The sequence below is a fragment of the Callorhinus ursinus genome, unplaced genomic scaffold (genome assembly GCF_003265705.2).
Source record: "Callorhinus ursinus isolate GAN/ISIS: 27379988/994484 unplaced genomic scaffold, GSC_fseal_2.0 scaffold59, whole genome shotgun sequence".
Taxonomy (NCBI): Eukaryota; Metazoa; Chordata; class Mammalia; order Carnivora; family Otariidae; genus Callorhinus; species Callorhinus ursinus.
In genome coordinates, this window is record NW_027397121.1 from 1675751 (window position 1) to 1745501 (window position 69751).

Sequence of the window (69751 nt, forward strand, 5' to 3'; positions counted from 1 at the left end):
TCATCTGCTCCATGGATCTGGATGTTTGGAAGGAGGCCCAGAGAACGAACATGATTTGCCCAGCCACACCACGGGTTGGGGACTGTCCTGGCTAGAACTCAGGGGCCCTGGTTCTTAGTCCAGAGAACCCTTCTCTGTGTCCAGCCATGGGGTCAGAAAGAGCCATCCTGGGGGGACACCTGGGGAGCTCAGTCGTTAAGCATCTGCCTTTGGCTCAGGTCCTGATCCCAGGGTCCTGGGATCAAGCCCCGCATCAGGCTCCCTGCTCGGCAGGAAGCCTGCTTCTCCCTCTCCCACTCCCCCTGCTTGTGTCCTGCAGAGCTGGGGGAATAAAGGGTGCCCCTGGAAGTCGGGGTACTGGGAGGCGCACCACCCCAGAGCCGAGGGGAGTGGCTTGCAGCCTCCTCCCTGTGCCCCGCGCCCTTCCATCCGGGGAGAAATTGGTGCCCCCCATGCACAGCCTAACCAAGAACATCCCATCTCCTTTCAGGTTTTCAGTAGGTGTCCAGCCATACATTGTGGCTGCAGGAACAGAGTACGGATGAAGGAAGGCACCTTTTCTCACTCACCCTGGCTTTGGACATGATCTGCGGTCGGCTGAGAGCAACTAGTGATTTTGGCTCCAATAGAAGGGGTTGTGTTTCCTTAAGGATGGTGTCCTGAAGGCTGCCGGTGAGGCTGGGGCTAGGGCTTAGGGTGCCATCCTTGCTGTAGGTGCTGGAGACAATGCCAGGGTGCCAGGGGTGGGACCTTCTGCTCACTTTTGTGGTGCTGCTTCCCATGGTCGATTACAAACCCGGGATATTATGAAACAGTACCATCAGAATGTAGTGGCAGGGGAAGCTCGTGCTGGTAGAATACAGGAGAAATGATAAGCCATTATTTTTCGCTAACTACCAGCCAGGCGTAGGAGCCCAGGAATAGCTGGGGCAAGTCAGGCAGGATGGGGTGTCAGAGCCCAAGATAAAGCAGCTGAATACAAAGCGTCTTGATAGCCAGTCCTGCTCTCCCAAACCAAACCTTCCACCGTCACCCTCATAGCCCGGATGACCCATAGACAGCACCTGAATCAGCCGTATTTCCAGGGAGCCACCCACCCAGCAGGGTCCAAGGACATCGCTGCACCCTGAGAGCAGGAGATGGCTCCCGGGAGCCCTGCAGAGAGTTTGAGAGGGGGCGGTATGGGCAGCTGGGGCCTCACACCCTTACGAAGCCACTTGGGCAAGGATTGGGGCTAAAACTTTCCACACCCACCAAGGAAACAGAGCTGCTGGGGGCTTCCCTCCGTGAGCCTTTTCAGCACTCCAGAGCCTGGCTGCAGGATAGAGAGCCAGAGGAGGGTGGGCCAGCCCTCAGAAGGCCCGCAGAGAACTTCCACCTAGCCTGTGTAAGGGCAGTGTCAGCAAGGTTCCAAGCCAGCTGTAGGTGGGGAGGGGTGTGGAGTGGGTAGAGGAATGGCACCACGATGAAGCTAAGTGAATAAAAGTGTCTGTCTACCACTCCCACTATCTCTGTCCTATAAATACAGGACCTGCCACCACAGAGAGCAGAGAGAAAATACATATAATTGGCTTAATTTCTCCCCTTGCCAGGACTGGGTAAAAGGGTCATGTGGGAGAAGGTAGATGATCACATTTCAGAGCCAGTCTGCCCATAGAGCCCCTCTAATCCACACCCCTATTGATAATATTAGAAACAGAGAGGAGGGACTGGCTTCTAAGAGCTAGTTAGTGGCAAGGGTCCCCTCCTCAGGGGGCTTTCCCTAACCTCCCAACTAGAGCCACCCCCATTTCTCTGTCTCGTTTTCCCCATCACTACGTGACATATTATCTTTCTTTATTTGCTTATTTTTTTATGGCCTGCCACCCCTCCCCGAGACTAAAAGCTCCATGACAACAAGGACCTATAGGTCTTGCTCACCTCCGTGTTCCCAGCACAAGTTCGTACTGAATAAATAATCCTTCAATTAATGAGTGGCAGAGTCAGAACCCAGATCTCCTACTCTCGGGCTCATGTCTGTCCCACGCCTTTACTCTGGCTCTGTGACTGAGGCCGATCGAGGCAGAGTCCAGTCTCTCTGGTCGACCCAGTCCCTCATGGTTCTGTGGCACATAGTAAATCCTCCATAAAGTCTATAGAACCCGGGAAGATCAAACAGAGCCCTTCCAGCCTGATCCTAGAAACCTCCCCAAGTCCACAGGGCCGACACGTAGCAAACAGACACACGCTCTCAAGAATGCTGAAGGCAGCATAGAGTTGGCCAAAACCCCTCGGAGACAGCCTCAGTGTACCTAGCACACCTGAGTGCCTTCAGCCCTCTAGAGCTGGTCAGAGTCTATTGACTTTAGATCTCCTGCTGAGAACTTATCTCCAGGATCCAAAGGCCTTATTGACAGAGATGTGTGGTATGGCCCCACGCAGGGTGTGAACCCACCTCCTGGAGCAGAGAGAAAAGAAGAGAGAAAAACAGACAGCTGGGTCATGGTGTCCTGCAGGGGGTCATATACAAAGTGTATGCAGCCACTGGAGAGGGAGCCCCCTCTCCAAAGGTCCCCTCTCAATGGAAGCTGGGCCTTGGACATGGACACATGCTTGAGCACAGTGCATCTTCTCCAAAGTTCACTGGCCTCTAAAAGGGGAGAAATGGATGCAAGGCTCTGGAAAGACTGTCCAGCAACCCTGAGCTCAGTGGAGCATCTGAGTTCACTCCAGGCCAAACTGGAGCTTTCCAAGACATCTTCTGGAAAGTAGCCTGGCCGGTGACTCCAGCTCAGTCCCTACTAGAATTCAATTTGCTCTGCTATTCACTTGACAGCGATGTGAGGAGAAGGAGGGTGGTCTAGATGTTAGGAGGAGGGCTTGCTCAGATCTTGCTAAAAGGGATTTTTAGGAAGCAGACAGAGAAACCGTGGTAGATCAAATAGCCAGTCTTAAGACTTTACCCTCTGTAATAAAATTATACATCCAAAGCTTTGCCATGGCCTCATGGTGGCAGGGTATACTTTCCTACCCCTTAAATTTGGTCTTGAATTTGGTCTTGGTCCTGTGACTTGCCCTGCTCCATGGGATGTTAGCAGACATGATGCAAGCCTTGCATGCTTGGGCTTGCCTCTTTGCACTCCAGGGATCTGCCTTGAGAAGAACATGCCTGGGATAGGTGCTGCTCCTTCAGCCTCCATCCCAGAACATACAGAGAGCATGTCTAAGCCCAGCCTATAGCCTGGAGCCAAGCCCAGCTGACCTGTAGCTTGGAGCAGAGCTTCCCTGTCAAGCTCAGCCCAGATCACCTGAACACTGGCTGACCCAAAGACCCCATATAAGGCATTGAGACTTGGGGTGATTTGTTAGGGAGCATTAATTGTAGCAATGGCTAACAGATACAGATATTGAAACCCAGAAAGGGTAGATGGCTAGATGCAGAATTTCTCAAAGTTCACTCTTTCCTTCCATGCTGCCTACTGAAATGCACTTGAGAGTAAGCTGTGTATGAAAAAGTAGGACACCACTTATGACCATGAAAGAGCGACAGGGACCTGATTTACCCTCCTGCTTGAAATAACTGAAAACTAGACAAAATGTATAAAACAATGGAAGAAGGCAGTACAGGACACCAACCGCCAGGAGAAGTGAAACAAGCGAGGTGAGCCCAAGATTGCAGCACTTAACTTCATGCAGGGCTTGGGCCTCAGTCCAGGAGAAGGCCACCATGGGGCGCCTGGTGGTTTCCTGAGTCGAGGAGCTGGTACCAGGGGTCCAGGGAGGCCAAGGTGGCTTCCACTGGCAAGGTGAAGGACAAGGGATGAGAAAGCCGCAGACAGACAGAGCGGACAGACTCCGACGATCTCCAGAGGGCACTGTGGAGACTCTCAAGTCTTCAGCTCACAGCTGGGCAGTGCATGGTGGGGAGGAAATCACGCAGGGCTGGGGAAAGAACCACCAGAAAGGAGCAAGTGGAACCATCTCCAGAAATAACACAGGGTTGGGAATAGTTCATGCTCCCAACAGCCACAGTGGAGAAACCTTCTCACAAAAGAGTCATTGAACAGAAATCACGTAAAGGTACTGCCATGGAAGTGGGGCCAAATTAGCCATAGATCAAAGCTCTTCTGGTTCTGCCTAACACAATCTAAAAAGTAAGCCTCAAGAGAGGCAAACTGTTTTCAGTAAGTTTCCAAACAAAGCTCAAGAATATGTAAAGGATCCCTGGGTGGCACAGTCGGTTAAGTCTCTGACTCTTGGATTCAGCTCAGGTCATGATCTCAGAGTTGTGAGATCAAGCCCCATGTCGGGCTCCAAGCTCAGTGAGGAAGGAAGGAGTCTGCTAAAGCTTCTCTCTCCCTCTCCCTCTGCCCGCCCCCCAATCATGCACTCTCTCTCTCTTGCTCTCTCTCTATCTCAAATAAATAAATCTTTTTTAAAAAAATATTTAAAGGAATAAAAAAAGAAACCTAACACATAACAATGTAGAAGTGGCACCCAGTAAAAAAATTACCAAGCATTCAAAGAGGCAGGAAAATATGGCCTGTAGGAGAAAAACCAATCGAAAGAATTAGAAACAGACCGAGGAATGACACAGATGATTGAATTAATAGACAAGGACTTTTTTTTTAATGCAATGGGTGTATGTTTAAAATATAGGGAGAAAGATGCCCCTTATCATTCCTTAGATGTAAACATGACTCAGTCATCTGGTCATTCTTTTAACAAGGATGTGCCATCCACTGTGCTAAGTTCTGATGACTCAGAGGCGACTGGGACAGAGAAAGTGCCAGCCCTCTTAGAACTTACATTCTAATTAGGGAGACAGACAGCAATTAAACAAGGGAATCTGAGCTAAGAAGGAGTTGGGGTGGGATAGGATGGGCCTGGGCTCACCATCAAGGTGGGTCAGAGTGTGAGAGCTGGGGCAGAGTACTGAGAGGAAGGTGGAAGAGGCAGGCTCAGAACTAGAATGCCAGGTCAGGGGTTTGATGTTGTGAAGAGGCCTGGGGCTGAGCCGTCGACTAGGAAGGTGGAGCATGGCAAATAGGGGGACTTAGGGGATCTGAGTCATTGAAGAATATGGAGGGAGAGAGTATTTCATGACATGTGTCCAGGGGTCTGCCAGGGCAACCAGACAGAGGAGGTGTGGAAGGGTTGGCTGTGAATGTTAGAAGGTGAAAATGTCCGTGTAAAATGTGGAAGGAGAAATAGCATTTCCTTTAACACAGGTTCCATCTCCGGTGTGGCAGGTGGCCCCTGGCTATGGCCCTGGATGCTAGGGAAGAGGTGGCAAACTTTATTATGGTTAACTGCTCTGTTTGGGTTTCCATGGCCAAGTGCCAGTGAGCAGGGCTGAGCCCATGTTATGCACATTGAGGGGGACCTCGGAGCAACCAGCAAACGGAAAGCTGGTGAGGGATGTCTCTCTCTCACTTTGCTCAACTCCTTGTCTTGAGAAGGCAGCCCTTCCCCAGACCAGCCCCATGGCCCCTGCACTCCCTGTCCGATGTGTGAGATACTAATGTCATCTCTCCTCTGAAGTACCTTTTGGGTTGGCCTTTTCCATGACTTTCCTTAGAGCCAGGCAAGGAGATGCCCTCAGCCATGCCTCAGACACTTTGAAGTGCCTTGGCAGAAAGTTTCTAAACCTCCCTCCAGCACTGGGACCTGCCATGGCCAACAGTGTCATCATCTGGGCCCATGTGGGCCTCATTCCCTTTTCTCCCTTCAGGTTATTCTTTTTTTTTTTTTTTTTTAAGTTTTTTTTTTTTTACAGAGAGAACACAAACGGGGGGAGCTGCAGAGGGAGAGGGAGAAGCAAGCTCCCCTCAGAGCAGGGAACCCAGTGGGGGCTCGATCCCAGGACCCTGGGATCATGACCTGAGCTGAAGGCAGATGCTTAACTGATTGAGCCACCCAGGTGCCCCTCTTCAGGTTATTCTTGCACGGGGTGGTTGACCAGATGCCCCAAGGTACTCCAGTATTCATGCCTAAGGAGTTGTGCTGGGGCCCCTTGGTCAATCCTTGGTTCCAGGAGAACAGCCTGGTGAGCAGATCATTCGACTGACCTGAGCATTCCACTGATGACATTGCTCAAGACTGGGCCACCCGAATAGTGCTGACATACTCACTTGAGTGACTCTCATGTAGGACAAAGAATCTTCGCATGCACTGAATGGACAACAAACAAATCCATGAGTACCTGTTCTCTGCTACATTCTAAATCTTCACCATAAATTATACCTCACATGGACTCACGAATTTGGCACAATTTTTATTGAATTGCTTCTATAGACAGGAGCAGGCCTGGCCTTTTCCATACTCTCAGTTCCTCCATTCACTATGTCTCTCAGGCCCTGGGGAGGCTCCCCTCATCCCTGCAGCCAAGATGGACCGTACCTTGGTCAATACCCCACATCCACACCCTGGTCCATGTCTTCCCAGGCTTATTTCTGCTTTTGCTTCATTGCGTCTTGCAGCTCTGGGTTTTTCCATAGTAGACAGACATAAGGAGACATAGGGGCTTCTTTTGGGGGGGTGGGAGGGCTTCTTTCATATGGGGTATCTGATGGAACCTTATTCAAATTTAGTGGCCTTTGAGAGAGAGAGGCATGATCTTCCCACTTCTGTCGTCTCACAAGGGCATTTGTCTGACAAGCTGAACGACTCCTTCATTCAGTTCCATAGATGAGCTATTGCCCTGCAGGATGTACAACTATAATGACTCAGAAAAAGGGGTAGAGAACTAAGAGTCTGACAGACACTGGCAGTGTCCCCCGGCCCACTTGGAGGTCCCATGTGAACAGTTCCCATCCCCACCAATAGCTTCATCTCAAATACCTGTCTGTCTCTACCCGAAGGTTCTCTTTGGGCACGAGGGCACTCTCAGCCCATACGTCAGGGCAGGCCAGCAGTGCAGGAGTTAGCCTCTCCTGGAACAATCCTCAACTAATGAGGGGGAAGGGCTGGTGGATAAACACTCCCAGCTGCCTCGCCTCCCTGTGGGACAACTCTGAAGTGTGTCCCACACAGTGTCCCAGAGCTCCCCAGCAGGGCTGAGCCCCAGCTGCCCACAGAGGTCACCTGTTCGATAACTCACCTTGTATTGACTGCCCCCGGTCTCTCCTCCCCACGCTCTTGGGATCATCTGGGATCACTTCCCCCATGAACCGCTCACACACCCAGATTTTGCCTCAGGGTCTGCTCTGAAGTGAGCCCAATGTGAACAAGGGCATCTATTTCAAAGTCATGAGTTGGGGGGCTCTTGCAATCAAGCCCTCAGAGGTGGTAAAAGTGGGAGCCCCATCCCCAACTTCAACCAGAGCCCTGCTCTTCACGGTGCCACATACTGGGGCACAGGGAAAGATTTCATGTGAGAAAGGAATCCTGCTGCTCCAAAAAAACACAATGGAAAATCTGAACAAGGTCAATACCAGGTGTGTTTGTTTATTTTAAGCCTTTCCCTCAAATCACCCCTCAGCTTTCTCCCCCCTCTCTGCGGGCCATGCCGTTGGGCTGGACCTCCCGGCGATCACACTCTCTGGCCCTGAGGGCAAAGCCCCACACGAACCTCCACCTCCCCTGCCCCCACAGAGGACGCTCTCCCACACCCCTCACCGTGGGGGACATCCAGGAGCCTGGATGACCACACGCAGGACCTGTCCTGCAACTCTGGCCCCGTGTTGCCGCCAATCCGGTGGGCGCAGGGGGGCAGCGTCTGAAACCTCTGCTCGCCCTTTTCCCCACAGGGGACGTCCCTGGGGCAGGTGGGCCTTATCTTCTCCCTCCAGTTCCGGTCTGGAACGTGCCCTTTTTCACTCGTGCGGATATGTGCCTATCGAGTGACTCCCTGAGCGAATGCCGATGTTGGTTGGTGGGGTGGCGGCCTGTCCTTTTCCTTATCTCGGGGCTCATTCAGATGGAAAGGGGCCCCGGGCCCAGCTGCTCTGTTTACCCTGCATTCTCTGCCCATTGTACATGAAATTGATCTGAGAGGGGTTTTGTTTTTCTTCTTTTTCCTCCGATCTCCTTATTAGTTCAGCCTCAGAAAGTCCCTTATCACTGCCGGATGTCAGGCCACACTCTGCCACCAGACCTGGCCAGGTTCGACTCTCCATTAATTGATTTTGCCCTCCCCACTTGGGGAGCACAAATTGGCTCTGCCCATTAGCAGCAATAATTCCCTGAAAAGAATTAGAAATCATGCCCTGTGTCCATCCTTCACAGCGGCGTGTGCCCACGTGGGGAGGTGTCGGGCAGGGAGAGGGAGTGCTTGAGGGCCAGGGGAGGTGCCCATAGTCATGCAGGTTCTCCCCTAAACTGGAGCTAGGGTGGCCTCAGCCGACAGAAGGAGTGGCTGAAACAGGTCCCGGCACAGAGGGCTCAATGAGTGTGTGCTGAATGAGTACAGGGAGAGAGGAAGAGGGCTGCCTGTGTGGGGCACGGGGTCTTGCGGGCCTCTTGCCTTGACCCCCATCCACCAGTTCCACCATTACATTAACCACCCTTTGGCTCTGTGGCCTTGGGGTTTTCATAAGGATCCCCCATTAAACTGGAAGTGCTCCCAGGAAGGACTCCATCTAAATTCCAGTCAGGTCTCTGGGTGTCTGTGAAAAGTGAGCGTGAGAACAGGACACAGGGTGGGGGTGCAAGCAGAGGAAGGAGCATGAGAAGGGGAGAACGAACACCCAGGCAAGGGGAGGACAAGTTTGCCAGCACACAGGAGGTTCTCAGTAGGTAGGCTGCAAGTGAATGGAGTGTCTTGCCCCTGGTGGACCTGCCCAGGACATGAGGCTGCGGAAGGAGGCGGGGGGGCTCCAGTGAGGGCTGATCCAGCCCTCCCTCCAGCCCAACACATCAGACAGAGTCCTGCCTCTGGCTCCCTGCACCCACCCCTTTCTCCCACACAGGTAGTCCACGCTCTTCCCCTTCATTTCCTTCCACCTTAGAACCACCATCATTACCTGTGGATGGTGTCCAGACCCGTCGAGGACACTCGGGCTACAGAGGTTGCTAAGACATGCCTGAGATCCCCCAGACGTCCACGGATGAACTTTCTAAATGATACATAAGAGAACTCTTCACATGTTGAGCTTCTCTAGGGCAATAAAATAGGATTTGATTATTACATGGTCTTAAAGTGTAGCTACAAGCCTAGCTTAAAGCCAGGCATTAGCAAGTCTGTAATGATAAGATGGTGGCCAACACCCCGTCGTCCCATCTCTCCAGATAAAGAAGAACCAGTCGCGGATGAGTCTTGTGAGTCTTGATGCTTCCTTCCTCCTCCACATCCCAGCCCAGTGCTGTCCGGGAAAGCTCTGGGTGTAGAAGAGCCTCGTACAGGACAGCTTGAGATCCCCAGGTGGCTTCGGGGAACCCCGAACCAGCAGGATCACAGGGAAGTCAGCTGCCAAGCCCAGGCCGGGCCCCACCCAAACCCCGGGAAGGATGAGGTGCTTTGGAAGATGCGGAGGACACCGCAGCCTGCCCTCGGCACTGGTTACAGCACTGGGATGTCCCCACGTGCAGCCTCCACATCCTGCCTGCACCTCAGCTCCCTGTGATTTCTTGTTCCGGTTTGGGCCTCAGAGCAGATTAAGAACCTATGACGCTCCCACTCTCCTGATCACCTCCATACTTGAAATGGTAAAATTCTCCCCCTGGCTTTTGTTTTCTACACCCTCCCCCCCCCCCCCCCTTGTGCTGGACATGCAGGCCACTGTCTCTGCCTCCCCATAGCCCCTTCCAAGTGGCACCTGTCCGTGTGCAGGGACAGAGAAGCTGAAGGTGGTGCCCGATGCAAGGACAGCTAGACACCTGTGAAGTGGCCCGTGTGAAAAGGGGCCCTGGGACACTTGGTCTCACCACAGAGGACCCGAGGCAAGAAGGACCAAGAGAAAGAAGCAGAGGACCCAGCAGCTGATGCTGATGAGATGAGGGGGGCAGCCTGGAGCGGAATTCAGAGCGGAGGGATGAGTGGAGGGGCTGCCCCATGTGGAGAGGGGAAGGAGCCTGTTAACGGTCAGGAGTGAAGACACAGGCTCGGTTGTTCCAGAAGGCTGGCGGCTCCTGGCTTCCGACCACAAATTGTTTCAATTATTTAAAATAATTGGAGTGTGTTCCTATTCCTTCCAACTCAAATAAGCCTTGAACAATGAAAACAACAGCAATGGCAAAAACTCGTATAGCCGTTGGGGAGTAACAGGATGCCTAACACTGGCTTGAAAGAACAGGGTTTATGTTTCTAACATTTTTTTTAAAGATTTTTTTTTATTTATTTATTTGAGAGAGAGAGAATGAGAGATAGAGAGCACGAGAGGGAAGAGGGTCAGAGGGAGAAGCAGACTCCCTGCTGAGCAGGGAGCCCGATGTGGGACTCGATCCCGGGACTCCAGGATCATGACCTGAGCCGAAGGCAGTCGTTCAACCAACTGAACCACCCAGGCGCCCCTGTTTGAAATCTAGAGATGGGCGTGTGCAGGAACTGGCTGAGCATCTTTGCAACACTCTGGACCGCTCCCTCGAGGGCACGAGGTGGCTCGGCAGGGCCCGTCCTCTGTGTGGGGAGCGGTGGGGCCGGCTGCAGCTGAGCCCTTTGTGGGAACAGAGCATCTTTACCCCACACTTCCACTGCAGGCTCCGCACACATCTAACTGGCCAGAACTGGGTCACATGGCCGCTCCAGCTGCAAGGGAGCCAAAGAAGTGGGTGCAAGGGACACTGTCAATCCTCTGATCCCCTCCCCATTTCTGTGCCCCTCTTCCCCTCTTTAATGTGTTTTTTGCTTCCAGTGCCTGGCCTGCCAATGACCTGGGACTCCACCAGACTGAACAGCCTACTGGAGCTGTTCTGCCTGCTGGTGTACAGAGCCAGAGACACCTCAACAACCGGCCAGTGTGGAATTATGAAAGCCCGGCTCTCTGCCTCCACCTGGGACTCCCAGGGTGTGCATTCCCCACCGGGGCTCTCCAGGAACCAGGTGGAGCTGGGACTACGGTCCCTCGCATGGCCCCGCCTGCCCCACATTCTTACGAGTCTTCCCCTAGTCCGCTGCTCATACACAAATCGTCCTCTCAGGGCTGCTCCTGAGGACCCCAAGTAAGAGCCCGGGGAGCGGGATAATCTTGACGGGTTAGAACAATCACGCTCCATTGCCTGGAGCTGACATGTACACAAGTAGGGCTCTCTTAGCCAGGAAGGAGGGAAAGGATGTGGGCAGGAGGCCCATGTTGTCCACTGCCCCAGCACATCACAGAAAACATGAGCAGGGAACTTGGACCCTCATACACTGTCGGTGCAAATGTAGGATGAAGGACTGAGACGCGTGCCATAGTGCGGATGAACCTTGAAAACATTACACCAAGAGGCCAGATGCAAAAGTCCACATACAGTCTGATGGCATTTCTACGAAATGTCCAGAGACAGAAAGCCGACTGATGGTCGCCAGAGGCTGAGGGGGCAGGTTGGGTGGATAGGGGGATGATAGCTAAATGGGGGTAGAGGATTGTGGAGATAGTTGCACGATTCTCATACTAAAAACCGTTCAATTGTGTACTTTAAAACTGTGAAAGAAGGGCGCCTGGGTGGCTCAGTCGGTTAAGCATCTGCCTTTGGCTCGCATCATGATCCTGGGGTCCCAGGATTGAGTCCCACATTGGGCTGCCTGCTCAGTGGGGAGCCTGCTTCTTCCCCTCCATCTGCCCTTCTCCCCTGCTTGTGCTCTCTCTCTCTGGAATAAATAATAAAATCTTCTAAAAAATAAATAAATAAAAGTGTGAGTGATATGGTATGTGAATTATATCTCAATAAAGCTATTGCAAATACACACACAAGCCAAGAAGAGAGAGAGAGGAAAACACCCTAGATTCCACTCTCCCGAGTGGGCCACTGCGAACATCTCAGGCCAGGATATACTTTTAGCCTCTTTTTTTTCACACATACGTCTCGCCAATACAGTATCCTCTGAAGGGAACCTGCTAAAGGATTTCAAGCACAGAAAACTATCAGCAAAAGCTATGAAACAAATGTGTCCGGTTAGGAGCATCAACCCTTGTACCGCTCCTGATCGAGACTATTATGTATCTATTTGCTTTGCCCTGATTTGTCACCCAGTTTACTTAACCTCAGGGTCCCCCAATAGGCAGGTCAATCCTCCCAGCCCCATTCTGTAGCCAGGGCAACGGGGCACAAGGCATATTCACACCCATCCTGATTTATTTTTTTATAAGATTTTATTTATTTATTTATTTTAGAGAGCAAGCGAGAGAGAGACAGCATGAGTGGGGAGGGGCAGAGGGGGAGGGAGGGACAGAATCTCAAACAGACTCCACGCTGAGTGGGGAGCCCGACTCAGAGCTCCATCCCAGGACCCTGAGATCATGACCTGAGCTGAAACCAAGAGTCAGATGCTCAACTGGTTGCACCACCCAGGCACCAGCCCCATCCTGCTTTCTTCCCAGCTTGGGGGTCTGAAGCATCAAGGTTGAAAAACTGGGGGCTGTGGAGGACAGCCCTTCAGGCCTGGGCAGAACGAGGGGGAAGTATCTGGTTTGGTCCAGAAACACCCATCCAACCTAGAGGCAGAGGACAAGACAAGATGACCTCCGGAGGACCCCATAGGTCTCTTTGAGGGTTCCATGCCACTGACCTGTGCTCTCCATGGTGAAGGAAAAAAAAAAAAAAGGCTGGTTAGGGCTGGTTGAGGGGCAGGCCTGTTTGCACCGGAGGCACTTAGTGCAGCCAAGCTGAGCTGCACTGTTCAAACAGACTCCACGGCCTCCGCACACCCGCTCCGAGGAGGGCGAGGAGGGCAAGGCGGGCAGGAGGCTGGGCGCGGGCCCCTGGGCGCTTCCCACCTCTCCTCCCATAGGCAGCCCGACGGCCCCGGCAGAGCCCTGGCCACGCTATGCCCCAAGCCAGGCTCTGCGGCTGCTGGGGCGGCCGGGTGCTGCCCTTGCTGCTGGCCCATGTCTGCTACCTGCTGCTTGGGGCCACGGTCTTCCAGCTGCTGGAGAAACAGGCGGAGGCTCAGTCCAGAGACCAGGTTCAGTTTGAGAAGCTGCGCTTCCTGGAGAACTACACCTGCCTGGACCAGCGGGCCCTGGAGCAGTTTGTGCAGGTGAGGGGAGAGGCCGGCAGGGGACGGCGGGCAGAATGCGGGTTCTCACGGCAGGTCCGCAGCTACCACCCAGGGGCTGATGCAGCGCGTGGCGCGAAGGGAGCCGGCTGAGCCCTAGTGCTGCATGCTGCGCAACAGGGAGCAAGTCGCTTCCACTCCCTGCTCCTGAATGTCATCCAAAACGTGAGGAGAATACTCTCCTATGTGCTGCAGGCATTTACAACACATCAAAAGCCCTTTTCTAAGGTGCCACTTGGTGCATAAATGTGAGCTGTGTGTCGGTGTTATCAACACTGTGCAAATTTCCTTCTCCCACGCTCTGCCCTTCCCCTAACGCCAGCTCCAGGGCTGCTAATCCTTCTGCCCTCTCCCCGCTCACACTCCTGTGCTGACCACACTTGAGGGCTGGGGGGGCAGGAGACACAAAGAAAGATCAGGAGCAGCCGCCATGCTGGCCTTCCCTGGCCCAGTGAGTGGTGGCCAGGGTGACAGTTCCACCAGCAAGGTGTCCGTAGGGGGATCTCTCTGGTGGCAGAGCGGGTTCCCCCACCACCACCACCTAGGCCCCTTCTGCTCCCCTGCACAAACTCTGGGCCCCAGCACCCTCTCTCCAAGAAGCAAGGCAAAAACAACCGAAGGTGTTGTGAATGCCTTTGAGACCAGGGGGCCCGGTGAATGACAACACCCACCACAAAGGAACAAGCCGAGTGCAGAGTCGTCACAGAGATGAATGGCCCATAGTGAGCATTTACAGTGTGCCTAAAACAGTGGGGAACAGGGTCATCGTGATGGGTCAGACCAGTCATGATCCATCCCCTGGCGCCAAGCATTTTGTGTATGTTTCCTCATAACAACCTATTACCATCACTGTCTCCAGCTGGCAGATGGAAACTGAGGCACAGAGGGGTGCAGTGTTGGCAAGACTGCACGGTGAGTGATAGAGAAGGAACTCACCCCTAGGCCAGCAGCTCTTCACCAGACAAATTAGCCTAAGTGCGGGGTTGGAGGACAGGCGGGATAAGGTTCTCCAAGTGTGAACAAGATGCAAGAGCGTCACCTGGGAGTCCTTTAGGAAGGCCAGTGATGGCACCCCACCCCCAACGCTGAGAATCAGCAGCTCTGGGGGCAGGACCGGCAGCCTGTCGTTAACAAGCCCTCCAGGCCATGCCCGTACCCTCAAGATGGAGACGAGCTGACACAGAAGATGATGGGTGGGCTGGGTGGCCAGAGGGAAATTTCCAGAGATGTGAGAGCCCCGTCCAGACCCTTTCTCCCAGGAAATGAGACTTCCTTGTTCTCCGGGGGCCCTATGGGGCTGAGAAGGGCTCTGGAGTCTCCCAAGACCTCAGGGGATGACGCAGAAGCCCTGGAGGCCGTGACACCTCCTCCTCCCTCAGCCTAGGATTAGAGGGGAAACCCAGGAGCTGGAAGGTTCGGGAAGGGTTGGAAGCTGATCTAACTAGTTCTGTAAACAGAGGCGGGGACAACAGTCTTGACTGCAGCCCCAGCCACTGATTAACGGCACCCCTGTTGTTGATTAGGACACCCCTATCCTCAGCCTCCTTGGGAGGGAGCCTCAGTTGCCAGGGGATGCCTGGCTGACATTAAGAACGCTGGTCTAGGATTCCAGAACACACGTTACTGGTAAAATCACAGGAGAAAAAAACTATCAGCAGCACCAGAAGCAGTATGAGAAATAAGAAGAGGCCTTGCCCAGTTTCAGAGGACTCATGTCTGACTTTCTCTACCACGTGTGGATTCTTAGAGAAAACTGGAAGGTCGCATTGGGCGCCCCCCCCCCAACTCAGTACCCTTGCCGAATCAAGGCCCCTTCCTCAGCAGATTGGAGAGCTTCGGGTTGGCCGTGGGAGACAGCTGGGCCTAGGGCAAGTGCTGCTCCCAAGGGTGAGGGTCTCCAGGGAGCGAGCGTGTTCCAGAATGTTCCGTCCTGGCCTCCCTGGGTGTGTGGGAAAGAGAGGGAGACCAAAGTCCACATGTGACGAGACCAGTTCTGCCAAAGTGAAGAAAAGCAGACAGCCTGTGTCACGACTCCCAGACTGGCCCAGCCTACGAGGGCCACCCCACCCCGGCAGGGAGCACACTCAAGCTGCCAGTAGGGAAACGGTTCCCACGGGAACTAGAGGCCGGGTGGCCCTTTCCCCCACTGCCTCCTGTTTGGGGGGCTCTATCACGTGGCAAGGCTGGGCTGCCGCCTGGGACAATGCACGGTGACAGGGGAGGGGACTGGGGAGCAGACGGGAGAGGGACCCCTAACCAGCTCCAGGACGGCTGGGCTTAGGGACAGAGGGGCTTCGGCTTGAGCCCACAAGTGTTCAGCTTGTGTAAACACACACTCAACACACATGCACATACATGCAACATAGAGAACCCATGCACATCGCGGGTATACAACACACCACGCAGAAACACTGCTACACACCCGACCTTTGCCCTGACCTCTGATGGAATTTCTCTTATAGGTAGGCCCAGGCTGGGCGTCACTAGGGGACAGCAAAGAGCAAAGCCACCTGCTCACCTGGAAGTTCAGAGAACACAGGGTTCTCTTGGTCTCCCCCATCCACCTTGTGGGAGGGCAGCCCCATGGCTTCCCTGTGGTCCCCAAACACCCGTTCCCTAGTAAGCTCTCCTGGGAGCATCCGACCTGAAATCTTCCCATTGTCCTCACAACACACCTACGCCTCACCCTCTTGGCCATGGGTAGCATCTCCCACCTGGCTCACCCCGTAAGCACCCTCTGCCTCCTCAAACCTATTTCCCCTCCCCCAGCCCATGTTTACAGCCCACACCTCAGGCAGCCCTGGCCTGTGGAGCAAGCCGTGGATTTGGAATCCAATGACCTTGGGCAAGTTAGTTAGCTACTCAGATGGAGCCGGGGTTTCCTTTTCTACACAATGGAAACAAGAGCCCCTAAGGATATCATTAAATGAGATAACAGGAAAGCACCCTGCAGAGAGCTTGGCCACCAGCTGGTGCCTCAACTGCCTCTTCCTCCTACCCCATGCCACCCCCCCAACTCCCACACAGGTCATCATGGAAGCCTGGGTGAAGGGTGTGAACCCCAAAGGCAACTCCACCAACCCCAGCAACTGGGACTTCGGCAGCAGTTTCTTCTTTGCAGGCACGGTTGTCACCACCATAGGTAAAGGGTCGGGGTGGGGAAGGGCTTCCCCAAAGCCCCTGTCTTGGTTTGGGTTCCCCAGAGCAGATGCTGAGACCAGGATGTGGTTTGTCTCGGAGATGATGCTAGGAAGCATGAGTAGAGAGGTGGGGAGATAGAGCAGGAGGGGAGAAAAGACAGCAAAGTTTGCATTGACGAGCAGGGTCCCAGTGAGGGCCACTGGCCTTGCTCTCACCGGGACCCTCTGAGAGGCCAGGTGGAACCCAGCCTCAGAACAGTGCCTGTGCGGGGCGAGGAAGCGGGCTATTTATCTACCAGTTCCTGCCCTTGCTGGTTGAGAGCTGATCCCGGATGTGTTAACTCTCCAGTATTTGAAACTTGCCCACAGACCAAGTACACTCTCAGGTAGAGATGCAGGGACTTGGGGTGGAGAGCCACCTGTGTGGGCAAGAACTGTCCCCCGAGCTGCAGGTGGTGCCCCAGGTGTTCTGAGGGGACAGGAAACCCAACAGCATCTGCTACACCCCCTCAACTAGAAAACCCACACCACCTCCCCCAAGGAAACCCCAGACCCCCCATATCCAAGGTCTCCCCATCCATTCAATTAAGTTTGATTCCACACACCTTCCTTGAGCTCAGGGGACAACTGAAGCAGAGGAAGTGAGGAGTTAAGAGGGTACAAACTTGGATCAGACCCAGGCTCAGCCCTCAAGGAGCTTCTGATCCAATGAAGAGGAATGGGACAAGCACACAGAAAACAATAGCACAAGGCAAAGTAGGTAATTAGACAAGAATGACACAAAGCACGAGGGAGAACCACTCCTGGTAGGGAGGAAGAGGGTGGCAGTCAAGAGGGCTTCCTAGAGGCAGTGTCCCTGGAGATGGGCCTTTCAAAGATAAGCAGAAGTCTTACAAATAGAGATCATTCTAGCGGGGGCGGGGGGGAGCGGGGAGAATGTTCTTGGAAACAGAGGAGCTTCCCCTCCATCCCCAGAGGTAGTGGAAGACCACCTTCTGCTAGAGCCTGTCCGGGAGGCAGTTCTGAATGCTCTCTTCTCCATGTTTGCACACTCCTCCCCCCTGCAGGATACGGTAACCTGGCGCCCAGCACAGAGGCAGGCCAGGTCTTCTGTGTCTTCTACGCCCTGGTGGGCATCCCGCTCAACGTGGTCTTCCTCAATCACCTGGGCGCAGGGCTGCATGGCCACCTGGCTACCCTGGAGAGGTGGGAAGAGCAGCCCAGGCGCTCCCAGGTAGGGTCCCTCCCCACTTCCAGCCCCTTCCAGCCCCTTCCAGCCCTGCCTTGATGGGATCCACTGCAGGGTGAAAATGGAAGTTGACACCAAGATGCAGTTTGGCAGGCAGGGTCTTAGGGGTAGATGCTTGTGGAAGAAAGGGCTGTGCCGAGGAAGAGGTTGAATTGTGATCAGGCTGGAACAAAGACTTGGACAGGCCCTCACAGAGTTCTGCATTGTGTGTGGCCGGTGGAGTTGGCCCCACAGGGGGCTAAATTGGCCAGTGCTTTATTGGTGTCCATCAGGCACAGGGTGGCCTTCCTGGGAAGGGTGTGCCCTTGGGCCAGGCAGTCATCTGTAGCCAAGGGTCACCTCCAAGGAGCTGAGAGCTGGAGGCCACTGGCTGACAGCTGGTCAACAAGGTCTTCTTTGAAGGGGGATCAGGGCGGCACATCCCTGTGGTCATCACAGAGCTCTAGCACCTCCTCTTGTGGTTAAAAATAAACTCCAGGCCACCCGGCACACCCCCAGTGCCCACCCGCTTGGCCAGCACCCTGCAAAGCCAGGCACACGAAGGAGGACCGAGGTGCAGAGCAATCCGGGACAGTTCAGTGGCTGTCCTCCATCCCAGATCTGAGTCCCCCGAGGGCCTATCCAAGTGTGATCCCCAGGCCGAGAGGAGTCTCCAGATTCCAGCCTGACCCACTAACAAAATCCTTCTGACTAAATATTCCCTGGCCTGGGCAAGAGCGCACACACAGAATACAACCCCCACCCCAAAGGTCTGGAGGGCCAGGAAGAGACATAGCTATGGCCCAGCCCCACTCCCAGATTTGTCCCTCCCCAGTCCTGGAGCCCTCCAAGTAGGCTCAGAGACAGACTCTCTCACTCCCAGCTGCTGCAGATCCTGGGCCTGGCTCTGTTCCTGACCCTGGGGACGCTGGTCATTCTCATCTTCCCGCCCATGGTCTTCAGCCATGTGGAGGGCTGGAGCTTTGGGGAAGGCTTCTACTTCGCCTTCATCACTCTCAGCACCATCGGCTTCGGGGACTATGTTGTTGGTGAGAACAAGGCAGTCACATAGCTCAGGGTGGGGGCCACGGGGATTTGGGGAATGGGGAGATGTCAGCAGGAGGTACCTTTTGAGGATCAGATAGGTTATCCAGGGGAGACCAACCATTTGTGAGGCTGCTGAGGATTCTAACATCCTTAGACATCTGTGGCCTGGGACCCATGGCCCTTTCCCCCGGGGACCTCCACTGCAGATCTTTGTTACGGGGAGGCTGGTGGGGACCCCTGTGGAACCTGGGGCGACAGGGGCTGTGCCCTCGGATCCTTGGCATGTATCATGTCTCCTTCCCTGCCAGGCACAGACCCCAGCAAGCATTACATCTCGGTGTACAGAAGCCTGGCTGCCATCTGGATCCTCCTGGGCCTGGCGTGGCTGGCGCTGATCCTCCCCCTAGGCCCTCTGCTTCTGCACAGGTGCTCCCAGCTCTGGCTGCTCAGCAGGGGACTCAGCCTCAAGGACCGGGGAGCCCCCGGGATGGATGGGCTCCCCAGACCTCAGAAGATCCCCATCTCTGCGTGAGGTCACCAGTGGCCCCAGGAGCCCCTCCTGCTGCCCCTACCCCTGTATGCCCTCTGGACTTCCTCTTCTGTGTCCTTTCCCACTCCCTTCCCAGCCAGGGCTGCTCTCAGGAGCTCTCCAGAGAGCAAAGGAGATGGAATGCCCAAGCAGGTCACTGCAAGGAGGTGTAGGACAAGACGAAAGACAGACGTGTGTGGAGTGAGATGCTCATCGTTGTCCCAAAGCCCCTCCCCCAAATGTGGCCTGGCAAAGTTGAATCCAGACATGGATCACTCTGGTCAAATCCCCATGATGTCCTACTGCATCCCCCCAGCCCCACCCAGGAGACTTTATTCAGTACAGCAGACAAAGGGTGAGTTTATTTTCACCTCACTTGATATATGCACAATGTGCATTTGTCAGGCCCCCACTCTGTGTCTGGCAGAGTTCCAGGCTCTGGGGGCAAATAGTGAAAGATCCTGCTCTCCCTGTGCATTTCATCCGATGGAAGGACTAGACAAGCAGCGAGGCCCTGAGCCAGTACCCCCAATGGGGTAGAGCGGGTTTGACAAGAGCCCATAGGAGGGACTGGCAAGGAGCGTCAAGGAGAGAGGCTGGGCAGAGACTTTGGAGCATCTTCGTGCAAACAGGATAGCTGCCCTCAGGAAGGTGGCAGCTACCTCTCAGAGCCCACCAGCTCCCCTTACCTAGAGGCCTGGAGCTGTCCGTCAACAAGGCGGGGCTCTTGGCTGTCCCACCAACCTTCCGGAATGTGGCCTCCCCCTGACTCCTCAGGGCCCCCTTGACCTCATCAACCCTTCTGAGCGTCTGTCTTAAGAGTCTTACTAAACACACCCTGGGAAAACGGGGAGCCAGCAGATCCCAGGAGATCCCTCAGGAAATGAGCTCCATGGAGGCCTGGCCTCCTTTGGGAACGCGCTCTGCAGCCCTGGCCTTTCTCCTGCCGGACTCTGACATCTCGGGCCAGAAGGAGAGGAGAGTTTGAGGCCAGTCCATCCAAAGCCCAACCTCAGCAAGGACTCCAAACCTCTGCCCCCACGTCTGCCATCAAGGCAGGCCCATAAGTGGCCGGGGGCTCTGCACAGGACTGAGGCAAGGCTGTGAAGAAGAAGCGGCTCCAGATGGGACACACAGGGAAGGATCTACAGCAACAAGAGTGACCCAGGTTACACCACAGGACTTCCTGGTATGAAGAAGAGGCCTGGGAAACGGAAGAGTCCCAGGGGACTCCTCATATACCGTGGACCCTTCCCGCAGGAAGGGAGTTAGGGGGCCTCTTCAGAAGCAGGGAATGAACAAACCCACTGGTCAAGGATCCTCTTGCCTCCCAAGTTCATAGACAAGAGGTGATCAGCTGGGGTCCTTCACCTTTGGGTACACAACGGAAAGGGGGTTGTTGCAAGAGATCCAGGGAGGACTTGACAGGTGGCAAGTCTTGGTGATAGTCCCAAGATCCAAGAACTTAGGCTGGGGCCCTAAGGCAATAAACATACCTTCTACTTTCTCTTTCTCTTGTGGAGTTTCCAGGAGTCCCTCCCACTGCTCCCTACAGTAGGACACCCTGGGAAGTTGTCCTTCCTTCTGAGGCCTGTGGTCACCCCGCAGCCCTCCCTTTCTCCCTGAGCTAGGCCTGGGGGGTGAGCACGCCACACACCCTCAAGGCGGGGCCAGATGCCCACAGCTCTGGCCTCATTTTGTCCCTGGGATTGGATCCCGGTGCGGGGGTGGGGCTGGGCTGTCCCATTCCCCAGCAAGCCTCCTCTGCTGAGAAAACTGGCCACAGGCAGGCGTTGGCTGGGGAGGGGACCAGCAGAGCTCCTAGCCCTTTCTTTCCGACTCAGTCCTGGCCCATGGCTCCAGGCCCAGGGCTCCCTGCCTCTCTGGCTCTGTGCAGACTCCGAGCCCGGGCGGCGCCCGACCACAGGGTCCCTGCGTGCGCGGTGCCGGGCACCCTGCTCCTGCTGCTCGCCTACCTGGTTTACCTGGCGCTGGGCACCGGCGTGTTCTGGGTGCTGGAGAGGCCCGCGGCGCGCGATTCCAGCGCGAGGTTCCAGCGCGACAAGTGGGCGCTGCTGCAGAACTTCACGTGCCTGGACGGCCCGGCGCTGGACTCTCTGATCCGGGTCAGGGACGAGCGGGGCGGGCGAGCGGGGGGCACGGCGGGGGCGAGGGGGCACGCCCTGGCTGCGGCCCTGGCCCCGCCGGCAGCACTCAGGGGACAGAGAGGCGGAGGGGTTCGACGCGGGCCGCCTGGGGCGGGCGGGGGCCGGAGGGTCGGGCTGGAGCGCGGCGGGACGGGTGGCTGAGGCGGGAGGGAAGCGGGCGCGGCGCTCAGTCAGTGCCCGGGTAGGGCGGATGGGGACGACAGGGGGCGCGCCGACCCGGGTCCGGGGCTGGAGGGGCGGGCCGGGTGCGTCCGCAGCTGGGCGGGACGCTCGCACGGCGGGGGAGGTGGCGGGGCAAGGGTCCCACCCGGCCCGCGCGCCACTGTGTCGGAGTCGCACCGCGGGCCAAGGACGGAAGGGCGCGCCTGGGCCCTTGCACAGGGGGGAAACAGGGGGCGGGGGGGGGGGGGGCGCGAGGAGGACAGGGGGCGATGGGCAGTGTCTGAGGATGCGCTGAGTGGGAGTCTTGGGGGTAGGAAAGGGTACAGGGCGCGCTTGTCCCAGCGGGTGAGTGGGATGGGGCCGGGAGCTCGAAGAGCACAGACCCGCTCTGAGAGAAGCGGGGGGGCAGTCACAGGGGCGCTCTTCGGCTGGCCCCGCTCTACTCCGGGTCTTCAGACTCAGGGGCTGGACGCGTCCGGGAGATCCAGAGGTCCCGGAGCACAGAAACTGCTCAGGGAGTGGGGGACGCAGCGGGGCGTGGGGGAGAGGAGAGGCAGGGGAGGGTTCTTGGGGAAGGGGGGGATCGCAGATGGATGGAGGTCTCCTTTCACTCCGGTCAGGACACACCCGACCGGGACCCGCCCAGAATTGGCAGACGCTTTAACGTCCCGGGACCTCCCTTGGTCCGGGGAACCAGACAGCTGTGTCCCTAGCCCCAAATGCCGGACCCGCAGTCCTGGCGCCGCCTCCATCGAGGAGGGCAGGGCCTGAGTCGCAGAGCGGCCATTCCGAAGCCAGTCCCCAGAAGGTAGCAGGGAAACATTTCTGGGTGGGAAGTGACCCTGCACTGGAACAGTGGTAGGGTCCTGAGCCCTCGGACTGGGCCGACTGGGCAGCGGGAGGACTCTGTCAGCTAAGGACCTCACGTCGCTCCTCCACCCCCGCCCCCACCTCTACACTTTCACTAATATAGCTGCACTGCCTCCTCCTGGAGGCTGCGCCTACCCCCTTTGCAGAAGTGCTGAACCTCCCTTACCTGCAGCATCGGCCCAGGGAGGATGACAGTGATGGCCATGATAGCAGAGACTGCTTCTGTGGAGCCCTCGCTGTGTGTCAGCCATTGTTCCCGGGAGGGTTAACTTGCATTTACTCATTTCATCCTCACCTACATCGCATTTCCGAGATGAGGAACCTGAGGCTCAAAGAGGTTAAGTACAAGTACCTGGCTGCATAGCCAGGGAGCTGGGCCTGTTAACCACCAAGATGGCGCTCAGTACGGATCTCTGGGGGGGGTGTTCCCCAAAGTTCCCACAGGGCTTTCATCTCCTTAGCTTCCCCTCTAACCCCCTCTGCTCCGCCCACACCTCACCCCTTCCTCAACCATCCAGTGGCTCCCACACTTCACCCCTTCCTCAACCATCCAGTGGCTTCCACACCTCACCCCTTCCTCAACCATCCAGTGGCTTCCACCATCCCCAAGATAAGGATCTGGTGTCTCCTAAGCCCAGATCTCCCCTATGTATGAGTACATACAGGTACATTCAACGTCCTCAGATTCCCCCAAGGTCAAGAGCAAGCAGCCCTCCTCCTCCCAGCCCTGCACCTCCACCTACTCCAAATCTCTGTCATCGGCCCCACATCCACGCACTCCCACAGTGGTCTTAGAGGCTTCCCTCACGACCCACACCAAATAGGGCCAACAGCCTAGGCTTTTGAGTATCTCCTCTTGGTTCCTCCTGGACCACTCAGCCAGGATGCAGGCTACTCGCCCCTGCAAGGCTCTCTCCCCTTCTGGTCTGCTCACACCTCTGTTGCCAGCTGCCAGGGAACACACAAACGGGATCTTGCCTCGGTGACCTTGGGAGAGGCTTGCTGCTCCATCCCTGGCGTGACAGAGCCAAACATGACCTGGCTCCCAACTGCCTTTCAGTCTCCCTGTACTAAATCCCAGGCACAGTCCTGCCCCGCAGGACTCCCTAAATCTCCCTAAATGTCCTTCCACCAGGAGCAGTCCCTTTCAACTCTCAAAGAAGTCCCAGCTAAAACATCACCCACTCCATGAAGCCTTCTGCCCCTACCCCCAGCAGAATGAACACCTTTCCTCTTTGCATTCCTACTATTATATTTGTAACCATGAGGATGATGGCAACCACTCACACTTACCACATCCTAGGTACCGTTCTCAGTCTACACCGAATACCACATTTAACCCACACAACTCTGTGAAGTAGGTACTCTTAGTGTTCCCATTTTACAGATAAGGGAACCGAGGCGTGGAGAAGTTGGGTATCTTGTCCAGGGTCATGCAGCTCTACCACCTTAATGCCCAAAGCTGCACTGGCTGCGCTGTATGAGTTAAGTCTGTCTCTGTCCCGCTGAGGACTGAGGTCCTGTCTCTTACATCTCTGGGTCTCCTAAAACACCACGTGTCCTGCCTGGCAGTGCTCGTTGCAAGGATGGGAGTGAGCAGGGGAGGGGGTGGAATGGTGTTCTTCCAGCTGGTGAGACACCCTGAGCTGACCTGGGGTCTACGGTAAAGAAGGGAAGGCGCTGTCCCCATGGTCCTTGCCCCTGAGGAGGCCCTGGGTGGAGGGATAGAACCTCCTTACCCTGGAAGGGCTGAGATTGAGGAGTGCTTGTGAGGACTGTCCATGGATATGTGTGTGTGTGCGTTTGTACGCACACACATGAGCATGTATTCATGCACACGTGTGTATGTGTTTGGGTGCAGGGGCCCAGTTGCCCCACAGAGCCTGGTGGTCACTGCAGCCTCTCCCCCAGGGCATCATCCAAGCATACCAAAGTGGGGACATTGTCCTTGGCAACACCACCAGCATGGGACGCTGGGAGTTCATGGGCTCCTTCTTCTTTTCCGTGTCGACCGTCACCACCATTGGTAAGAGTGGGTGGGACTGGGGAGGCTGGTCTCCCCCTAGAGGATGGGGCACAGGGAGTGTCCAGAGCCAAGCCTACCCAACACTGAGCCCAGGGGTGGAGATGGGGGGCAAGGGAAAATTAGGCAGGAGGGAGGGACCGAAATCTAAAAAGAGCCTTTCCAGCTCCTCTTCTCAGCACTGGGGAAAGGTGGCCATTCCTGGAGGCCTCTCCCCAGCTCACTGTGGCACCCGTCACCCTCCTCACCATCTTCTCCAAGCCCACTTCCTCCCTCACACACAGGGACCCCTGGAGCCAGATCTCAATCCCGTCTCCCTAGCCCTACCTTCAGGAGAGCAAAGGTAGAACTTGTCTTGGGAAGGTGCCTGGGGGCTGCTGGAAAGGGAAGGAGAAGAGCAGCCTAGGTCCCTCCAGCTCTGAAACCCAAGAAACAACTCAAGTCCAGAACCCCATCCCCCTGCCCTTGGGGTTTCCCCGCCCTGCATGACACCGGACTTAACACCAGGTGGCAGGCTGACACCACTGCTGGCCAGGGCCACCTCCACCAGCTCTGGGCCCGCCAGGATCCTCTCCCCATGAACCAGGGTCCCAGCCTCCGTCCTCGCCAGAGTGGAGCCAGGCAGGAGCACCCAGAGGCCTCTCCATCTAGTTTTAAAGCAGCAAATACTTCTTGGAAACGGGTCTCAGGGCTACGCAGGAGCTTGGGCAGCCCTCCTCCTTGAGGCAAGCATGCTTGGGGGAGGCCCCTCAGACTCCACGGACCCTGTGACCCTGGAAGGACTAGCCAGGATGGTATTTATTCCTCTTTACACCCACTGGGCCTAGTACAAAGCCCCGCATACAGTGGACACTCAACAGACACTGACACGTTAATGAATTCCAAAAACACCCGTTCCACCTACACTCACTGAGTCCCAGGGCAGAAGGGGATGTTGAGGCGCAGTCACTGCAGGGAGGCCTCCCTGTTGTGTGGGGGGCCTTTAGTCTCTAAACCCCGCACCTCCTACACCCTTTGCCCCAGGCCCTGGACTTTGGCCCTCTGAATTCTGACTTTGGTAACCTGTCCCTTCCTCTTTACGAGGCCTGAGGCAGCTCTCTCTGAAGGGAAGAAGGGCAGAGGAAGGGGGAGCCCACCCCACCCTGCACACATGATCTACTTGTACTAGGCACTGTGAGGGGCTCTTTTACAATTGAGATTTCAATTGAGGGGCTCTTTTACAATTGAGATTTGTCCATATGACCTCATATCCAAGGATAGGGCTTATTATTTTCATGTCACAGAGGGGGAAACTGAGGCACACAGAAGTTACACAATTTCCCCAAGGTCACATAAACAGCAGAGTTGGAATTTGAAACCGAGCTAGGGGACAGTATTGCCCTTGAATGTAAACCTTTAGGAGGCTTACAAGATAGAGTGGGAATTCTAAACAACAGGAAGAAAGAGGGCCATTCTGGGGTGGACAGTAGGGAAGTTCATGTCCCTGTGATTCTGACCACACACACATGCACGAGCATGCAGAGGGGATGCAGAGAGGGGAGGAGGAGGGCAGAGACAGGAAATGGGGTACCTATGGAACACTCCGCAAGGAAAGGAATGAATAATCTGAGAGACACAGCAAAGGACTGCTTCCTTGGCGTCCCTGGGGCCCTGGGTCCAGCACCCAGTAAGGGCTGTACTTTCCAAGACCCAAGATGAAATAGGGTCTGACAGGCCCTCGAACACTTCTAGACCAGCCAGACAGGCCTGAACGCCACTTTGTCCATTGCTATGAACTCCATCCTTGGCTTGCTCATTCATTCACTTATCCAGCCATGCATTCATTCAACAAATAGCCTTAGTAGATGTGGGAGTCTGAGAGTTCTGGGGAAACAATGGTGAGCAGAAAATGACAAATCCCTGCCCTTGGCGGGGGGTGTGGGGAAGCTGACATTCTAGTGCATGAGGACACCCAACAAACAAACAGATACATAGACAATATTCAGGGGGTGGGAGGTGTTTCGAGAAAAATAATGCCAGGTAAGGGGCTCTGATAGTCAATGGGGCTATTGTATATCGAAGGCCTTGTTGATACGGTAACCTTGAAGCAGAGACATGAACAGAGGGCGCCTGGGTGGCTCAGTTGGTTAAGAGACATGAACAGAATGAGGGAGAAAACCATGTAAATATCTGGGGAAGCAAGTGCAAAGGCCCTGAGGTAGGAGTGTGGCTGCTGGGCTTGGGCAACAGGAAGGACAAGGTGACTGGAAAGGTTGGAAATGAGGGCTGACTTTGGAGGAGGTACAGGGCAGCCACACAAGGCCTTCCTGGTGGGGCTCTCTCAGGATGTCCTGGGGCTGGACTAGCAACAGAAAAGAGGTGACAGGTGGGAGGCCTGCTGAAGTGAGAGGTGGCTTAGATGGAGCATGGGGTTCTAAAGCAAGGGCGCTGCTGATGTCCTCGGACCAGAAGCTGGTCCAGTGGAGTTGGGTCATTCATCCATTCATTCACGAAGCAAACATTCCTTTAGCACCTTCAGTATACTAGATACTTGAGGGGACACGTTCCCATCTATGACACATCCCCACTGCCTCCTTTTGTCCTGTGGCACACTGTGAGGTAGATGTATACCCATCTTACAGACAAGGACATAGAAGCTCAGAAAGGTCAAACCATTCACCCAAGGCCCCACAGCCTTCAAGGGGCAGAGCTGGGATTCAAACGCAGGAAGCACCTCTGATTCCAAAGTCCATGCTCTAGATGAGTGCATGCTTTGGCCACTCTTGGTACTATGCCCTGAGAGCCCCCAATAAGGTGAGAGTGAGGTAAACCACCAATACAAGTGAGCATGGGGTATGTAGGAGTGCTGACCCAGTCTGCCCCCCAGGGGGTGCAAGATGCAGGGCATCTGTTCATCTATTGACTCATTCATTCCTGTATTTCTCATTCATTCATTCATTCATTCATTCATTCTTAAAACTCATTCAACACACGCTTGGTGAGCGTCTATGAGGTGTCAGACCCTGTACCAGTTGCTGAGAATATAAAGCTGATTATGACTCAGTCCATGCTCTTGAGGGGCTCTTGAGAATAGCAGACTTGGAAACAAATCATTCCCATACAGTGGGTTCCCCTCAAAGCTGGCAGAGGGCTGGGGGAGCCATGGCACTGGGGCTGCCGTTTCTATGCTCTTGGTAGAAGGAGAGTCATGCTCAAAACACAGAGGCAGGAAGGGGCTGGAGGCTCAGCAAGGCAGGAGTGTGGCTGGAACTGAGAAAGTGGGGGACCAGATGAGCTTGGAGATGGGCTGGGTGAGACTTTGGGCTTTCCTCAGCAGACTCGAGGAATCCTGGGAAACGATATAATCAGGCTTGCATCTGACTCAAGGCAAGATAGCGGTGCTGACCAAGAAGTCGGGGGACAGAGATGGAGAGGAATGACAGAGGAAAGAATGCCCAGGCTGATGGAATCCTTCGAGGAACACCTGGTCCCCCGAGCCTCCCCATCCCTTATCTTCATAACAGGAAGATAGCCAACCTCCACCTCCCCCAGGGCACCTGATGGTCCAACCACCGCCCCTCACTCCCAAGAGGTTTGCCGGGGAGCCCAGGTGCATTAGTGAGGGCCCTCTGGAAATCAGGTTTCAAGACAGAATCAGATGTGTAAGAGATGCATCGGGGGAGGGGAAGGAGGTCTTTCAAGGATGAAAAAGGAGCCCGAGAGATGTTTGGAGGCCCAAACGAGACTGACTGCATGGGCCTGGGGGCGGTGCCCAGAGACAGGAGCCTGGAGGCAACAGGGCCCTGGCTGGAATGGTGTCTGTCCCAGAGGTGCAGCATCTGGAGGCTCCACACCCTTCCGTGCCCCTCTCCACGTCCTTCTGTCCATCCACAGAGGAGGAAACGAAGGGAGAATGGAGTCTCACACTTGGTGGGTTTGCGCTCACACACACTGCTGAGCCTCCCGGAGCTTCCGTTTTCCAGTCCGTAAAACGTGGGGCGTAATCCCCACTTGGACAGCCGGTTGTGAGGTGGGACTGAGGGAGTGAAGGCACAGTCCTGGAGCGGGAACCAAAGGCCTCTGTAAATACCAGCTGCCGAGTCTGGAGGGGGTGAGGAGTGGTGGCCCCCGGGGATGGAAAGGTCCCCTGATGTGCCTCCCTCTTGCCTCAGGCTACGGCAACCTGAGCCCCCGAACGATGGCCGCCCGCCTCTTCTGCATCTTCTTTGCTCTTGTGGGGATCCCGCTGAACCTCGTGGTGCTCAACCGACTGGGGCATCTCATGCAGCGGGGGATGCACCGCTGTGCCCGCAGGCTGGGGGGTGCCTGGCAGGTGAAGGGGCTGTGGGAGTAAGGGGAGGGGTGGGTTACTGCTAGGATGAGCCAGGTAGTGGGAATCGGGGGCCCAGAGGAGCAGGGGTTACTTCTGGAAAGCAGGGTGCCTGGTAGGGATGTGGCGGGATTGGAGGCCACTGCCCAGAATGGGGGTCTTTAGTAATAAAGGGGCATCAGTGGGGGAGACGCTGTGGCACCTGGGGGTCAGGAAGGGAACAAGCCAGCCAAGGTTTTGCCCAAGAACCTGGAAAACACAGACTACGTAGAGGGGCCCCAAGGGCAGCCCCTTCCTCCTGGCAGGGAGCATTCGCCTTGCCTCCAGCCCAGGAACCTCCCTCCCCCGCCGGGCTGTCTGGTCCCCCAGCACTGGGTAGAGGCCACACAGGGCTCTGTGTGCACCCACAGGACCCGACCAAGGCTCGGTGGCTGGCGGGTGCCGGTGCCCTCCTCTCGGGCCTCCTGCTTTTCCTGCTGCTTCCCCCCCTGCTCTTCTGCCACATGGAGGGCTGGAGCTACGTGGAGAGCTTCTACTTCGCCTTCATCACCCTCAGCACCGTGGGCTTCGGCGACTATGTGATTGGTGAGAGAGCCCTGCAGGCGGTGGGAGAGCGGCCTGGACACTCAGCTGCCCGGCCTGCATTCCCTCCACTCGCCCGCTCCGTCTGCTGGCACCTGCTACGTGCCAGGCCCCGTGGGGGTTTGCAGGCCCAAAGTCCAAAGGACACGGTCCTTGGCAAGTTCAACCTGCTTTGTTGTGTGATGGGGCCAAGGTCCGGCTAAAAAGTGACACCTGGAGTTTGACCCCAGGGCTTGGGGCTGGCTGTAAGTCACACTCCTGGCCCTCTTGACAAGCACTGGAAATGTCTGAGACTCAACTATTGTTATGAGCACTCACCAAGTTAGGGGAGTCCCTAACCTCCTTCCCTGATCCTTCCTTGTTCCAGGGTCTCTCCTCCCCACTTCACCCTGCCCCATGAAATGCCAAGCTTCCCACTCTCCCTGGGCCGAGGGCCATTTGTTCCACATGGCTGCAGGGACTAGGCAGGAGAGTCTGCATTGGAAAACAATTGGCAGACAAACTTTGAGCGCCAGCAAGGAAGGGCTGTGTGGTGCAGAGGCCCAAGGTGAGGTTAGATCAGCGGTCACCACCCAGTGTGGGCAAGGCGAGAGGCCCAGAAACCTCTAGGCCTTGCATAATAACGATGAGGCAGGTGCCCAGCAGGTGGCGGTAGAGGGACATTCTGTGGGGCTTCAGGGGTGGCTGGGCCCTCCACCCAGCCTCATCACTCCCCTTTGCTGCCCTCCCCTGAAGGTTCACCACAAGAGCAGTGGCCACTGGTACCACCAGCACAGTGGTCTCAAGGGGCTCTGCACCCTCCCTCAGATCCCTGGCCCTCAATTAGGGAGGAGGCCCTGTCCGTCTTCACATCCTTAGAGACAGAGCCCTGCCTGGAATATTGAAATGAGGTCTTGCCAAAGTAACAAGCAGTTAGCTCATCAAGCAACCTAGGGTGGCAGTTTTTGCCCATTTTACTAAGGAGGAAGCTGAAGCTCAAAGAGGCCAAGCCATTTGCCTGAGATTGTACAGCTAGCTCGAATTCTGATCTGTTGACTCCCAAGCTCATACTCTTTCCAGACCACCTCACGCATCCCCTCTCTGGGCCTCAGTGTTCCTGTATATAAAATGGGGGCCTGGGCTAGGTGATGGCCTTCTCACCTGTGTGCAGAGCCCCCTTCCCTGAACCTCTCCTTTCTTGGGAAGAAGGGTCCTGTGTCAGGGGCCTCGTGCTGTCCCTTCCTGATGTCCTCCATCCTGGGAGGAAGCCTGTTGCTCTGGAAGGAAATCTTTGAGGTTTCCTCCAAATGGGTATGCTCCCACTCCTACACTCAAAATGGAGAGATGTGTCTAAAGGAGAGCTGAGCCCAGTGGCTCCAAGGGCCACATGTAGCCCCCTCACAGCGCAGAGAGTGGTTCTTGTATCTGTCCCCTCCTCTCTGTTCTCACTGTCATCTCTTTAGTCCAGGCAGAGATGTTGTACATGGCTGGTTACACAGATCGGGCACTGAACAACCCTAAGGGGCTGCAATTCACACAGAGCACAATGGAATGGCACCCATGGATTTGTGCAGCCTGTATCTTTGTCCTCCCTTGGCTCTTAAGACCTTTAAAAATGACAGGTGCTATCATGTCACCTGCCCAGCTCCTCTGAAAACCTTCAGTGTTTTCCCATAGTCTTAGGACAGAGTCCAAAATCCATGACTAGGCCTGCAAGGGCCTCTGTGTGGCTGAGTCCTGCCTCCCTCTCTACTCTGAGCTCTCCCTCTTCCACCCGGCACCTGGGCCACCAGGAGCTCAGCCGGAAGAGCCTCAGCCCAGGCCTGCGAGATGTGATGGGTCCTGCCACAGCCTCCTGCACCACACACAGAACCCTTGAATGCCTCATCTGCAAGCAGAAACTGAGGCCCAGAGAGGGGAAAGAGGTTGACTAAGGTCCTAGAGCAGGCAAGCCAAGAGCAGGTCGAAGACAGACTCCCAAGCCAGGATACCTATGTTGCAGAATCTTCCACAGCTGAGCAGGGACAAACCCTACTCCCGCCTCTTTCTCATGTCTCTTGACCTTCTCTGTCCTCCAAGGACAAGGTCAAACCCTTTCCTTGGATGGGAATGCTGAGGTCCACAACCTGGACTCGGGATGCCCATTGTCCCTGTATCAGCAACCACAGGGGTGCTGTCTTCATGGCCACTCCTCTTTCCCCGAAGGCCGTGGCCAAGAGCAGCACCCCGGTCCCAGCCGTCTGTGCCCCCCGCCCAGCCTCATAGCCCCACGTCCCCCAATTGCATTTGCAACTCATTGGAGCGCCTTGCCAGCTGCCAGATCTCCTGCCGCTTACGATTTTGGCTAGAACAATGAAATCAAATGGGAGAAGGACACTTCCTCCCCCTCGGTTGCCAGGAGCAAGCCGAACTGGTGGGTGGCAGGGGCAGAAAGCTGGCTCACCGCTGATCTCATTTGGGACCGCCAGCGGAATCTTGGCCCCATAACCCAATCAGCTTAATCCAATCCTGGCTCCTGCCAGGTGGTGAGGTGGGGTCAAGGGCTGCAGGCTCACTCCCCAGCTGTGGCCCAGGAGAGGTGCCCAGGCTTCAGTGACTGCGAAGAGAGGTTGTCTTGGGGCCGGCAGGGCAGGATGGGAGTGGACAGAGTTGTGGGTGGGACGGGACCTGAAAACAGAGAATGATGCTGAGGAAATAAGAAGACAGATCTCAGCCTTTGAACAAACCCGATCTGATGAGGGAGGCAAGATAGACCCCTAGGAAAGAGGGAAAAATTAAATTATGGAGCAGGCTAAGCCTCGCAATGACCTCCATCTGTCCCTTCCCTCTGCCCTTACTTATCCAGTCCTGACTATGTTGGGAGCACCCTTGTGGGGGTCTAACGATGAGGAAAACAATCACCCAACTCCAGGTCTTGGGCACCTGTAATGTAGCAGGCACCACTCTGAAAACCTTAGATATTTGAAGCCAGTCCTAGGAGGTGGACCTCTTGTTGTCTCTGTTTTATAGATGAGGAAGTCAAGGCCCAGAGAGAATAAGTAGCTTAGCCGGCAGAGTACATGGGCTGGGAGAGAGTGTAACAGAGGGGTTCGGCCTCATCTCTGGGAGTGAAGACTAGCTGAGATCTATCTGCAGGATGAGGGGAAGTTAACTAGGCCACGAGGAATTGGAAATGAAGAGCATTCTGAGCTGGGAGGACAGCAAATACAAAGGCAGGGCTGATGATGGATGGAGGAAGTGGGGAAAGCCCAGAGTGACAAGCACAGCACTCAGTGGGAAAAGGTGTGCAAATCAAGGCTGGAGGAGTAGATAAGGACCTTGGGAGAAGAGTTTATGATTTCATCCCAAAAGCCAGGGCCTTGAAAAATAATCATGTTCCCCATTTCACAGGGGAGGGGCATTCAGACAGATGACGGTCACACAGCTAGGAAGAACCAAGGCAGGATACAAACTCCAGTGGTCCCCTCTGTGCTTCCTAAAGCTCCTGGCAAGTTACCTCTGTTTAGATATGAGGAAACCAAACACAGAGACAGGCCAACAGCAGAGAAGGCATTAGAATCTCTTGGAAGGTTTATTAAAATACAGATTGCTGGGCCTACCCCCAGAGTTTGCATTTGGTAGGTCTGGAGTGGGGCCCGACCATTTACATTTCTAGCAAACTCTCAGGTGATGCTGATGCTGCTGGTCCAGGGACCCCACTTTGAGAACCACTGGGATAGAGCACAGAATCTGTCAGAAAGCCAAAGAGGAAATTTAGCTTCCAAACCCAAGGTGTCAACCCAAGGAGGCTTCCTAGAGTCCTACAGAGGTGGCCACAAGGCCAGCAGTCTCCAACCAATTTGAACTTCCCATATTCTGCTTATATGCATCAAGTCATGTGTGTCTGTTTCTGTTTGGGAATGTGGCCTTGACCTTCCCAGGCCTCCATCCTCTGACCTTGCCTCTCCTCCCAGGGATGGACCCCTCCCGGAGGTACCCGCTGTGGTACAAGAATACAGTGTCCCTATGGATCCTCTTTGGGATGGCGTGGCTGGCCCTGATCATCAAACTCATCCTCTCCCTGCTGGAGATGCCAGGGAGGTCGTATTCCTGCTACCACCACAGCTCCAAAGAGATCTTCAAGTCCCAAAGCTGGAGGCAGAGCCCAGATGGGGAGGCAGAACCCCATTCACCACAGCCAGGCTGCCATCTGGAGGAGCCTATGGGAATCATGCAGCATCCAGAACCCTCTACTCAGGTCTCATGCTGTGGAAAGGACATTTAGTTCTATTCCAGTATGTGTTCCATCTTCTTCCTCAGCAACAAGACCCCTAGCTTTAAGCTTAGCCCATGACCACTCAGACTAAAGACTACGTTTTTTATTAATCTCCTCTTGAGACTATTTGAAGTTATATGATTAAATTCTGCCCAATAGAATCCACAGAGAAGTATCCTGTGTGACTTATGAATGTGACTTTTCATGGCGGGGCAGGGGAGGGGGGAGCTGCTCCTCTTCACCACTTCCTTTTTCTAGCTGGCTGCAATGCTGATATCATGGCTGGAGCCCTGGCAACCACGTGGCACCATGAGGTAGAGGCCGTGTTTGAGATTGGTGACACAGTAAGATAGAAGGAGCCCGGGTTCCTGATGGTGGCAGAGCTACCATAACAAACGTAGACTGAATACCTCCAGACTTCATTTATGTGAGAGAGAAATAAATGTCAGTCATATTGACTACAGGGTTGTTTGGGCTTTTCTGTCACTCACAACCACAGCTAATTCTTATTGACATACACACCCAGAGACAAAGGCAGCATCTGAAACTGAAACATACACAGCGAGAATCCACTCCCTTCCCAGGTGAGTTTGCCCAGGACTCCCTGGTGAAAGGGATGGGTTGAAGGCTGAAGTACAAGTCCTCCTCCACCTCCAGAGACCTTCTAGGTAAACTCACTAAAGATTTGCTGATCATTGTCAGGGCTGATACAGCCAGCAGGCAGCTGGTCCCAGTTTGACCACTGAATTCTTGCCCGAGGGCTTCCTCACACCAGGGGAAAACCAGGGGCAGGCCAGTGGGCTCCTCCTGCCTCACCCCGCCCCACTGCATTTGAAGACTTTGATTTCACAGTTTGCGAGGCCAGGTAGGCTTCAGTATGTAGATAGAGTTTTTCCCCTAAGCCTTTCTGTCTCTTGCTTAGGGTTGCTACTAAGGTGGCACACTCCCTATCACACTGAGTTCCCCGGGCCCAGCCAGGAGCCCCTGGCTGTACCACCCACACCTGAGGGTCACTGGGGAAGCTGGGTTCGCGGCCGTGGTGGATATCTACGACTCAGCTCCCCTCCACTGTACTGCACGTGGTGGCACAGGGACCTGAGGGGCTCCATGTGGCCTCTCCCTGTGGACAAACACCTTGGCCTCAGAGCCCTCCTGAAATTGGGTCAGGGGCAGCCTTTTGGCCAAAAACGAAGAAAGGGTTGTTACACCATCCAGCTGACGCCATCTGGCCTGGCCCGAAGTGGACCAAGGCCAGCCCCAGGAGTAAACACCAGCGAGTAAACACCAGGGTCCATGCCCTCTTCCTAAGGCCCACAGGCTGGCAGAGGAAAACGGAGGTGAGGATGAGATTGCTGGAGGTCTGGAACTGGCGTCCTTGTACTTGACACACTCCACAGAGAAGACCCATAACTCAAAACTGGGAGAGACAGAGGCCAGTGCTAGGTTGGTTTCCATGGTCCCAACTCTGCCCCGCCTTGAGCCCCTGTCTCCCCATGCCTGGCCTCTTAGACAGAGTCCCTCTCGCCCCCATCAAGCTCTTTACCCCACGCACACCCAGACCCATGCTCACGATGCCTGCCCTTGCCCAGGGGAACACAAGCCCGTGGTACCCACGGTTGGGCAGAGGCAGGCTCCTGATTGGCCAGTTACCTGCAGATGTCTGCCCCTCAGCCAATGAGAGGAGTCGCTGGAGCCCTGAGGCGCAAATCCACCCAGAAAGTGAGAGGGGTGGTGGGGTGGGAATGGAGATGAAGAGTGAGCTGTGTGGGGTGCGAGGAGAAGCCTCAAGAAACCATGTTGGGAGCCACCGGGAAAGGTCTGGGTCTGGGAAAGGCGCAAGAACAGTCAGACCTTGGCACAGAAACCCCAGACTAGAAGGGGCAGTGAGGTCTTGCAGTAGCAGATGAGAGGGAGGGGAGGGAGGTGTGCTTCTGGTGTCATAGGGCAGCCTGAGAAAGCTGTCCCGCCGCGTGTGGACAAGCAACCAGTTCACTCATTCCCTCACACCACCTTGAAGCGGAGGGAAAGCGGGCCCCTCGGAGCCATAGAGCCCGGCTGCTCAGGGTGCGGAGCTCGGAGTCAGCCTACCTCGCTCACCGTTCGGTGACCGGTGCAAATCACTTCACATCTTGCATCGGCTTCTTCTTCTTCTAGGAAGGGAGATAAGAGCCGGCTGTGTCCCAGGATTCAATGTGTGTGTAAAGTAGCAGCAGGGTGTGCGTCATCCCCGAGGAGGCGTGATGTGCATCTCAGCTTCTGGCGTCCCACAGCGGCCCGGGGACCAGGCAGGAGGCAGGGCTGGGCGGGCTGGTGGCTACGTGGCAGGCAGCGCCTCTGCTGACCCCTCTTGGGGCTCGGGGCTGGCCAGGCAGGCTCCAGGGAGCAAGCACTGATGCAGGACTCAGCCCTGCCCTGGGGGGCTTCCAGGCTGACACCATCACGCTGCTGGCCAGGATGAGGGGGTCTGGACACGTGTGAGTCATAGAGGATCCTCCTGTCAGAGACAGGGAAGTGCATGCCGATCGTGCAAATGCAGGGCCGGGGGACCGGCCACTGCTGCTCCCACAAACCAGAGGGGCAGGTGGACCCCACACCCCAGTGGCTGCTGTGCCTCCCCCCACCCCCGGGACAGGCTGTCCAGTTCTGTGGCCTCAGCACAGCCAGGGCAAGATCAGACTCACTGTCACATGGTGGTTCCCTTTAAACCAGCGACATTCGTCATCACCACATCATCATCCTGGTCATCATCATGATTTCCTAACATTTATGGGGTGCTTATTATGTGCCAGGCACTGTTTGTTGTAAGCTCTTTGCTTGTACTGAGTTATTCTCCCATCTACTCCGAGAAAGGGGCTGTTCTTTTTAATGCAGTTTTAAGACAGGGAAAATTTTCACTGGATGCCAAGCAAAGACAGCCGCCCGTCCTGTGGGTGAGCAGGAGAGAGGTAAGGGCCTGGCGTGGGGGCAGGGAGACTCTCCCTTTAAGCCCTGTGTAATCTTGACAAACCATTCCCCTTTCTGTGCCTCAGTTTACTCCTCTGTAAAAGATGAGGCTGGCTTCAGGGACTCTCTGTCTTACTGGCTCTATTCCCTCTGGAATTTTGTCTGGATTGTTCTAGTGACCACGTTTCAGGGAGGGCAGTTCCTGGCCCCACCCTTCTCCTGGGCTGTCTTAAGCATTTCGGTCCAAGGAAGTCTCACTCTGTCTTTGTCTGTCTCTCTCCCTCTCTCTCTCCCTCCCTCCCTCATACACACACACACACAAAGTTCCCCAGGTCCTTCCCTCATGGCCCCTCCAACACTGGCAGCCTGGCTGTGGGAGGGATGTCCATTCATTTTAGGAACTGGGCCAGAGAAGGCTTGACTCAGTAGCAGCCAGAGGACCCCCATAGTCTGGGCAACAACTGTCTGAGACTCTCCCCATCCCCCGTTCCCTCTACCCTTACCTCACCGGCTCCCCACCCCTGGGCTCCAGGCCCAGAGAGCAATGGCCTGAAGTTGACCCTCTGACAGTCCCCCTGTGCCCTCCCTAAACCACCCACACTACTGGTCGCTGGGCCTCCCACTCTGTTGGCCCTCCCAGCCCACACCGCAGACACTCTCACTGCTGGGCCCTGGCCCCACGGACCCTCTCTCCTTCTCCCCTCTGTGCTGTGCCCTGTTATGTCCTAACCCTCTTGCCCTTTGCTAACCAAACCTCATCTCCAGTTAAAATTGTTCCTTGGGGTTAAGGAGGCAGCAATCCCTCTCCCCCCAGGCTTCCTCAGCCCATCCCTAGGGTCTTTGCCCAAGATTCCTAGCCCACCCCCCACTCCAGTCACAACACCCTTCCCAATTCCCATGGCAGCCTTGGCAAGGCCTCGAGGCAGGAAGGGCAACCAGAGCTAGACGCTTCCCACCCCAGACAGGGCTTTTGTGGGGAGCCAGGGACACTACCCCTGCCGCACCAGCATATTCTCCAGAAGTGTGAAAGCAAAACCATTCAGACTCACTCCCATCAGCCCCTGAGCCCCCTGCCCCTGCCTGGTTCTGGGGTTGGGATCCTGCTCAGCCTTTGACCGCATTCTATCCTTTCCACATCTTTTCAGACCAACTTTTATCTCACTTCCTCTTCCCTGGATTCAGGAGGACGTGAATCTATATCCCGACTCTATCAATTACTTGCTTGCTGTGCAACATTTGAGAAGTCACATAATATCTCTGAGCCTAAAATGGAAATGCTGATACCATCCTCAGGAATGTTTGGATGAATGTGGGGGAGTGAGTAATGAATGAGAAAGCACCCAAGTTGGATCCGCTACATCGTAGGGCTCAGAAATATTTGCTCCCCTCCCTTTCTCTTCCTCCTGGCCTGAAGCTCTCCCTGGCCCCACCCTCTTTCATCAGGCAACTCATGGAGCCCTTCTGCACCCCTTTTCTGTGTCTCTAAGGTTTGCACTGAGGAGTTGTTTGTTGTTTGAGCTAGATGCTGGGGATAATAAGAGAACTAATGAGCGAGGCCAGCCCCTGCACTCAGGGCTCAGCTAGTCAGATGGGGGAGTCTGGTGCTCCAAGTCTGACAAGGAGTTTCCTGTGGGGAACACGGTCTGTCCCTTCTTCCCTGACTTCCTTTGAGAAGACCTCCTAGACCCTCCCAGCCTTTGGCCTCCAGTGGACTTGGGAGGGGCAGGAAGTGAGGCAGGGATGGAGGGAATACATTTGCCAAAGCTCTGGGAGGCAACAGGAGACCGCCTGTAAAGTGAGAGGGTTCCTGTGTGTATTGGAGGAGTGGCCCACTGGCTGACCTCTTGGGTCGGGTCGCTTCCCTGGGGTGTGGGTGTGTGCCTGCAGCAGCACTCCTTGATAATCTGTCTTGGCTCCTTCTCCCCATCCACTCTCAGACTTTCTCTGAACCCCTGAACCTCCCCGGTGGGGGACAGGGTCTGACCCCCATGGGCTGAGTCACCCAGGCTCCTTTGGTCTTTGGCTTCTGACTTGCAGAGGCCTAAGAGTGCAAGTGGTGGGAGGAGAGGAGGGGAGAGCAGTCAGGGTGTTTGCCCCCTCTCCCAGCAGGCCCTGGTTTGGGCAATGCTGTGCTCCTTCCCCAAGGGCACAGCGCCTGTCTGGCTGGCGCCTTTCCCAAGGTAGCAACACTGACTGGGTTCTAGTGAGAGCGCCCCCCTCTCCGCCCCTTCAGGACCAGGGACCGTAATGACTCCCCACGGTCGCTGGTCCCTGGAGCTGCACCATCACCTAGACCTGCCCACACTCTCCATGCTCCCTTCATTACACTCTCAGCAATGAACCCTCGGGAAGTGCCATCTACTTCCCACAAACACCCAACTGATCCGAGCACCCAGTTCATCAACACCCCCTCCCTCCCTGAGCCAGACTGCAGCCCGGCTGGGAGATGGAGGCTCAAAACACTGAATTAAAATCATGGAGGAATCCACTCAGCCTCCCTGATCCAGGAGAAGCTCCAGCTTTGGCTCAGGGTAACAAGAGTGGAGACCCAGGCCCATGTTCCAGGCACACCCCGTCACCCTTGCCTGCTTCTGCCTGGCTGGGGACAGCAACATGAAGGAAGGGCGAAAAGGCTCCCCTCGACCATGTTCTGGGCCATGCAGAGAAGTCAGGGAAGAAGGGACAGACCGTGTTCCCCATAGGAAACTCCTTGTCAGACTTGGAGCGCCATGTCTCCCCCATCTGACTAGCTGAGCCCTGAGTGCAGGGGCTGGCCTCACTCCTTAGTTCTCTTATTATCCCCAGCATCTAGCTCAAACAACAAACAACTCCTCAGTGCAAACCTTAGAGACACAGAAAAGTGCAAAGTGTGACCCCCCCCCCCACCATCTGGAGTACAGCTCCTTCTCCGTGGGTGGTCCAGAGCTGGTCCCTGGGGCACTTGCCAACTCACACCTGTATGCCCCTGGGCAAGTCACTTCACCCTAGGGTGGCCAACTGGTCCCAGTTCTCTGGAGACTGTCCTAGGAAGGTGCCACCTCCAAGGACACCCCTTAGTCCCAGGAAGAGTGGGACAGTTGTTCACTCTACTTAACCTCCCGGCGCCTCAGTTTCCCCCTGTGTGCCAACAGCAATTGGCCTCAAGAGGAAAGCTGTGGTGTAGGTGGAATGAGTCCATGCACCTGGCACAACGTCAGTTCTCTATGATTTACCTTCTTTGTCTGAGTTTCCTAGGAGCAGATCATGGGGCAGGATTTGGCTGTGAAGTAGTTGATTTGGGAAGTGGCTCCAAAGAGCACCAGGAGGAAAAGGAGAGTGATCCAGAGAGTTGACGGGCAGGGGAGGGCTGCTGGGCAGTTGGGCTCCAGCCCGCTGCAGAAGTTTGGGTGGAGCGTACCTCAGAGCTGCCCGTCCCAAGGGGCAAGGAAGAGAGACATATGACCCCCCACTCCCATTTCTCAGCACGTAAGGGCTTCCGCCTGAAGAAGGAGGTGCCTCCTCCCCAGCACATGTGGGGCAGAAGTCTGTGGAGTACGTGGGAACGGGTCAGTGCAGAGAGGGCGGGGCACTGTCTCATAACACTGCACATGTTAACTACATTCAAACTGGGCAGGAGACATGGGAGCAGAGGAGACACCTGCCCAGCTGTGTCCCCAGCTGGGAAAGGGGGTCAAGGCAGGAGGAGATATTTCCTGGGTGAGTTTGAAGCATGAATACAAGCTTTCCAGGCAAAGGAGGAAGCAGGCCTTGCACGGGATGGGCTCGCAGTAAATATTTCAATGAATGCCAGATAAGTCCAGAGAGATTCAAATGCTTGAGTTAGTGGGGCTGATTAGATGGTGGAGAGGCACGGCCAGTCAGAGGAAGAGGTGATGCGGTCAGGCGCCCATAGGCATCAGGAAAGGCTGGATCAAGGCACGAGGCCCTGAGCTGGTCCCGGGTTGACAGGTGAGGAGGGGGGCAAGGCACACCACGTAGATGAACCTCAAGAGCAAAGGCGGAGAAGCAGGAATGTGCAGGGCTAGAAAGGGATGCCAAAGAAAGGGAAGGAAGGGGAATGAAGGGAAGGAAAAATTAGGGAAAGGAAGGAAGAAAGAGAAGGAAAGAACTGAACTTGGGCGGAGGAGAAAAAGGAACAGAGAGACGTAAAAAGCTCAATCACAGCGGTAGAGAGAGAGCCAGAGTCCTGCTTCACAGAGGTCCAAGGAAGAGAGTGAAAACAAGGCAGTATCAAGTTCTCAGGAGCTGAGTCCTGCCCGGAGTGGAGGCATGAGCCATCCGGGAAGGCTTCCCAGAGGAGGCGAGCCCTGAGCCAGCAGCTGCTGTGAGCCCAAGAACAGGAGCTTCATGGAAAGAAGGCCGCAGAGGCCCTGAGAGTGAGAGGGAGCAGAGAGCGAGGCGCCACCAGCAAGCCAGGAGGAGGGTGGGTTCCAGTGGTTATTACCAGAGCTGCACAAATATTGTTGTTTTGACTGGTAGTGGGGATTGGTTTATTTCTCCCCAGGAACCACAAGTGTGATGAACAGGTTCCTTTTAGAACATGACACCACGGGAAGAGCAACAATATTTGGCCTCGCCTCTCCCACTTCTGGTGAGAGGCACACATGTGTGCACGCATGCTAGCATACAGGCGCACGCCCACGCGCACGCACACGCGCACGCACACACACGCACGCACACACATGCACACACACACGCCCACGTGCACACACACGCGCACGCACACACACGCACGCACACACACACACAGTTATAAAAAATAGCCCAAACCACAAATGTTTAATCCACCAAGTGTCTGCTGGAAATATCTCAGTTGTCACCATGGTAAGAGTGTCCCACTTTTTTATATGCAAAGCACTTGCAACAGTGCCTGGAATATAAAAAGTCCCACAAACATCTTTACTATTATTTGGAAGCTGAATAGCCCAGTGGCTAAGAGCCTGGACACGCAGCCACATCATCTGAGTTTGGAGCCCAGCTCCACTACTTACCAGCTGTGTGACAGTGGACAAGTTGCTTAACCTCTCAGTTTCTTCATCTAACACGGGGATAATACTACTACCTCACTCAAAGGGTTCTGAGAGTAAATTCGTCGATACATATAATAAGCATAGAAAATGGCCTGGCTCAGAGTAAATATTACAGACATGATAGCCATTGTCATCCTCATCACCGTCACCTCCTGTCCATGAAATGCGCAAACTCCCTGAAGCCTATGCCATAGACTCCCAGCCCTCCTCCCTGCCAACTTCCCACTGAAAACCAACCATACCCTGGCCAATAGTGCCCCGAGACTAGGAGGGATAGAGAGAGAATGTGTGATCACATGCATTCAACAGGAAATGTCAGGTACCTCAGAAGCCTTGATTCCAAGATAGTGCAAACCTCCCCCTTCCACTCCAAAACTACATAAATACATCCAGGGCCTGACACCACAGCTACACCCCTCTCCACCCACCCGCTTCAGGAATCTCTTAGGAGAAGGCAGGGCCATTTCCCATCTGGCGGAGACTCTGCCTGTACCAGCTAAGCTAAGTTCCAGGGGTAAGGATGGCAGACGAACTAAAGCTTGGATCTGGTCAGAGTTAAATCTCTCTTGGTGGTGGGGTTTGTCTGGGGAGAGAGTTGGTGAGGGCCAGTGGACACTCTTTTTAGGTTCGGCTTGGAGCATTAGCGCTCAGCCCCAACTGTGCATCCGCATCCCCAAGAGGGCTTGTTCGAACACAGATTGATGGCCCGATCCCCAGAGTATGTGATTTCTAGGACAATCTGCTTTTCGTACAAGTTCTTATGTGGAAGCTACTGGTCCAGGAAGTACACTTTAAGGACCACGGGTTTAGGGGCTCGACCCTGAATCCCAGTTCTACTCCCAGGAGCTGTGTGACGTTGGTCAGGTCACATCACTTTTTGGGTCTCAGTCTTTCCATTTCTAAAGCCAGGGCTCTAATACCTGTCCTCAGGATGGATGTGAAGATTCCAGAAGGACATGGAAGCAAAGTGGTCAGCACAGAGCCTGGCTCCCAGTAGACAGACGCTATGACTTTTATCATTATCCCTCCAGCATCTAGAACTCGTGGTTTTCCTCTAGCATCTGCTCTTTCCCAGTAATGCACCCCTAATTATTAGATGGGCACATGGCTGCCCAGAATAAAGACCTCCTTTTCCAAGCTCCCTTGAGGCAGTGTGGCTTTATGATAAGAACTAAGGCTTGTATATTAGATGGGATATTGTTTTGCTACTGAAACAGAGATGCAAAATTATAGTGACCTAACTAATGGAGAAATGTATTATTTTTCATATAAAGACCTAGGAGGTTGTCTATGATCCTTCTATCTTGTTGTTCTATCATTCTCAGTGTAAGACCTTTGTCTCATCATATAACATGGCTGCTCCAGCCCCTGCCATCTCATCTACATCTCAGCTAGTGGGAAGGTGAGAAGGGAGAAAGAAAGGCCATACTTGTTCCCTTTCAGGTAACAACTAGTAGCTGTAAATATCATTTCTACTCACACTGTATTGTTTGGAAATCAGTCACATGACCACATCTAACTACAGAAGGCTGGTCAGCTGACCAGGTATACAACCAGTTAAAAATGCCATTACTATGTCAGAAGGGGTGAATGGCCACGGTGTTGGCAACAGGCTAGAGTCACTTTGTGTGCACAGCCTCTAGGAATTGTCCTTAAAGGAAAGGAGAATTCCCTTTTTCAGCCCTTACTTTTTCCTGTTGGAATATTCTAGATGTGATGGTAGAAGCTTGAACGGCCCCTTTAGACCATGAGGTGAAAGCTGTGTTCATGAAGTAGACTGACTACATAGGAGGGCTACAGCCCTAACCATGGTGGTGCAGCCATACCAGCCCTGAGCTGCTTCCTTCTGGGCTGGTTTACAGGAAAGAGAAATATGCCTTTAGCTCCTTTAACCCACTGCTATTTGGGATTTTCTGTCCCAGGCAGCTAAACTTAATCTTAACTGATAGTTTTCTTCCCAGCACGGAGCTACTCCTCTCCTCTCACTCCAAATTGTCACTTGTCGCATGTTCTGGGAAATGGGAGGGAAGGGGGTCTCATGGGACATTCTAATATTTTATTCATCCCTGGCCCTGTGTTGCTTGCGATCGTAGACTGAAAAGCGGCCCCAAGTCTTCATCTTTCCCTGGATGCCTCCCCTTTGCAGGCTGACTCTGCAATGCTTTCCCACACTCTGTGTGGGCTTGGTCATGTGACTTGCTTTGGCCAATGGGATGTTAGCAAATGAGTTGCCCACAAGGGCTCAAACAGTACTTATGAGTTTGAGCTTCCTTCTCTCTCTCTCTCTCTCTCTCTCTCTCTCTGTCTGGCTCTGGCTCTGTCTACCATAGCCATGAGAACATTTCTAGACTAACCTGCTGGAGGAAGAGAGGCAGTGGAGCTGGGCGTTTTATTTCAGAAGGAAGAACCAAGGCTCAGAGAACATGAACTGCCCACGGGCATCTCTAGTATAAAATGGGGGGAAAAATGGGGGAAGGAAGGAAATGCCAACGTCCTCAACACCTGCTATGTGCCTGAACTCATCAATTCATTTCAGCGAGGTGGTAATGCCAGGGGTTCCGTCCAGCCAGGCTTCTGTCCAGCCCACCTAGCATTAAAGCCCTGGGTCTCCACACTACCCCATAGTGCCCCCAGAGACAGCCCCTGACCCTGCTTCCCCTAACCTGTTCCTGGACCTGAAATGTTTCTCTGTGAGGACAGACCTCCAGGTTGTTAAGTCAAGTGTATTAGTCAACTTAGGCAGCTATAACAAAATATCATGGACTAGGTGACTTACAAACAACCAAAATTTATTTCTCACAGTTCTGGAGGCTGGGACGTCTGAGATCAAGGTGCTGGTGTGTGGTGAGTGCCTGCTCCTGGCTCATAGACGCCATGTTCTCGCTGTGTCCTCACACGGTGGGTGGGGACAAGGAGCTTTCTCAGGCCTCCTTTAAAAGTCCTTTATGAGGGCACTAATCCCATTCACACACCATCTACCCTCATGGCTGAAGCATCTCCCAAAGCCCTGACCTCCTGATACCATCACGTTGGGGGTAGGGTTTCAACATACGAATTTTGAGGGGAAACAGTCAGCCTTTCGCATCAGCTACACTTTAGTCTCATCTTACTTGTCCCTCATAGCACACTGGCACATGCATGGCTGCGGTCTACTGGATTTCCTCCTGCTCTCCTGGCCACACTTCTCAAGTATAGCAGGATAGTCCGTCTCTCCTTGCTGTTGTCCTTCTTTTATACTTTCCTCTTTTCCTTCCTTCCTCCCTCCTTTCTCTTCCTTCCTACCTCCCTTCCCCCCTTCCCTTTTCCTTCCTTCGCTCCTTCCTTCCTCCCCTCTTTCCTTCCTTTCTGAAATGGAGGACACCTGAACTTCTTTGTCAGGTAAAGCGTTGCTTATGGGGAACACTTAGCTACTCAAATGCAGGGCAACCAGACATCCATTGTTCTGAGCTTGGGGGAGCAGGTGGACAATTTGTGAGGTCTTTAGAGATACTCAGAGAGAGGAATGTGCCAGACCAGGTAAAATAGTGACCTGTGGCCATGAGATTTGTGGGGAGATGAGACTACAGGGCTCAAGTCTTCTCTCATCCCATGCTTAATCTCAGGCCTTAGCCCCTTGAGACTGAGGAGCCCCCTGAGAATGTTGTCAGCTGCAGATAACAGAGTTCCAGAGGGAGATGTTGGAGCTCCTGCAGTAGGGCCCATGGAGCCTGGAAACTTTAACTGGAGTCCTATCCCAGCCCCATGGCCAGCTCTATTTTCTGTAAATGTTGGTTTTTCCCAAGGTTCATCCTTAGGCCATCTTTTTTCTCATTCCATATTTTCCCCCTAGGCCATCAAGTGCCTGCCAAGATTTCAACAACCAACCACAGCTTGACCTCTCTCAAATTTTCATCTCTAAACCAGATTTCTCCTTTGAGCTCCTGAAACTAAGTAGTCGAGATCATCACCTTCCAATCATCTCCTGGTTCAGGATGGCCATGTAAGCTCCAGCCATATTGTCCCCGTTCACTCAGGAAGGAAGAAGGGGAAGAGAGATGCTTCACACTCCCCACCACTTTCAAGGAGATTTCTTAAAGAGCCAAGAACACATGGGCTTCTATTTCATGGGCTAGAAGTTAGTCACAAGATCACATCTCCCTCCAAGGGAAGCTGGGAGATATAGACTTTTAGCTAAACGACAAAGAGCCCAGAGCACCACTGGTCTGGTCTCTGCCTACCTCATCAGCCTCATTTTCTGTGTCACTGTCATACACAGCCTTCTTCCCTCGGCAATGGTCTCATTGACCCTCTCTTGGTTTCCTTGGACGAGCTCGATTCTCTGCCACCTGGAAGCTTTTGCATAAACTGTTTCCTACCCAGAAATGAAATGGCTCTTTCCAGTAATTCTATTTGTAATTTTTGGAAGAACTGCAATACTGTTTTCCACACCATTTTTTAAAAAATATTTTACTTATTTATTTGACAGAGAGAGACAGAAAGCACAAGCAGGGGGAGCAGCAGGCAGAGGGAGAAGCAGGCTCCCCACTGAGTAGGGAGCCCAGTGTAGGACTCGATCCCGGGACCCTGGGATTATGATCTGAGCCAAAGGCAGATGCTTAACGACTGAGCCACCCAGGCGTCCCACTACTACACCATCTTATGCTCCCACCAACAGTGCATGAGGGTTCCAGCTTCTCTAAGTCAGTACTTGTTGTATTGTTTGTTTGGTTTCTGGATAGTAGTCATCCTAATGGGTGTGAGGTGGCATCTCATTGTAGTGTTGGTTTGCATTTCCCTAATGATTCTAATAATTAGTGATATTGAGCATTTTTTCATGTGCTTACTGTTGTTGTTGTTTTTTTTTAATGTTTCTCCTATTTTTTACTCCCACATCCTTGTAGTTCCCCTAAGGGATTGGGGTTGAGACACAAAGGCCAGAGACTTTTCTGCTTCCTACTTTGTCATGGCCCACCCTTGAGGGAATAGGACGCCACATAACACCACATAAGCATCATCCAGCTGCTGTGAGGAGAGGTGCTCTGGGAGCCTGAGGAAGAACTTTCCACCAGGCCTGGAGCATGGGAGGCAGAAATGTGCAAGCTGAATAAGAGTAAGAATGATTATGAGTCAGACTGGTTGGGGGAGAAGAATGGGGTACAAGGTTGGGATGAGGGGATAAGTGTCCTATACTGAGAGGGAACAACATGTGCAAAGCCTCTGACGGAAGAAAGAAAAAAGATGTCAGAGTCGAGAGAGAGGAAAGCGACGAGGCTAGAGATAGCCAGACCAGTTGGACATTGTCTGCAATCTAGGGAGAGAGACCTTTAAAGGGTTTTAAACCAAAAAATGAGATAAGATTTTGAGACAAGATTCAAAGATTATTTTGAAGAAAATGTCAACAAAATGAAAATGCAACCTATGGGAATAGGAAAGAATATCTGCAAACCATATATCTGATAGGGGACTAATATCCAAAAGGTATAAAGAACTCACACACTTCGATAACAAAAAAAAAAAAAAAAAAAAAAAACCCACAAATAATTTTTTTAATTAAAATGGGCAAAGGACCCGAATAGACATTTTTCCAAAGAAGACATACAAATGGCCAACAGGTCCATAAAAAGGTACTCAACATCACTCATCACCAGGGACCTGCAAATGAAAACCACAATGAGATATCACCTCATACCTGTTGGAAGGGCTGTCATTGAAAAGGCAAGAGAGAAATGCCGGGACCCCTTACGCACTGCTGGTAGGATTGTAAACTGGTACAGCTGCTATGTTTCCATACTGTTTTCACAGTAGAGCAGTTCCTCAAAAAATTAAAAACAGAAATACCATATAATCCAGCAAGTCCGCTTCTGGAAATATATCTGAATACATGAGATATCTGCACCCCCATGTTCACTGCAGCATTATTTACTGAGGCCAAGAAAATAACCTGAGAGTCCACTGACAGATGAATGGGTGAAGGAAATGTGGTGTATGGAACAATGGAATATTATTCAGCCATAAAAAAAGAAATTCTGCCATTTGTGACAACATAGATGAAACTGGAGGGTGTTATGCTAAGTCAGATAAGTCGGACAGAAAGAAAAATACTGTGATCTCATGTGTGGAAATCTTGAAAGAACGAAAGAGAGGGAGGGAAGGAAGGGAGGGAAGGAAGGGAGGGAAGGGGGAAGGAAGGAAGGAACGAACGAAGGAACGAAGGGAGGGAGGGAGGAAGGGAGGGAAGGGGGAAGGAAAGAAAAGAACTCAGAAAAAGAGAACAGATTTGTGGTTACCAGAGGCAGGGGATCGGGGAGGGGCAATTGGATGAAGGCAGTTGAAAGGTACAAACTTCCGGTTATGGGGGAAGTAAGCCCTGGGGGCTAACGTGCAGCACGGTGACTATAGTTAATACTGCCATATGGTATGTTTGAAAGCTCCTAAAAGAGTAGATCCCAAGAATTCTCATCACAAGGAAAAAACTTTTTCTTTCTTTTTTTTTCTTTTTTTATATATCCATATGACACGATGGATGTTAACTGAAATTACTGTAGAAATCATTTCACAATATATGGAAGTCCAGCTGTTACACTGTCCACCTAAAACTTACACCATGCTGTGTATGTCAGCGATGTGTCAATGAAACTGGGGGAAAAAATTAAGTGAAATGGATCTGAGAAGCATTTGGAGGATGGAAATATTGGGTCTTGGGACTGGTTTGGACATAGGGGAGCAGAAACGGGCAGCTCCCTAAGCTCAGAGAAGCTCCTCCTCAGGGCATGCACCCTTACAGCCCCTGCCAGGAGCTGCTGTGTCCCACACACCCGCCTGTCAAGTGGCCAGGCTTGTGGGCATGACAAGGCCTTCTGGAACCAGATACGGCAGACATGCCCAACTGTCCCTGGATTCATTAACTGCCTGAATCCAATAATGGGGTTCCTCTCAGGTCTCTCCAGGGGAACAGAGCCAAGTCATCTCTGGTAGAGGAGCCAAAGAGCCCTACACACAGGGCAGCACGTCCCCAACCCTTCACCCACCCCTGTTCACACCCCCAGGGAGCCAAGTGACCACTGACTTTCAACTGGAACACCTGGGTAAGGAAGGACAGAAAGACACAGAGATTTTTTTTTTTTTTAAGATTTCATTTATTTATTTGAGAGAGAGAGCACAAGCGGTGGGGAGGGGCAGAGGGAGAGGAAGAAACAGACTCAGCAGGGAGCCCGATGCGGGGCTCGATCCCAAGACCCCGAGATCATGACCTGAGCCGAAGGCAGATGCTTAACCCGCTGAGCCACCCCGGCACCCCGACAGAGAGCCTTCTTGCACAGCTGAGGTTGGCGGGCAGGTTTGCACTAGGACTAGATCGGAGGCCACGTGGGCCCTCTGCCACTTGCTCTAGGCTCCCACCGGCAGGCACCATTGTGCCACCATTTTGCCTTGGCCACAAAGCCAAAGGATAAATGTGCCCCATCTTCCTGCAACATCTATTTGACTCAAAGAATGTGAGGAAAATGATATTATTTTTTGTATTAAACACAGTTATGATGGGATAGAATGCAAAATTTATATGTGGGTTTTAGATAAACAGAAGCCTTGAGATTCTACTAGGGCTTTGAGTTGGCTGTTTTGAGCCAAGGCCCTTGGGGGGAATGTGGTCTGGCCCCTTGGAGCACCATTCTGGTGGAAAAGTTTGAGAAAAATCAGCGTTCTTTAACAGCCACGGTCCGAAAGACAGGCTCTGCAAAGAGTAGCTGCCGCTGCCAGGGACAGCTGTGTGTGGAAGGGACCACCAGGTCACACTGGAGTCACCCTGGGCTGCCCTAGGCCAGTGACCCCAGAGTCACCGACGATGTAAGGGATGGCAGATGTTGGCAAAATCACTCACAGGTAGCTATGTTCACTTCTCCTGGTCCCAGCCAGTTATCAGCAAGGCATTCCTGTTCTCTCCCTCTGAGTACAGCACAAGCCGGTCCTCTGGCCCTCAGCTCCCACTGAAGACAGAGCCAGAACGAGCCCGGCTGGACTTCAGTCAGCCATCGGCAGGAGGAGACAAGAGGGAAGACAGCCAGGGCTTCCACCGTCTGTTTGGTCACTGGTTTCACCCACAGTATCCAATTCGGCCACCTTTGCTCCCTGGTCAATGAGTACCAGAGTGGTTCGAGGCTAGAACAGGGGACCAAAGGGCTGGGTAGGAATGGATTCAATGTGGGATGGGTGGGAGAAGATGAAGAAAGGGTTGCAATCTTTTGTGGTCTGACTGGGAGAGGGTAAAGGCAAGAGGAAAAAGGAACACAGGAGAGCAATGAGACACTTTATGTCCCGGCTTCTTCCTCTGATATAAGAGGAGCCCCAGGAGGCTACCTAGTCTGTTCCTGACACCCAGTGACCCTTGGCTACAGGGGGCTTGGTACCGAAGAATGAGAGTTGAATATACCCCAGGGAAACACCTGATGGAGGAGGATACACAGCCCTGCCCTCAGGGAGCCCCAGTCTGAGGGGGAGACACAGCCCTGCCCCAGGGAGCCCCAGTCTGAGGGGGAGACACAGCCCTACCCTCAGGGAGCCCCAGTCTGGGGGGAGACATAGCCCTACCCTCAGGGAGCCCCAGTCTGAGGGGCGGTAGTGCCCCTGCCCTCAGGGAGCCCCAGGTCTGTCAGGGAGACCCTGGCTGTGCCCTAAGAGAACCCAGGCCTGGTGGGGGTACCTCACTAGGGCCCCGCAGAGACTTCTGTCTAGCTCACCACAGGTACTGCTGTGGCTTTGCTTTGAATTCCTGTAAACAGAAATGTGAAATCCCGGGAGCTGAAACATTTTTAATCACCCTCCTTTATTGCCCTTCCCTGGGTGACTCAGCAGTAGGAAAATCACAGCTCCCAAGAGAGACAAGAACTGAGAATCAAAACCAAAAGGGAGAGTGAAGAGATGCAGCTAGTGACACAGCCTCCACAGCTGGCCCATCTCGTCCCTCCAGTGGCTGCTGGTGACCAGCTGAGAGCAGCCACTGCAGCTGCTGACAGAATCATTGCGGGGGGGCGGGGGGGGGGGCGGGGGGACACACAACACGCTGCTCCCAGCCCCAGGGATCTCCCACAGCAGGGCTGGGCCTAGGTCTGGGCAGGGGCCAGTGCACAGAAGTGAAGGCCTGAATGGTCTGAGGGTGGTCACTCACCATCCAGGGCTTTTGATTCCTGCCCTTTCAGGCACATACCCTGCCCCTCAGCCAGAATGCACTCCCTTCCCTCTGGTGTGCCACATCTGGCTCTCTTCAGTCCCATCTGACCCCTCAGAGCTGCCATCACACCCTCTGAGCCCCTCTGGGCACTGCTGTCACCTGACTGATTTGCAGTAGGCGCGGGCTTATGACCTTTCTCCTCTCAACCCCTAAGCCTTAAGAATAGGCGTTGAGCAGAACAGGCCCGGTCCTTAGGAAAACATGAGTGAATGAATGAATGAATGAATGAATGAATGAAACTAGATTCCAGACCCAGGTTTCTTGACAGAAGCGAGAGGGCAGGAGACATCTAGCCCCGCTGCCTTTTCCTGGAAGAGTGGGAGAGAGACAACTCCTTGAGCTGAAAAGGGTTTTAGAAACGTCTTGAAATTGAGACTTAGCAAGGGCGAGGGGCCTACCCCAAGTCACATCAGTTTACCAGAAACAGAGCCAGGACTTGAACCAGGGTCCACTGTCTCGCTCTCTCTGCCCGATTCTCCACCGTTGTACCGGGGCCCCGGGGCTCTGGGCCAGGCTGACACCCAGAGGGAGACACGCTGTTCCATCCTCGCTCCAGCGGGGTGGGGCAGCATGGCATGGCAGCAGTTGACAGGCCCTACCCAGAGTGGGTACATTTCATCACCGAGAAAGTCTGGCTAAGGCTTGCAGCCTCTGCGCCCAGGGAGAACAGGGCTTTGCCAACAAGGAACCGCTTGGATCCCCCATCCCAAATTTTATGCAAGCACCCAGGACCTTCCAGCCCTTGTGGCAGGGAGTGCAGGCCTGCCTGGGTACCCTTCACCTGCCAGGGCAGCTCCTGGGCTCACTCGAGGCTGGAGGGCTGCTCTGGAGGGGTCCCGCCCAGTTTTTCCACTGCCCCTCAATGTCAACAGAGTTCGGAGATGATCCTAAAAATCACTATTCTTACTCTGCCCGTCCCTTCACAAATATTTCCTCATCCAAGACCCTTACCAACCCAATGAGGAGGTACTGTTATGACCCCCATTTCACAGAATGAGGACCCTGGGGCCCAGAGAGGTGCAGTGACTTGCCTGGGTGGCTCAGCTGGGACTGCCCAGCTCCAAATCCTTGCTGTTTATCACCCCACGACTGTTTATAACCCCAGCGGCTGCCTCACTCCTCAAATTCCTCCCAAGGAGAAGGCCCCCAGAACCCTGAGAGCAGGAAACAGACTCTGGATAAATTACAAAGTAGCTGTGGGCGCTAGGGGAAGTGGGTGGGGGGATCCCTGCACTCGGCCGTAATAAAGGCCTAAACTGGAAACCCATTTGGAGTCTCCCCTTTGCCTACCTTAGCCTGCTTAGGGAAGGGAGGGGGCAGGAATTAGCATTTGACATTAGGGAAGCACCCATTGGGTTCCATCCCTGGGCCGGGCGCTTGTAAGATGATATTGGGCCCAGGGCAGGGCAGGTAATTTCCAAGCTCTTTGGTGTTGGAACCAGCTATTTGTAGGACTGGTTTCCTGAGGGTGAAGCCCTCTACAGAGGGGGCCCAGGGCTCTGCTGTTGGATCCTTCCTGGCCAGAACTGTCACTAGCGACTGGGATGAAGACACAAATGCCCACCTATTGAGCTTCTAGAAAGAGCAGGTGCAGAGTGGACTCAAGAACACTGTGGAAGACAGAATCCAGATGGTGGTCTGCCCTGTGAACGATGAGTTTGGTGTTCCTAGAATAGCCACTGGGCCCTACTGTGTGCCAGGCCCCGGGAAACCGAAGGGACAATGAGGGGTCAGTGCCCTTGATGCAAGGTGGGGGGTTGAATGGAAAGGCAGGAGCCCATGCCAGATTCAGAGGCCACCCAGCCCCCAGGATGCAATGATTAACCTGGGGGGAGGAGGGGGGATGGGCAGAGGGAGAAGCATTTATTGGAGAAGGGCTTATCTGGGCTAGCTTTGAAAGGCAAATCAGAATAATAGGGCTCCCTGCCCAGGGAGCCAACTGGGATTAGTGTGAAAATCAAATGAGATAATGGAGGGGAAAGTATCTTGGGGGGACCTGACTATCCAAAACCCCAGACTCTGGGGCCTGTTATGCTTGCACAGGTGAGAGTGGGGATCCTTGGAGATGTGGGATGATTTATTTGCCTGAGGACGCCTCATCTGACCGTCCAGAGCCATCGACCTTCCGGCTCCTCACTTCCGCCTCCACTCTGCCCAGTAGAAAACATGTTTGTATGGAGTTGCCACTGGGAACCATTGCTCACCCCAAGATAACCCCGTGTTACCACACTACCCTGATATCATTCCTGTCAAGACAAAAGGTTGGGCCTCTTCGTTAACCCGAATGGCCTTATCTCATCTAAAAGCACATATTCCACGAGACTGGGATTCCACAGAAAGAACTCTTCCACCTCCATTGTTGCCTTCAAGGGTGCCTTGGGAACACCAGGTTAGGGTGGGTCAACATATCTGGTCACTAGCCTCCCACCATTCAGCCGCTGTCTGGTGATTTACGGAACACCTAGTGTATGCCAGGCACCAGGTTCAGAACTGAGCAAGAGGTACTCACATGGGCATGTGTGTGTGTCTATTTCTTCGTGACCTGGATGTACCGGTTCAGCAGGCCGGGTTCTCTAGGAAGCAGCTGCTGAGATGGAGGTGGGCATGGGGAAGGGCCCCCGGGGAGTGACTTGTGAGAAAGGAAACAGGCAGAGGCAAGATTGGGCAGACCTGACCTCTGCCTCCCAGCCCATCCGGAGAACTGCGGAGCAAAGATTGCCCAGCCGGGGGGCCCTGATTGCGCTGGGCAGAAATGACCAGACCCTAGAACCGCTGCTGTGCTCAGCCAGTGGCCCTCAAGCTCAAGACTGCAGAGGTGAGACGGTGCTACAGCACACGCCCCCAGGAGGTGCTCATATGACCTTGATGGCCAGCATGTCCTCACATTTTGTGTCCTGGGTGCCCCCTTTCTGCACCCTAGCCCCAGCCCCGGGCTTCTGGAAGAGGCTAAGACCTAGAACCTTCAGCTCACCACACTCCTTGCAACTGGGCAGGCAGTTGAAGGGAAGTCTGCAACAGCACATGTCCAAATCCGCCACATTCTTCTATTCGACACATGATGACCGAGCACCTGCTGCGTGCCAGGCTTCAGGGATGTGAAACGAACAAATCAGACCGGTCTCTGTCCCGGGGAGCTTCCAGTCTGGCCCGTCTCCCTGCACTTACCTGGGTTTGGGCCTCAATATCTGTGTGTCAGTGTCAGGCTGAGCACACGACTGTGTTGGAGCAGACCTATCACTCCGGTGGTGTCTGCCCGTGTGCACGCACGCGTGAGGAACACACACTCACACACAATCAAGGGGGTCTTCAAAGTGTGAAGATTTTCAAAGAAGCTGTGGCTTCATTGGAAAAGTGAGAGCAAAAAAGATGGAGGAAGGGGCAGCCTGATGGGCCAGCTGAAAACCCCAGGAGGAAGAAAGGGAAAGCGAGCCGGAGTGGCCGAGCTGGTTGGTCTCTGGTGGGGCATTTCCATGCAGGAATGAGCAAGGAGCAGGTGACAGCAGGGAGGGATCATGCAGTCCTGGGCTGGCAGCTGGGCACAGGGCCAGGGAGGAAAATTTTCTGCTTTCTTAAGAACTAGGGAGTGGAGGGAGGGGAAGGGACCTTGAAGAGAGTCCAAAGACCAAGAACCAGGGCTGGGGTGAGCCCTTCAGACAGGAAGGAGCAGGCTGGCAAGGAGAGGCAGGAGGAGGAGAGCCAGCAGAGCCCCAGGACAGCCCACCGGTCGCTTCTGTCAGTCATCCTCCACGGAACCACAAGCCAACTGCATTTGAATAAGAAGAAGTGGCAGGAACTTTGTATAGCATTTGCATAATGTCAGAACTCCTCTTCCCTGAGTTGAGTCCAGTGTCCTGGCTGGAAACCTGGAGTCATGCTAGACTCCTCTCTCCTTTGCCTGCTCTGCTCTTCAGTCCCCAACGCCAGTCTACCTTTTTTTTTTTTTTTTAAGATTTTTATTTTCAAGTAATCTCTACACCCAATGTGGGGCTCTAACTCACAACCCCCAAGGTCAAGAGCCCCACCGGCTCCACCGGCTGAGCCAGCCAGGTGCCCTGACTCCAGTCTATCTTGTAAGGACTTCCGGAATCCGCTCTTTGGCCTATTGTTGCAGGGCCTCTGGCTTCGCCTGGACACCCCCTCCCCTCTGTCTGCTGGTGTTAAGTCTCTTGTCCGCCGGCCTCCTACCTCCTTGCCCCTTCTGATCCTTCTCTTTGATGCAAAATAGACCACAGTGCTCTTCTGCCTAAACCCCGCTGTTGTGAAGACAAAGCCCCATATTCTACTTTGGCCTTCAAGGTATGACCCCTGCTCAGCTTTGTACTCACCTCTGCTCCGCTCCTATAGCTCTACACTGTAGCTGTTTCATCCTTAAAGTCAACACCCCCTCCCCAACACCCCCTCTAGGGCTCTCTGGCCTCTGGGCCTCCTCAAATGCTGTTCCCTCTGCCAGGAACACTCTCCCTCTGAGGAATTCCTGCCCAGGCCTTCAGCTCTCAGCTTCTGCACTGCTCACTCTGGCAAGCCTTCCCCGGATTCCCCACCACACCCCAGGGTTAGGTGCTTCTGCCCCGGTTCCCTGCCATTGGAAAGGTGAGAACACCAAAGATGGAGGAAGGGGCAGCCTAATGGGCCCCTTTCTTCTTTTTTAGTAATAAAAAACAATTGGCACTTGCCAATACAGCACTTGCCAGGTGCCTGTTGCTGGTGAATTATAGCGCCTCCAATGGGGACAGTTCCCCCGTCTGTCTTGCCCAGACTGTGCCTCCAGGGTGCTACCCAGCACCCATGTCATCAGCAAATATTTTTTTGAGCGTCTACCTAGTGTCAGGTGCCACAAATAAACCCTGAGGAAATGGTAGGGAATTAGCAAAGTTCTTCTCTTCCCTGAGCTTCCACTCTTGGTTTTGGCATATTCCAAAGTGACTGCAGGCAGCACGTATTAGTTGTATCGTAGGAAAAGGAAAGTGAAGCAAAAGAGGGACAGAGCGAGGAAGGGTGGAGAGAGAGGGAGAGAGAGAGGGAGAGAGAGAGAGGGAGAGAGAGAGAGGGAGAGATGGATGAAATGTGGGTTCCTGTCCAAAGGCCCGAGTGAGGTAAGCCAAGCTCTTCACAGTTCCGAGCCCTGCCCTGTGCCAGTAGCTTTCCCACCACTTTTCATTTTGCTGCACAGATTTTATGCTCCAGAGAAAATGCAACTCCCAACACGCCATGATCTTCCCTAGCTCCTAGCTTTTGTACATGCTGTGCCCCCCTGCCGAGAGCGCCTTTGCTGGCCTCGCGGTTCCTGGTTGCCCTTCACGACTTAGCTCTTGCGTGTCATCTCCTGGCTCAAGTCACATACTTCCTTCTCTGGGCCCCTGTGACATAGCACCTCTCTGGCATGTGTCACGTGGCACGCTAACTATTCATCCATCTGCCACATCTTTCTCACAACAGACTGTGGCTCCCCGAGAGCAGACACCAAACCTTTGTTATTTTGGGTCGCTAGAGAGCCTAGACTTGTGTCTGGCCCAGAGCAGGCACTTTGGCGTCTGTTGAACTGAATGGGAAGGTTTTTGACTCAAATCCTGTGCCTTGTTCACCACCTCATTTGTCTCCCAGCCCTGCTCAGGCTAGCATACTGCCAAGACCAAGTAGAGGGCTGGTCATCCGGTCTGCTCAGCCCCTGTGGGGCTCACCACATTTCCCAAGCTGGGATGCCTTTCTTCTGTCATGATGTCACCTTCATTCTTATTTTCGTGTGGGTCCTCAACTCCAGTGCACTGTGGGCCCTGGACAGGAACAAGGTCTTCAGGATCTTGGGCCCATGCAGGGACCTGGAATGCTCCAGATATCTCTCTCCCCGTGGCCATGTCACCCACCCTCACTTCCCTCAAGGGTAACCACTAGCCTGACACCTAACACTATCGATTCGTTGTTGCTGTGTTTCTGTAAACAGAATCACACAATACACCCCTCTCTGACTCTGGCTTCTTTCACTTAACATCATGTTTATGGGACACGTTTGCGTTGTCGTGCATAGCAACCACGTCTTCATGTTCATTGCTTCGTAATGTCCCATTATAAGAATAGTCCATAATTTATTTATCCATTCTACCTTTGATGGGCATTTTGGATGTTTCTACTGTTTGATTTTTTTAAAGATTTTTTATTTATTTATTTGACACAGAGAGAGAGAGAGAGAGAGAGAGGGAACACAAGCAGGGGAAGTGGGAGAGGGAGAAGCAGGCCTCCTGCCAAGCGGGGAGCCCGATGTGGGGCTCAATCCCAGGACCCTGGGATCATGACCCGAGCCGAAGGCAGACGCTTAACGACTGAGCCACCCAGGCACCCCCTCCGCTGTTTGATTTATACATGAGGCTGTTATGGACATTTTGAAGTCTCACTGTGAGCAGACATGTGTATTTCTTTGGGGAGAAACCTACGAGTCTTATTGCCGGGTCATAGGGCATGCAAGTGGTCAGCTTTAAAGATACTGCCAGTTGTCCAAAATGGTGGCACACCATTTTTTTTTGATTAAAGAGAAAGTCTAAGCCTACATAAACATATTTCATACATAGTGGTGCCTGGTAATATTTGAAGGCAAGAAGGGGAACGGGGTGTTTAGAGGCTAAGGCTAGGGGATACTTGAATTTCACTTGGCACTCCTTATATATTGGGAATTTTGAAGCTAAAGTCAAACCTAGTGCCAATTTTTTTTTTTATTACTAAAAAAGAAGAAAGAGGAGAAAAGCCCATGTGCTTTTCAAACACTTTCTTGGGGTCTTTTAATAGACCCCTGGGTTTCCACTCACCCCCAGACCCCTGTCTGAGAGTGACCCTCCCTGCCCTACCCCTCCATTCTTACCTTTTACAGAAATGCCAACAGTTACCGGGGAACAGAGCTCCTAGTCTGAGGACAGAGGCTGTCCCCACCAGGAAGGAGGACCCAGCAGGATGTAAGGAGCAGGAATTAGAGAGCCTTGGAGAGGACAGAGGAGACCCAACAATAGGAGTGGATGAACAAGCAGAGCTAATCACATCCAAAATTCCCAAGGAGACACTGAAGGCAGGTGTGGTCTGGACTGGAGATAATCCGGAAAGACTTGCCAGTTAGGAAGGGTCTGAAAGGCAGGGGCGACTGAGGGAAAGGGAAGAAGGGGAACACCACCCAAAAGCGTGGGAGGAGGTTGGAGGTGTGTATATGTATACCGTGGGGCATTGCTGCCCTCCTCCTTCCCACTCAGAAACTTCCACTCACACTTTAACACACACTCCACCCCAACCCGGAGAACACTGAACACTTCTCATCCAAGGACCCCACCTTCCTCCCCACCCTGCAATCAAGGGCCCACCTGCACCTCTAACTAAGCCAAGAGGAAGTGGCTGCTGAGCTGGGCCTAGGAGAGGGAGTCAGTGCCTTGGGGCTGCTTCTGTTTCTCTGAGAAGGGCTGCTGTGGAAGGGAGGTGACCAGTGCTTGCCCGGGGCACATTCTTCACTGGCTCACTCACTGGCTCATTTTGTGCTACGGCCCAGGCTCTGCACAAGGAACTAGGGACACAGGGGTGAAGAAGACACAGTGCTCTGTGAGCTTCAGGCTGAGAGGGCTTCACTGGCCCCACGTGATTTTAGAGAGGGCAGGAGGATCCTCCCCTCCCAAATAACACTTTCCCTCTAGCTTGCCCGAGATCCCACCATTACGTTACTTAAGTATAGATCATCCACGGGTTGTGGGGCTCGAAGCGCCCACAATTTGGGAGGGGGCACCCTTAGGGAAATCATTCAAAATGACAAATTTTACAAAAACCTGTGACCATGAGAACTCATTGCTGGGGCCCATCCCGGGGGCCTGGAAAGTGCGGGACAGACCTTGCAGCTTGAGCTCCATGAGCTTCTCCTCTCAGTAAACCCAACTGACTGTAAACTAAGCCCCTGCTTCTTAGAAGTGCAGATATTAATGAGAGGAACTAGTCCTCAGGATATGGCTCAAGGGAAGGGTGCTGGACACTGAGGGTGAGCATTCTGACAGGAAAGGGGGGGTTCCAGGAGGGGGGAGGGCCAGGGAAGATGGTGGGAAGGGGAGGTAGCCAAGTCTCCTTCCCCACCTGGCGGACACCCCGCTCTTCCTTCAGAGCACAGACCCCCTTGTTCACAGAGAATCTGCCTCCCTCTTCGGAGCCAACAGCCTCTCTCCCCCATTTCCCAGCAGAGTCAGGAATAGGGTGCATGCAGAAGTCAGCCCAGTGTGAATTTCCCTCACCTGGGGATGTCTTATGAAGAGACAGCAAGGTCCCCGGAAGGGAAAGTGAGCAAACTCATTCTACACCAACTCTGTGTGGATTTTTCCGCTCCAGGTTTCAGTCTTCACTCTGATTCAGTTTAGTGGTGGGAGTAAATCAACTTATACCAACGAAAGACTTATGAAAGCCCAGGGTCTCCCAAGGTCTTCCTAACTAGGGACTTCTAGTTAAAGGAGATGATGGTAAGACAGGAGTCCATCCAAATCCTAAAGGGGAACACAGGTAGCAACCTCTTCGACCTCAGCCACAGCAACTTCTTCCTAGAAACATCGCCAAAGGCAAGGGAAGCAAGGGCAAAAATGAACTATTGGGATTTCATCAAGATAAAAAGCTTTTGCACAGCAAAAGAAACAGTCCACAAAACCAAAAGACAACCGACAGAATGGGAGAAGATATTTGCAAATGACATATCAGATAAAGGGCTAGTATCCAAAATCTATAAACAACTTATCAAACTCAACACCCAAAGAACAAATAATCCAATCAAGAAACGAGCAGAAGACATGAACAGACATTTTTCCAAAGAAGACATCCAAATGGCCAACAGACACATGAAAAAGTGCTCAACATCACTCGGCATCAGGGAAATCCAAATCAAAACCTCAATGAGATACCACCTCACACCAGTCAGAATGGCTAAAATTAACAAGTCAGGAAACGACAGATGTTGGCGGGGATGTGGAGAAAGGGGAACCCTCCTACACTGTTGGTGGGAATGCAAGCTGGTGCAACCACTTTGGAAAACAGTATGGAGGTTCCTCAAACAGTTGAAAATAGAGCTACCATACGATCCAGCAATTGCACTACTGGGTATTTACCACAAAGATACCAATGTAGGGATCCGAAGGGGTACGTGCACCCCAATGTTTATAGCAGCAATGTCCACAATAGCCAAACTGTGGAAGGAGCCAAGATGTCCAACGACAGATGAATGGATAAAGAAGATGTAGTATATATACACAATGGAATATTATGCAGTCATCAAAAGGAATGAGATCTTGTCATTTGCAACGACGTGGATGGAACTGGAGGGTGTTATGCTTAGTGAAATAAGTCAATCAGAGAAAGACATGTATCATATGACCTCGCTGATATGAGGAATTCTTAATCTCAGGAAACAAACTGAGTGTTGCTGGAGTGGTGGGGGGTGGGAGGGATGGGGTGGCTGGGTGATAGACAATGGCTCACCATTGTGCTATGGTGAGTGCTGTGAATTGTGCAAGACTGTTGAATCACTGATCTGTACTTCTGAAACAAATAATGCAACATATGTTAAGAAAAAAGAAAAAGAAGATAGCAGGAGGGGAAGAATTAAGGGGAGTAAGTCAGAGGGGGAGAGAGGATGGACTCTGAAAAACAAACTAAGGGTTCTAGAAGGGAGGAGGGTGGGGCGATGGGTTAGCCTGGTGATGGGTATTAAAGAGGGCACATTCTGCGTGGAGCACTGGGTGTTATGCACAAACAATGAATCATGGAACACAACATCAAAAACTAATGATGTAATGTATGGTGATTAACATAACAATAAAAATTTTTTTTTAAAAAAGGAGATGATGGTGTCTATTTCCATGTCAGTGCCTTATAACTTCAATAAATTAAATAATTGATTTCTCATCCTGAGGTCTTTCTAATCATGACACAAAACCTAGAAGTCATAAAATAGAAACTTGATAAATTTAACTCCAAAAAAAAGTTTTTTTCAAATTTCTGCACGATAGATGCTATCATAAACAAAGCCAAAGGGCAAGCAACAAACTTGGAAAGGTATTTGTGGTTAACACCATAAACAGATAGTTAATTTCCCTAATATATATAAAGAGCTCCTACAAATCAATAAGGAAAAAGCCCAACAATCTTCAATAGAAAAAAGTGAGTGAAGGACATCAACAGACAATCCACAACGGGGGAAAATTTGAATGGCTCAAATATTTGAAAAGATGCCCAATTTCACCTGCAATAAGGGAATTGCATATATAAACAAGCCCCAATGAAGGATTCCACCTACAAACATCAAACATTTGTCCGTATACTGAGTTGCCAAAGATATTTAGAAACAACACTCAGATCTTTCTGCTGAGCATGTAAATTGGAAGAAATCCTCTGGAGAACAATTTGGCTACAGCTATTGAAATTATAAATGCACATTCATTTGACCCAGCCACTCCACTTTGCTTTTGTAGCTTTTGCATTTGAAACCACCTGATCATATTAGCTGTTCAAAAGTAATAAAAACTTCTCCCTGGGGAGATGTGAGAGCTTACTAGGAGAGTCTGCACTCTTTGTGGCTCAGTGGGGATGTAGCTTCTTACTCAGCCACACGTTTTTTGACCATTAAACAACCTTAAATAGTTTTCAGATACTGTCATTTATTGTTTTATGTTTATCTACGACAGCTGGTTGGTTAGGAAGGGGAAGGAGAAAAAATACTGATTCTAAAGCATAACCACCCAATATGGGCTTTGGCAATTTGCCTCCCAGTGCTCATCAGCAGACCCATAATTTGCATTCATCTGATCAAAATTATTTTTAAAGCACAACAAGATGTCCTGAGCTCTTATTATTGAACAATATTAAAACAAAACAAGAGAGGGCTGATTCTTTCCAATTTGGCTGTGCTTTTATTAGAAATGGAGGCTATGTGTAGCCACCATGTGTTATGTGTGCAGGCATGCTTAGGAAAAGTGGTCTGAGGGGTGCCTGGGGGGCTCAGTCAGTTGAACGTCTGCCTTCAGCTCAGGTCGTGATCCTTGTGTCCTGGGATGAGCCCGCATTGGGCTCCCTGCTCAGTGGGGAGTCTGCTTCTCCCTCTGCCGCTCCCCGTGCTTGTGCTCTCTCTCTCTCTGAAATAAATAGGTGAAATCTTAAAAAAAAAAAAAAAAAAAAGGAAAAGTGGTCTGAAACCTTCTCTCCCATCATGTGCAAACCAGATTTGAAACATGTGACGAGGAACCAGATGATTTTTCATGATGCGAAATGCAAGAATTTCACACATCATGTCCTGAAACAGTTTTTAGCAATTGTTGACTCTCTAACATGGAAAATAGTATCAAACCCACTTTTAGATACGTTCAATCTCTAATCAACACACAATATAACTTGTCATTTTGAATTTGTCCAACAAAGCATGCTTTTCCTCAATCAGTAAGTGCACTTACCTTGGAAAACCTCAAAATTAGTCTCTATACATTACAAGTATTTAATTTAAATGCACTCTATAGTATAACTGTGATAATACATTTCAAAGATGTAATTTTTTAACTGAAAACACTGTGATTTGGAAAAAAGTGCTGAAATGACCATTTAAAAATATTTCAGGCAATTCCCAACACTATATATTAGTGTTGAGGGTGTCGGAGACTTTGGAATAACTGAGACAGCGGACGTTAGCTATGCTTTTCTTGGCTTCTGAGACTTAACAGCCAGATGTGTCATCCCTCAGTGTCTGGGCTGCCCAAACTCTGACCGCTGGGGAAGCACCTGAAGGGGGCAGATACCCCCTATCTTCATCAATTTATAAGTGCTCTCAGTCTCGCCTGAGCCTGTGAAACTCCCACTGTCCACATTTATCTGCCATCTACCTATCTTCTGTTATCGATCATCTATCTATCATCTCAGCTAGCTAGCTAGCTACCATCTATCTATCATCTGTTTGTTTATCTACCTATCTAGTTTTTCCCACTTTGCAGATGAAAATACTGAGGCGCAGGGAAGTTTACATCACTTGCCTGAGGACACACAGGTGTCAAAGTCAGGTTTACAACTCTCCTTGACCTGTCACTTAGAGGTGACTGTAACAGTCCCAGCTCCCTCCCTGCCACCACATACACCCACCACACACACTCCCCACCCCCTTTGCATTCTGAGGACAAACCTGGTGCTTTTGTGATAAAAGGAGCTCAGAGCAATGGTGGGTGGGGTCTGGGAGGCAGTCTGAGGTTGAAGGATGGTTCCCCTGTAGCTGCCTTAGTGGGGGCCTGGGGCAGAGGGCCTGGGAGAGGGCATCAAAGTCAGCAACTGCAATTCTGCTCCATGAACAAATGGGTGACGCTCAGTGGCCATCAGTGCCTGACGGGGTCAAAGCCCCTGGAAAGCCACTTGACTAGACCCGGGTAAATGTTTAAGCACTGGGGCAGTGGTAAGGAGTAAGTCTTGGCGTGGGGGTGTTCAGGTGCAAGAAACATGGAAAAGGAGACTTTAACCCCAGGAGTGGGTAGTCCGCCCCCACACTTCCATCATGTGCCTCAAAGTTCAGAAAAGGGCTGCCTGGGTCAGGCTGGGTCCCATCCAGGAGCAAGGGGGAGGGGTGAGAGACCCTTGAGTCCAGGAGCCCCCCTCCCCTCTCTCTTTTAATCAAGGTCAGTTCAATCGGTACTAGGCATTGAATTGGGGCTTATGCGGTTTCTTTCTGGGGGTCAAACTCTTCTGGGTATGCAGCTGTCTGACTTTATTCCTCCCCATCCCTTTACCACCTCCTAACAGGGCCACTCCATGGGCCTCTGCTTCCCCCAGTCCACTTCAGATCCCTCCTGGGCATGGAACCACTGATCCCTGAAGGTTCTAATGTCCGCTGGCCCAGGCAAATGGAAAACAAGAGTGAGTGTGGCTGAGTCACGAGAGAAGGCATCCAAGCAGGACAAAGGTCCCAGGCCTGCCCTCCCCTTGGGCTTCCCAAATGGGGTTGCTGTCAGTTGGGAGCAGGGGTCTTAAACCACCCAGACCCTTGGGCACCATCAGCTTCATCGCCACCATCTGAAGGCTGGGCAGGGTATTGCACAAGTGGAATCTGAAGGCTGGGCAGGATATTGCACAAGTGGGCTTTCTTTCCAGGTTTTCTGTCCATCCTGGATTTGAACCAGTTCCTTTGAGGGCCAGGAGAGTTCTTAGCCCTTTGTGGAGATTGCTGGCTACCATAGCATATCCACTCTCGCTTTCTTCCTTATACTATTATACTGTGGGAGGTGATGACATACCCAGCTTAAAACAAACAAACATTTCCCAGACTCCCTTTCACAGCAGGAAGGCTGATGATACATTGATGGTGAGGGAGAGGGAAGGTTTCAGGGGAAATGCAGTAAGGATCCTAATTGAGCTGACAGGTGCTTTTTGCCCTATCTCCCATACTCCTTCCTTCCTCAAACTTAGATGTGATGGCTGGAGCTCCAGCTGCCATCTTGGACTATGAGGTGACCCAAAAGATAACAATCCACGCAAAGGATGGAGAGACACAAAGCTGGAAGGAGCCTGGGACATCCCGACATCACAGAGCTGACCCTAAAACTCTAAAGACTAGTTTATCTGTGGAGTTCTTTTACTTGAGAGAAAACAAAGCTCTATCTTATTAAGCCACTATCATTTTGAATCTCTCTTACTAGCAACCAAATGCAATTCCTAACTAAAACATTGAGCTTCCCAAAAATTCCCTCCAAATGGACACAGGGTCCCATTCTCCAAAGACCTCAGCCAAGAGGGGATGACATCACACATTGTTGTCTTTGGGCAGCAGGCGGGATGGACTGGGGGTAGGAGCAGTGCAGGATGTGCTCCACATTCTCAAGCCTGAGACACCATCTGCCATCATGGCATCATCCTCAACAGATGGGGGGAGTCCTTGTCTCTGTGTTATCAGAAACAAAACAAAAGCCCTCAGAGTCAAGGTTGACTTCCAATCCTGGATCTATAAGGATCAGCTCCTCCCTGCTTGCTCACCCTTCCAGAAGCCTTCTGGGCTGACCAGCAAAGAGCCAGCAACCCTCCCAGGTATCTGGTATCTGTTGGAAGATGCTCATGATTGCCTGCCTCACATCTCCTGGGCACAGGTCTGCCTTCAGCCACAGCTATGTTGGACAATCCCATGTAAGCTCAGGCTCACGCCTCCTCGAGGTGGCTGCTTCCTGCCCCAGGACCTTCCCCAACATCTCAGCAGCCTGCTTGAGCTGTGCTCAGGTGGCACAACGGGGAGTTGATCTGGACTCACGTGGCCCTAAGGCCATGGCTCTTCGCCCTGGCTATAGCCGGATGTCCTAGAAAGCTTTGAAAAAAACCCTGCCGGCCTCCCATTCCCAGTTGCCTTTCTCATTGCCTGGGGTGGAGTTTGAGTCTTAGTCTTTTTGGGGAAAGTTTGCTGGGGATTCTAAAGTGCATGCAGGACTGAGAGCCACTTCTTCAGCAATTAGAGTTACTCACTGTTGACCTCGAGGCCAGATGGTCAATTTCTTTGAGCCTCATCTGTAAAATGGGTAAAAAAATACTTTGTCTGCCTCACCAGGCCAGTATGATACTAATGGTTACCGGAGCTTCCCTTTCCCTCCCCTCCCCTGGGTCTCTTCTCTTCACAGAATGGTGGGCGCATGGGGCAGCCAAAGGAGTGAGGCCATGAGGGAGTAAGGGTTTGCAGAGAAGCATGTGTATGACTGGAGAGAACTCAGCTCAGAAGGTGCGGACACAGGAAGTAAATACCTTGGGGATAATGGGAGCTAAGTTTCTCATTGTCAGAGAGGTGCTTTAGAAGCACATGAAGAGAGGGAAAGTTAGAAGGATCTGGAGCTTCAGGACTGGAATAAGAAGTATCGGTACAAACTCACAGTTTTAAAATACATTTACGCAGATAGATACTGAAAGACTTGTGGATGTCTCTGTGTGGTGTATTAGGTATTATGTGTGTATGTGTGTATTGTATGTATATACAGTCAAAACTCATTATTTATTTAGATATAAATAAATACATACAACATTGTATTAGTTTCAGGTGCACAATATAATGACTTGATATTTGTACATATTGTGAAATAATCACCACAATAAGTCAAGTTAACATCCATCACCACACATAGTTACAATTTTTTTTTCTTGTGACAAAAGCTTTTAAGATGTACTCCCATCAACTTTTCCTGGTTTTGTTTGTTTGTTTTTTAGAGAGAGAATGAACAGGGGAGGGGCAGAGGGAGAGGGAGGGGGAGAAAGAGAATTCAGGCAGGCTCCACACCCGGCGCGGAGCACAATGGCAGCTCAGTCTCACAACCCTGAGATCATGACCTGAGCCAAAATCAAGAGTTGGACACTTAACAGACTGAGCCACCCAGGCATCCCAATCAACTTTCAAATATGCGATACGGTGTAATTAACTCTAGTCACCATGCAGTATATTACATCCCCGGGACTTACTTATTTTATAGTCGGAAGCTTGTACTTTCTAAGACTGTTCATCCATTTTGCCCACCCCCTAAGCCCCACCTCTGGCAATGACCAATCTCTTTTCTCCATCCATGAACTTGAGGACTTTGCTTTTTTGTTTTTTTGTGATGCCATATATAAATGAGATCGTATGGGATCTGTCTTTCTCTGTTTGACTTATTTCACTTAGCATAACACCCTGTAGGTCCATCCATGTTGTCGTAAATGGCAAGATTTCCATCCTTTTTTATAGCTGATAACATTCCAATATTTTACATGTATATAAAACAACTTTTCATGCACTCATCCATCACCTATGGACACTTGGGCTGCTTCCATATCTCAGCTATTGTAAATAATGCTGCAATAAACATGAGGTTGCAGATATCTTTTCGAGTTAGTATTTTCATTTTCTTTGGATAAATATCCAGAGGTGGTATTGCTGGATCACATGGCTGTTCTATTTGTACTTTTTTGAGGACCCTCCATACTGTTTTCCATAGTAGCTGCACTCATTTACTTTCCCTCCAACAGTGCACAAAGGTTTCCCTTTTCTCCACAACTTTGCCAACCCTTGTTGTTTCTTGTTTTTTTGATAAGGGCCATTCTAACAGGTGTGAGATGATATCTCACTGGGGTTTTGATTTCCATTTCCCATTTCTCTGATGATGAGTGATGTTGAACACCTTTTCATGTACCCACTGGCCACCTGTATGTTTTCTTTGCAAACATGTCTATTCAGATCCTCTGTCCATTTTTAATCAGATTGGTTTTTGACTATTGAGTTGTATGAGTTTTGATCCTTATTATTCCATATTTGCAAATTCACCTACTCACCAAAATGTATTTGTAACCCACAGTAAACACTTGCAGCACTTTTTAGGTTATGGACACGCACAGAGAGGTAAAAAAGTTTAGTCTGCCAATGTGAGTGTTCTTAGCTGGGGTCAACAAGGAATGCTTTGTCTCCTTGTTTCAACTCTCATACTGTCAACAAGTATCCTTCTCGCAGTCTATTTAGTGCCACCTTGTTCTCATTTTGGCGCTTCCTGTTGGTGATTTTGCTGTTTAAAATGGAGCCCAAGCATAGTGCTGAAGTGTCTAGTGTTGCACGTGCAGGAAAGCCGAGATGTGCCTCATGGAGGAAATACATGTTAGACAAGCTTTGTTCAGGTATGAGTTACAGAGCAGATGCCAGTGCATTCACTGTCCATGAGTCAACAATACCTATTAAATAAGATGTCTTTAAACAGAAACACACATAAAACAAGGTTATGTATTGATTGGTTGGTGGAAATGTGACCAAAGGCTCACAGGAATCTAACCTTCTATTTCCTCTAAGAGCAATGGTTCAGTGCTCACTATTTCAGTGTTGGTGAATTTTATAAAACACAACCACTTTGAATGAGAGTGGCTGTATATACATTTTGTCTTAGCTCTATCTTTTCAGAGGGCCTAGAAGTAATGATGCTCCCGTAACAATTCACTGAGCACCCAGATCTTGGTTTCTAAATACCACCCTCCACTAAAAGGAACCAGGATTCCTTGCAGAAGTGGCTGATTCCAAGGCTGGAGCAGGGAGAGTACAAATGAGCCTGGAACGCTTTATTGCCCCAGACATTAAGGAAATGCTCAAAGCACGATAGGGACATGGCAAAGGAAACAAGGAGCCAACCTGAAGGGGGTCTGTCTGACTCAACTTGGGATAATTTGAACACTAAAATAAATAATAATGTTAATGCATTTCAACCAGTCAAATAAAATAGGAATCCATGAGCCCATTCTGACATAAACAAACAAACAAACAAATGGAGGAGAGAGGAAGGTTTTCCTTGTAGTTGAATGCCAACCAACAAATGGTAGAAGGAATGCTGAAAATGGAAACATTCCCATTTGGCAACCACAGTAGTAGTGTTTGATTCGGGAGTTGTCAACAGATGTTAAAGCAGGTGGCAGAGGTTCGATGAAGATCAGGATATTGGCATAATTTCATAGTATCTCCTCACAACATCTGTGTTAATTACTAAGTGGAGTTGGTGACTGTGTGGTGTAGAAGGCTGACAGACACCAATTGGACCATGGAATGAAGGCACAGAAACCTATCTGTGGTGTTCCCATCAAGAATGAATAAGTGGCCTGGGGCTGCTCAAGAGAAAACATCAGATGAACCCAAACTGAAGGTCATCCTGCAGAATAGAAGGCCTAAACTCTTTAGGTCTGCTAAGGATATGAAGGGCAAGGAAGATGGAGAAACTTCTAGACTGAAGGTGGATGACACATGACAACTAAATGCAATGCATGATCCTGGATTCTATCCTGGGCCATGAAAGGAAAAAGACATGGGCAACATTTGAACAGGGTCTATGGACTGATTGGTAGTCTTCACTGATGTCAGTTCCCTTACCTGGAGAGCTGTAGAGTGATTCATACAAGAGATTTTTTTTTTTTAATTTTTTTTTTTTTTTTGTATTTTGGAGTGATGGGCATTATGTCTGCACCTTGCTCTTAAATTCAGAAAAAGATTAATGGGTGTATCTAAAGGAAGAGGGTGACAAAGCAAATGTGGTGAAATGTTAAAGAATCTGGGTGAAGGGATAAGGGAGTTCTTAGTATTATTGTTCTTGCAACATTCCTGTGAATTTGAAATGATTTCAAAATAAGTTATTTTTTTAAAAAGAGCATACCCAAATGCTTTAGAAAATGCAGGGAAGGTAAGAAGGGGACTGTTGTTATACTTTTTTTTTTTTAGAATGTGGGATTATTGCAAAAGGGTGTGCTGTGTGTGGGGGTGGGGGTGTTGCCATGAAGAGTGTGCTTATTTATTTTCCATCCCCCAGATTAACCCTTTGTCCCCCAGGGCAACAGGTGATGCAATCTGCACTGGGAGGAGGCAAGGGCCACACCTGGGCAAACACCCAGCCTTAGGCTCAGCTGGGATGAAGCCTGCACCCAAGTGTTTATGACTCTTCCTGCCTTATCACCCCTTCCTGTCACAACTGAGTGCCCTCCTGCTATCTGTTTATACAGACACTAATAAAACAATACAGCCTCATGCCTTGCTTGCTCAGAGTCTTGGGAATATCAATACAGTGATGCTGGCTAGAACAGCTTGTTTCCTGCTTCCTCGGCAGAGTATTTCCACCCCCTCTATCTCAGATTGGATGGGAGACCCCAAACAGACAGTAAGGTCATGGCGGGGTGGGATTGACGGCAAGTCAATGCTATGGGTATTTATCATGGGCCCCCTATGGGCAAGATCTGACACTGGGCAATGAACAGGCATTTCTTTAAGCAATAGAGTGCAGGAAGCCCGCTCTCAGGCAGAGAGAGGTGAGAAAAAGGAAGGGCACCATCATACCACCACCACTGCCATCATCATCATCATCATTAGGGGTTGAGTTGTGTCCTCCCCAAAATGTTGTAGTCCTAAATCCCGGTACTCAGAAATGTGACTTTATCTGGAAATAGGGTCTTTGCAGATGATCACGATGAGGTCATTAGGGTGGAGCCCTAATCCAATATAACTGGTGTCCTCAGAAAATCTGGACACAAAGGGAGACACACACACATTGGGAGAATGCCCTGTGAATGTGTAAGCAGAGATCAGGGTAATGGGTCAACAAGCCAAAGAACGCCAAAGATTGCCAGCAAACCAGTGGAAGCTGGGAGAGAGACACGCAACCGATTCTTTTTCCTACTTCCAGAGGGGCCCAGCTT

General features: G+C 52.4%; 3 protein-coding genes across 6 annotated transcripts in view; all 3 read left to right on the plus strand.

Annotated features, from left to right (window-relative positions):
- Positions 1-5787, plus strand: part of LOC112816089 (kinesin-like protein KIF6) — a 93347-nt gene extending 87560 nt beyond the window's left edge. The window contains exon 10 of the mRNA XM_025862452.2: positions 491-5787. Coding sequence (XP_025718237.1) covers positions 491-501 — 11 coding nt within the window. The 3' untranslated portion in view covers positions 502-5787. The remainder of the gene's footprint in view (positions 1-490) is intronic.
- Positions 5788-12886: 7099 nt separating this feature from the next.
- On the plus strand, positions 12887-20524 carry KCNK16 (potassium two pore domain channel subfamily K member 16). Of its 3 annotated transcripts, XM_025862510.2 has the most exons (6): positions 12887-13099; positions 16145-16259; positions 17325-17491; positions 18369-18534; positions 18841-18981; positions 20150-20524. In XM_025862510.2, the coding sequence occupies exons 1-6, from the start codon at positions 12887-12889 to the stop codon at positions 20254-20256; spliced, it is 909 nt and encodes a 302-aa protein (XP_025718295.1). In that variant the 3' UTR covers positions 20257-20524. The 3 variants fall into 3 exon arrangements, with proteins under 3 accessions (XP_025718295.1, XP_025718297.1, XP_025718296.1); XM_025862512.2 differs by lacking the exon at positions 18841-18981; XM_025862511.2 differs by lacking the exon at positions 20150-20524 and having other exon boundaries at positions 18841-19064.
- A 252-nt stretch (positions 20525-20776) lies between these two features.
- On the plus strand, positions 20777-33804 carry KCNK17 (potassium two pore domain channel subfamily K member 17). 2 transcript variants are annotated; one of them, XM_073884862.1, is made up of 6 exons: positions 20777-21187; positions 24173-24287; positions 28436-28596; positions 29004-29178; positions 33108-33428; positions 33668-33770. In XM_073884862.1, exons 1-5 carry the CDS (start codon positions 20915-20917, stop codon positions 33416-33418), a joined length of 1035 nt encoding a protein of 344 aa, XP_073740963.1. In that variant the 5' UTR covers positions 20777-20914; the 3' UTR covers positions 33419-33428; positions 33668-33770. The 2 variants fall into 2 exon arrangements, with proteins under 2 accessions (XP_073740963.1, XP_025718294.1); XM_025862509.2 differs by having other exon boundaries at positions 33108-33804.
- The last annotated feature ends 35947 nt before the right edge of the window (positions 33805-69751 follow it).

Coding starts and splice junctions, on each gene's coding strand:
- KCNK16 (XM_025862510.2), top strand. CDS start 12,887: ATGCCCCAAGCCAGGCTCTGCGGCTGCTGGGGCGGCCGGGTGCTGCCC. Junction 13,100..16,144: donor CCCTGGAGCAGTTTGTGCAG/GTGAGGGGAGAG, acceptor ACTCCCACACAG/GTCATCATGGAAGCCTGGGT. Junction 17,492..18,368: donor AGCAGCCCAGGCGCTCCCAG/GTAGGGTCCCTC, acceptor TCTCACTCCCAG/CTGCTGCAGATCCTGGGCCT.
- KCNK17 (XM_025862509.2), top strand. CDS start 20,915: ATGGCTCCAGGCCCAGGGCTCCCTGCCTCTCTGGCTCTGTGCAGACTC. Junction 24,288..28,435: donor GTCGACCGTCACCACCATTG/GTAAGAGTGGGT, acceptor CTCTTGCCTCAG/GCTACGGCAACCTGAGCCCC. Junction 28,597..29,003: donor GGCTGGGGGGTGCCTGGCAG/GTGAAGGGGCTG, acceptor GTGCACCCACAG/GACCCGACCAAGGCTCGGTG.